The sequence below is a fragment of the Daphnia pulicaria genome, chromosome 1 (assembly GCF_021234035.1).
Source record: "Daphnia pulicaria isolate SC F1-1A chromosome 1, SC_F0-13Bv2, whole genome shotgun sequence".
NCBI classification, from domain to species: Eukaryota; Metazoa; Arthropoda; class Branchiopoda; order Diplostraca; family Daphniidae; genus Daphnia; species Daphnia pulicaria.
In genome coordinates this window covers 4,817,656-4,886,501 of record NC_060913.1, presented here as the reverse complement: position 1 = coordinate 4,886,501, position 68,846 = coordinate 4,817,656, and the positions used below count along the sequence as shown (strand labels likewise).

General features: G+C 41.2%; 8 protein-coding genes and 2 long non-coding RNA genes across 16 annotated transcripts; 2 read left to right on the top strand and 8 right to left on the bottom strand.

The window, feature by feature from the left end:
- Positions 1-10,386: 10,386 nt before the first annotated feature.
- Positions 10,387-14,867, bottom strand: LOC124342887 (protein shuttle craft-like). The gene is made up of 8 exons (XM_046796096.1): positions 14,690-14,867; positions 14,009-14,533; positions 13,236-13,933; positions 13,069-13,147; positions 12,109-12,994; positions 11,459-12,038; positions 10,924-11,384; positions 10,387-10,855 (listed from the first exon to the last, which is right to left on the bottom strand). The coding sequence occupies exons 2-8, from the start codon at positions 14,496-14,498 to the stop codon at positions 10,480-10,482; spliced, it is 3,570 nt and encodes a 1,189-aa protein (XP_046652052.1). The 5' UTR covers positions 14,499-14,533; positions 14,690-14,867; the 3' UTR covers positions 10,387-10,479.
- Positions 14,868-15,211: 344 nt separating this feature from the next.
- LOC124327005 (ataxin-3-like protein) lies at positions 15,212-15,841 on the bottom strand. The gene has a single exon (XM_046785829.1). The coding sequence runs from the start codon at positions 15,839-15,841 to the stop codon at positions 15,212-15,214; it is 630 nt and encodes a 209-aa protein (XP_046641785.1).
- Positions 15,842-17,063: 1,222 nt separating this feature from the next.
- Positions 17,064-18,105, bottom strand: LOC124343577. The gene is made up of 2 exons (XM_046796950.1): positions 17,991-18,105; positions 17,064-17,930 (listed from the first exon to the last, which is right to left on the bottom strand). Exon 2 carries the CDS (start codon positions 17,928-17,930, stop codon positions 17,142-17,144), a length of 789 nt encoding a protein of 262 aa, XP_046652906.1. The 5' UTR covers positions 17,991-18,105; the 3' UTR covers positions 17,064-17,141.
- Positions 18,106-19,436: 1,331 nt separating this feature from the next.
- Positions 19,437-21,071, bottom strand: LOC124343533 (alpha- and gamma-adaptin-binding protein p34-like). Its single transcript, XM_046796877.1, has 5 exons — positions 20,853-21,071; positions 20,547-20,731; positions 20,255-20,381; positions 20,027-20,179; positions 19,437-19,961 (listed from the first exon to the last, which is right to left on the bottom strand). Exons 1-5 carry the CDS (start codon positions 20,917-20,919, stop codon positions 19,651-19,653), a joined length of 843 nt encoding a protein of 280 aa, XP_046652833.1. The 5' UTR covers positions 20,920-21,071; the 3' UTR covers positions 19,437-19,650.
- Positions 21,072-21,148: 77 nt separating this feature from the next.
- Positions 21,149-22,325, top strand: LOC124343744 (UPF0687 protein C20orf27 homolog). The gene is made up of 4 exons (XM_046797211.1): positions 21,149-21,344; positions 21,425-21,621; positions 21,783-21,960; positions 22,109-22,325. Exons 1-4 carry the CDS (start codon positions 21,329-21,331, stop codon positions 22,207-22,209), a joined length of 492 nt encoding a protein of 163 aa, XP_046653167.1. The 5' UTR covers positions 21,149-21,328; the 3' UTR covers positions 22,210-22,325.
- Positions 22,245-32,170, bottom strand: LOC124342878 (mucin-5AC-like). Its single transcript, XM_046796085.1, has 17 exons — positions 32,057-32,170; positions 29,680-29,774; positions 29,521-29,597; positions 29,265-29,429; positions 28,911-29,026; positions 28,800-28,843; positions 28,550-28,732; positions 28,308-28,477; positions 28,020-28,238; positions 27,849-27,947; positions 27,610-27,769; positions 27,405-27,545; positions 27,162-27,334; positions 26,890-27,091; positions 26,637-26,826; positions 26,389-26,542; positions 22,245-25,291 (listed from the first exon to the last, which is right to left on the bottom strand). Exons 1-17 carry the CDS (start codon positions 32,142-32,144, stop codon positions 22,549-22,551), a joined length of 5,019 nt encoding a protein of 1,672 aa, XP_046652041.1. The 5' UTR covers positions 32,145-32,170; the 3' UTR covers positions 22,245-22,548.
- An 838-nt stretch (positions 32,171-33,008) lies between these two features.
- On the bottom strand, positions 33,009-35,253 carry LOC124343517 (retinol-binding protein pinta-like). 3 transcript variants are annotated; one of them, XM_046796849.1, is made up of 8 exons: positions 34,979-35,253; positions 34,378-34,554; positions 34,140-34,299; positions 33,977-34,082; positions 33,748-33,900; positions 33,568-33,678; positions 33,400-33,508; positions 33,009-33,338 (listed from the first exon to the last, which is right to left on the bottom strand). In XM_046796849.1, the coding sequence occupies exons 2-8, from the start codon at positions 34,541-34,543 to the stop codon at positions 33,259-33,261; spliced, it is 885 nt and encodes a 294-aa protein (XP_046652805.1). In that variant the 5' UTR covers positions 34,544-34,554; positions 34,979-35,253; the 3' UTR covers positions 33,009-33,258. The 3 variants fall into 3 exon arrangements, with proteins under 3 accessions (XP_046652805.1, XP_046652823.1, XP_046652813.1); XM_046796867.1 differs by lacking the exon at positions 34,979-35,253 and adding an exon at positions 34,644-34,780; XM_046796857.1 differs by lacking the exon at positions 34,979-35,253 and adding an exon at positions 34,648-34,780.
- Positions 35,254-37,189: 1,936 nt separating this feature from the next.
- On the top strand, positions 37,190-49,712 carry LOC124342894 (ras-associated and pleckstrin homology domains-containing protein 1-like). Of its 4 annotated transcripts, none has more exons than XM_046796120.1 (10): positions 37,190-37,466; positions 43,773-43,936; positions 43,998-44,113; positions 44,200-45,578; positions 45,658-46,022; positions 46,513-46,620; positions 46,917-46,982; positions 47,054-47,188; positions 47,411-48,379; positions 49,059-49,712. In XM_046796120.1, exons 2-9 carry the CDS (start codon positions 43,915-43,917, stop codon positions 48,244-48,246), a joined length of 3,027 nt encoding a protein of 1,008 aa, XP_046652076.1. In that variant the 5' UTR covers positions 37,190-37,466; positions 43,773-43,914; the 3' UTR covers positions 48,247-48,379; positions 49,059-49,712. The 4 variants fall into 4 exon arrangements, with proteins under 4 accessions (XP_046652076.1, XP_046652064.1, XP_046652073.1 ...); XM_046796108.1 differs by lacking the exon at positions 37,190-37,466 and adding an exon at positions 39,815-41,173; XM_046796117.1 differs by lacking the exons at positions 37,190-37,466; positions 46,513-46,620 and adding an exon at positions 39,815-41,173.
- LOC124344077 lies at positions 37,385-39,199 on the bottom strand. Its single transcript, XR_006919536.1, has 2 exons — positions 38,056-39,199; positions 37,385-37,982 (listed from the first exon to the last, which is right to left on the bottom strand). It is a non-coding gene; the product is annotated as an uncharacterized LOC124344077 (long non-coding RNA).
- LOC124344080 lies at positions 39,611-40,157 on the bottom strand. 2 transcript variants are annotated; one of them, XR_006919537.1, is made up of 3 exons: positions 40,041-40,157; positions 39,905-39,982; positions 39,611-39,821 (listed from the first exon to the last, which is right to left on the bottom strand). It is a non-coding gene; the product is annotated as an uncharacterized LOC124344080 (long non-coding RNA). The 2 variants fall into 2 exon arrangements; XR_006919539.1 differs by having other exon boundaries at positions 39,611-39,790.
- Positions 49,713-68,846: the final 19,134 nt, after the last annotated feature.

Sequence of the window (68,846 nt, the reverse complement as noted above, 5' to 3'; positions counted from 1 at the left end):
TCGGGTAAGCTGAAAAACTAAAAGGACTGAAGATATTGAAGAAGCAAGATAGGAAGCACATAACCTGTTTAAATTTTGCTTGAAAAACTGAAGAAATAAAAAATCATGCCAAAGAAAAATGTTTTTTTGACTTGGGAATCTTGGATTTAGAATTTGTCCAGAAGAAGGTTAAAAAAAAGCTGTCAAGTTCATGATCATTCACCCAACTGGAACGGCGGACACTTTGTTACAAAGCTTTCTGATAGACAAAGGAATTTCTTTGAGGTTAGCAATCGAAAAATTCAACTTTCTTGAATGGGGAAAAGGGAGGTTTCTATATCTCAAAAGCGGTAAGTTAAGTCTTTCAATAGTTTTCAATTGATCGATAATAAACTAAAAACTTATTCAATTATTTTCTTTCGAAACTGATAATATGTTAGTTGTGGAGAGTGGCATAGCCGGATTATACACGATCTCGCGATCAGACAAAGGATTGCGATACAATCAGAAGTCATTGGCCGATATTGTAAGGTGTTTAAAATGAAAAGTGTCGAAGAAGCAAAACCACTTTGGAAAGATGACTTTGTATCTTTGAAAACAAAGTGTTACCATGCAAATCCCCAAGTATTGTGGAGGAGTGCTGATCGATCCAGATTGGGTTATCCCAAAGAAATACGTTCCGAAGTGGGCAAATGAGAATATAACGACGAAAAATCAAGTTTTCAAAAAGCTTCGCCCAATATTTTAGTATTAACATAATATTTTAGAATTAAATTACCCAACTGTTTATCCCCCAAATGTTCCAATTTGTCGTTGCTCTTATCCAAAGTACTCACAGATGAGGGATGTTTTACCACTTGAAGCAGAACAAGCTTGTTTTTGAATTTGTATTTGAGGATGTTTTCCAATTTATCAAGTTCTGTGTAAAAATTCAAAGCTGGTGAAATAACTGGGGTAGCCGGCAGTGGAATTGGAAGACAGTGCAATATAGCTGTTGTCACTGCTGGGTTAGCCCGTTGTTGAAGAGGAGGCCAGTGCAATGTAGCTGTTGTCACTGCTGGGTTAGCCCGTTGTGGAATAGGGGGCCAATGCATTGTCACAGCTGGGTAAGCCCGTTGTGGAAGAGGAGGCCAGTACAATGATGTTGTCAGAGCTGGGTTAGCCCGTTGTGGGATAGGGGCCATGATGCTGGGTTAGCCACTTGTGGAATGGGAGGCAAATGTAAACTATCTGACACAACTGGGTCAGCCCGTGAAAGGGTAGGAGGCCAAAGAAATGTAGCTCTTGATATCACTGTGTCAGCCGTAGTGGGATGGAAGAATGCCAATTAAAACTTGCTGGTCTCAGAATTGAGTTCCCCTGATGTGGTATGGGAGGGCTAACATTTATGCTGGACATTTATATTACCCAACTGTTTATCCCCCAAGAATTCGAACTTGTCATTGCTTTCATCCAAAGCACTCACAGCTGACGGATGTCTTAGCGCTTGAAGAAGAAAAAGCTTGTTAGTGAATTTGTACTTGAGGATGGTTTCCAATTTCTCAAGCTCTGCGTAAACATTCAAAGCTTGTGAAACAGCTGGATTTGCCGTCAGTTGAATTGGAGCATAGTGCAATGTAGATGTTGGCACTGCTGGGGTAGCCCGTTGTTTAAGAGGAGGCCAGTGTAATGTAGATGTTGGCACTGCTGGGGTAGCCCGTTGTTGAAGAGGCCAGTGTAATGTGTCAAATTGTGTCAAATTGTGTAAAATTTAAACGTGCTGGTCTCAAAATTGATTCCCCCTTAGGTTTTATGGTATGATCATCTTCAGCAGAGGTTCCTTTTGTTATTTTCGCCGGTGGCGGTGTGAAATCGTCACATACACTGTCAGACTTTCTTTTCAATCCGCTCTCTGCCATCTCGGAAATAATTCTTCACTAAAACTCGTTTTAATTTTCTTTTAACTTGAGGGCAAATACTTCTTCACTAAAATTTGTTTTCTTCTTTACTCAAACTCGGGAAATGCACTCGTCAATTGTCGTCTGCTATGTTGTTTTTTTTTTGTCCAAGTCTTGAAACTTGGACTGTCTTCGTCTTATTCTAAGCTGCTTGGTGTTGTGTCTTCACATCTCTTTAAACATCCAAAAAATGTCACCCCTGGTATGATGACGGAGATAATTTCAAAATCCCTCTGAAACGAGACTCTTGGCACCTTGACCATCAAATATGGATTTCAAGGTGTTGTGATTTCCTTCCAACTCAAGCGCACCCAAGTGGTGTTGCTTAACCTTAGTGTTGCTTAACCCCATTCCCGTTAGATGTCTCATGGAAGATATAGTTGACGTCTGCTATCTGTCCATGTGACAGTCCCTTCACTCTCTTAAGAACCGGTCATAGGGTAAGACTTATCTAAATCATATTCTGTGTCATCCATGGTATCTGTAATACAATATCTTGTCAAATCACGCTCGTTGTCTAATGTTCAGTCACAAAACTCAACAGGTTATGGGCCCAGAGTTACGTTGCTGAACACTGACTGACAATGGCCGAGAACGAGATCCAAGATAACCAACCTTTAAGGGCAATTGCCCACCTGCCAAAATTCGATGGCACCAACCACCGAGAATGGAATTTTGAAATTGATTTAGTCTTCCAACACCATGACTTGAAAGACGTAGTGTTGGGTAATGAAGTACTCCCAGAAGAGGTAACAATCTCACTCATTCTATTCCTTTTGTAAATACTTCAGCTGTATCGTTCTATCAGCACATGTCTTATTAAATGTTCAATGCAGTTTGAGGAGTCTGATTGTCGTATGGACAATCCACTTAATCAGAACAAACAGCACTTTGCATTCAGCCTTAACGCTGCCTTTTTAAATATTTCTCACTTGAAAAAACTGATATTAGTCAGCCTCCATGCTGCTCATTTTTCCAATACTGCACTGCAGTCACTGAGAAGACAAGACAGTCAGCCTTAACGCTGTTTATTTTTACTGCTCTTTGCAAACTTAAATCAGTCAGCCTTCATGCTGCTCACTGCTCAGCCTGCTCGATTGCTCTGTAATCATTCAGAGACTTTGTCAATCAGCCCTAACGCTGCTTACTCTATTGTTCAATGTGTAGTCACATCAACAAGCTTGCATGGTATCCATTCCATTGCCTTTTTTTTTACACAAAACAATCTAATCAGCCTTAACGCTGCAGTTGATCTCTACACATATATGTATAATTGCATTCAATATGTATACTTTGTTAATACTCTTATGTTCATCATATTAACCTCATATTTCCTCTATTGTAGGATCGAAATGAAGCTGGTGAATTGCTGAATGATGCAGCCATAAGGCTATGGACGAGGAAAAACATCACCGCTATTAACTTCATATTTGCCTCAATTACAAAAAAAATGAAAGAAAACTTATACACTCCTGGCCTCAATGCGGCACAAATATGGGCGAAGTTAAATCTACAATATCAGCTCCAAACCGAAGAACAGCTGCATCTTCTATGGCAACAATACTACGACTTCAAACATACAGCTGGTACCTTTTCTTATATCATTCATTTTTTCCCCCCTACTGATCAAGTTTCTCTCCTTAACAGGAGACGATATGAGAACCATGATTCAGAAACTCTCAAACATAGCTGACCAGCTAAGAGAAAGAGAACAGATCTTGCCTGAAGTCCAACTTGTCTCCAAGGCCCTTGCAACACTTCCGGAAAACTTCCGAATCGTCAGGACTGTTTGGACCAGTCTTCCAGCGAATGACCGGACACTTGATCATCTACTGCAGCGACTCATAACTGAAGAAAGCGTTCTGAAGTCTTACCAAACAAAAACGGAACACAACAATGAAGCTGCATTCACCAGCCGCCAAAGATTTAACTCTGGTCGCGGAGGATCTGGAAGAGAACGTCATGGGGTGCAAGGTGGCTTTGTGGACAAACGGCCACGTTGTGGCCACTGCAACAGCCCAACCCATGAAGAAAAGGTCTGTTTCCAAAAACACGGCTACCCCCCAAACTGGAACACCACGAAAAGAGGACGAGGTAGAGGCAGAGGTGGGGGCAACCCATCCAATTCATCCAACGCCCTATTGTCTTTATCAAATCTGGATCCGAGAAGTATACTGACATTCCTCGTGGACTCAGGTGCTTCCAAACACATGAGTGACCAAAGAAGCTTTTTCACAACCTTCAAACCAATCAAAGCCGGCACTTGGTCTGTTAAAGGTAAATAATCAAGTTTTTTTTGGCCAAAAGGAACGAGCTTCTCATCTCAAACCTTTTCTCTCTCATCCCAGGCATCGGAGACTCTGAACTAGACGCTCTAGGCGTCGGCAACATTGACGTTATTGTAGAAGTTGATCAGACAACAACATCCAAGACATTAACAGAAGTTCTATATGTCCCTGGACTTGGCTCAAACCTCTTCTCCGTGAGTGCAGCAACTGCCAATGGTCTAATAGTCACATTTGACGATAACAAGGTATCATATTATCCTCAGAACCAGTTACAAAACAAACCATTCACATTTTTTTTTATCTTTCCCCAGGTTCTCTTTAAGAGAAACGGCGAAACAGTCCTCACCGGGGAGAAACAAAACGAGACTTTATTCCAACTCCACATGAAACCTGACATTCATTCGACCCAGAGTGACAACATCCAACCTCTCACTCTCGTCGCGCTTGGAGCAGATCTTCGAGCATCAATCATCACGTGGCATCGCCGCTTAGGTCACTTAGGCTACCACACACTCCTGAAGATGGTAAAAGAAGATCTGACCATTGGATTAAACATCAATGGAGACCGTGACATCCCAGCGACACTCTGTTCCAACTGCGAGCTTGGCAAATTTTCCAGAATACCTCTGAAAACGGGAAGGAACAGAGCAACAAGGATCGGTGAACTGACCCACTCAGACGTATGGGGTCCCATTGCCACCACAAGCATCGGAGGAGCCCGTTATTTTGTCACATTCAAGGACGACTATAGCGGATACACGACAGTCTACTTCATGAAAAGGAAGAATGAAGTTCCGGCCTTGATTCGACTTTACCACGCTCTTCTCTTAAACGAAACCGGCTTCTACATGCTCACACTTCGTTCGGACAATGGCAAAGGAGAATATGTCAACAAAGAAAACGCCGAGTGGCTCGCCCAACATGGGATTCGTCATGAAACCAGCGCTCCTCACACACCAGAACAAAACGGCTCAGCAGAACGTCTCAACCGGACCCTCTTAGAACCAGTCCGATGTATGATAATTGAAAGTGGCCTACCCGCCTGCTTGTGGGCAGAAGCCATCTCATACACCACCTACATAAAGAATCGGGTCCTATCAAGAACTGCCCAACTCACCCCCTACGAGTACTGGAATGAAAAGAAACCCGACATGACTCACATCAGGATATTTGGATCAAAAGCTTTTGTCAGAAACCCAACCGTCTCATCAAAACTAGAACCTCGTAGTCAAGAAGGTTTCTTTGTCGGTCGCTGCTCAACTCAAAACGCATCTAGAATCTACATTCCTACAACTGGAAAAATTGTCGTAAGCAAAGACGTCAAAATCGATGAAACCATTCTTTACCGTGACCATATTGCAAAGGATCTACTACCATCAAAGGTTCGTTCACATACATATTTCCTCTTATATTTCCATATATACATATATATTCTATGTATATTCATATGTACTGCTATATATATTTCTATACATGTTTCCATGTTTTGTACATATAGTACATATATATACATATATATATATATATATATATATATATGAATATATGAATATATCTTTATTTCTACTTATATACATACTCCTTATTATTCATGTAAAATAATTTTTTTTTTCTCTTTCTTCCCTTCAAAGGAGCAATTACAGCTCGCTGAAAGCAACGAAGAAGCATCAATGGACACAAGAGAAACTGACGTCCCAATCACCGTAGAAACTCCCAACGAAGAAGAAGCTTGCCCAGTATCTGCAATCGAAGACGAAATTCCCCTCATCACAGACGAAACACTTCGCGAAGGGTCAAACCTTCCAACTGATCCCCTGATTCACAACGAAGTCACTCAGGAACCTGGAATGATCGTAGATCAAGATGCTCACGATGCCACTCCAATTGCAGCAGAAGTTCCACAAGCCAACAGCGTCGATCAACCACGCCGGTCAACGCGCATTAGAGAAAGACAGATCCAGTCAGTCGCCAAAGAAGCCGTTCTTTCTAATGACGCAGCCAACCAAAATCCAACGGAGCCTGAAACCTATCGTGAGGGAATTAACTGTCCGGAGGCTGAACTATGGATTGAGGCGATGAATGAAGAATACAACTCTCTAATCAAAAACAACACCTGGACACTATGCCGACTGCCACCCGACCGAAAGGCAATCGAAAGCAAATGGGTCTGCAAGTACAAGCCCGGTTTCAAAACGACTTCCCCACGATACAAGGCAAGGTTCGTAATCAAAGGATTTTCTCAAATTCACGGCATCGACTACACCGAGACTTATGCCCCAGTTGCCAAGACCTTCTCCTTCCGAATGATCATGGCCATTGCAGCAGAAAAAGATCTTGAAATGATCCAACTCGATGTAAAAACCGCATTTCTCTATGGAACACTGGAAGAAGAAATCTACATGAAACAACCCGAAGGTTTCATCATCCCTGGAAAAGAAGAGGAGGTGTGTCGTCTCGTCAAAAGCCTCTATGGCTTAAAGCAGGCCTCCCGCGTTTGGAACGTAAAATTCAATGAATTCATTGTAGCCTTTGGTCTTGAAAGATCTAAATGTGATCCCTGCATTTACTACCGCCACCTCCGTCCGGGGGAGCCAGATGAGGAAATAACATTCTTCATCCTGTACGTAGATGACGGCCTGATCCTGAGCAACCAAAATGCAGTTCTGCTGAAAATGATTGAATTCCTTGGCAAAGAATTCGAAATACGCTCTCTTCCAGCAGACCGATTCATTGGTGTCAACATCGAACGCGACCGCACTCATCGGACTATTCACCTCTCTCAACCAGACTACGTGAAAACCATTCTAGCAAGATTCGGCATGACAAACTGCAGCTCCATCACCGTTCCAGCTGACCCTTGCGTTAAACTGTCGCCATCCATGTGCCCTCGCACTGAAGAAGAAAAAGCCCCAATGATCAATGTTCCTTATTTGGAGGGGGTCGGCTCCCTAATGCATCTTGCTAATCTGACACGACCAGACATCTCATTTGCCGTTGGACAGGTTTCACGTTTTTCCCAAAACCCTGGCATGGAGCACTGGAAGGGACTGAAAAGAATCCTGGCCTACCTGCGCAAAACCGTCAACCATGGACTTTTATTTGGTGGTGGCAGCAACGAACTCTGTGGTTACGTCGACGCGGATTATGCCGGAGATCTGGAGAATAGGCGGTCAACATCTGGAGCAGTATTTATCCTCAATAATGGTCCCATCTCCTGGCACAGCCGTCGCCAAACCTGTGTTGCTCTGTCCACCACAGAATCAGAATTCATCGCAGCCTCTGATGGAACAAAGGAGGCAATATGGCTAAGACGTCTGTACGCTGAACTAGGTGGTGCCGATCTAACCGTTCCTTTACGTTGCGACAATCAAGGCGCCATTGCTCTAATTCTCAACCCAATATTCCACCAACGCACAAAACATATGGACGTACGCTTCTTCTTTGTACGCGATGCTCAACAGGAGGGCAAAATTGATGTCACTTACATCGAGACAGAACTCCAGTTAGCCGACATCTTTACAAAGGCCCTGCCGACTCCGAGATTCGAGATGCTGCGCCACAACTTGGGTGTTCAAGAGCTTAATATTCAGAATGCCTAAATTAAGGGACGATCAAGTTTCCTCATTTGTCATGAAGTTTCACATTATTCAAATGCCTTTGAACTGCATCCTTATTTACAAACCCATTGAGGGACGTTTCTTCTTCCTTGCCTTTGAATTCCAATATTCTTGTTTGGGGTGCGCTTAACTTGAGGGACGTGTTGTGATTTCCTTCCAACTCAAGCGCACCCAAGTGGTGTTGCTTAACCTTAGTGTTGCTTAGTTATTCCCGTTAGATGTCTCATGGAAGATATAGTTGACGTCTGCTACCTGTCCATGTGACAGTCCCTTCACTCTCTTAAGAACCGGTCATAGGGTAAGACTTATCTAAATCATATTCTGTGTCATCCATGGTATCTGTAATACAATATCTTGTCAAATCACGCTCGTTGTCTAATGTTCAGTCACAAAACTCAACACAAGGATTTCTAAAGAGCAATTTCTCACAGAAAAAATCAGATGACATCATGGATTTTGTTGCTAATCAACACGGATGCGGACATCTGTTACTGGAAAACATGAGTATTACCCTTATACTACATTTTTACCCATTGACTGCCCAACTTTTACTGGTTAATTCTACCTAGCAATGTCTAAAAACTGAGCCAACTAATCAGAACGGAAAATTGGCCGTGTGGCCTGTTGTGCCAAAAGAGTTAGGAGATTTGTTTGAGTCCCTGGCCGGGGCTGTGTTTATCGATTCAGGCGAATCTAATGCTGTCTTATGGAAAGTTTTCTACCCTTTCCTGAAAGACGTCCTAGGTAAAATTATTTTCTCCTTAAAAAGTTCTTAGCTAACCTTCCTTACTTTCAGATAAAGTCTGTTTGGACCCAAGAACGATAACTCAAAAACTGAACTGCAAATTCCCCGGTTCCCATTTCAAGCAAGTTTAGGCTACTAAAGTATACTTAACATTAGATAAAAATCAAAATTTTTTAAATAGTTATCTAGGAAAAACGAGCTGCGGGTACCAGGTGGAGTTAAGCGTCATGAATAATTCGTTTTGGGGAGTAGACGCAGATTACGCTGCGGCCAAGAGAGCAGCTGCCAGTAGCGCTTTTCAATTTTTTAATGCAAGTATTCGAGAATTAATTATATTTACCAAAATTTTAATTTAATTTGTACTTGTATCAATCAGAACAAGAAACATACTCAGCCAGTACCAGGAAATGTATCGTAATCAACTCCCAACAGCAGTAGCAAGTCCCTCTACTTTACTCTTTAATTCCTCGACTTACTACCCTATACTTGCTTTTTCTACGAACAAAATCAAAACTTCTCAGTTTAGCACCAAAAGCTGAAAGAACCTGGTTCTTTAAAAAAAAATTACTTGTCGAGAGGCTATTGTCATCAATAAAATTGTTAAAACTCATTCCCAAAACCCTATGTTTCAATCAAGCGAAGGTATTAATAGAATGGGCGATCACGCGTGCACGCAATGGCGAATGAACGAGGCAGTCTGTCTGAGCCGAGATGACGCCCTGGTCATAGTGGTGGCGCTGTGTTTACGGAAACATACAACTAGCGCTAATGGTGGGTTGAAAGGGCTCCACTCTTTGTGCTGCCCTCCATCACTTTGTCCTGCCATTTAAAGCAAACTGCTTCTAAAGTTTCGAATTACGAATGCTATTATGGGATAATGCAACTCCAGTATACTATAAACTTCCGGTCTACGACCATTTTAAGACTTCGTAATGTACGCCATTTTTTTAACAGTAAGCAGGATGTACAACTGACGATGCATGCTTCAATAAGGGAAGAGTAAAATAAACACTAGTTAGGCCTACTTGTTTGAATTATCACTAAATCCTACTTCATGAGTCATTATTTATTTTTTTTAATGCCCAGGGTTGTGCGAATCCTAGTATCTAAGAAAATATTAAAATTAAATAAATCGTTAATCAATTGACAGATGTAGGGTTATTAGGTAATACAGCGTCTATATGAACAAATAGGAATGCCAAATGCGAATTCAATCGATTATTTGTAACACAGATAAAAACACAATGGTTTTACTTTATCAGTGCTTTATATTTCTTCGAATTCGTATTTTATTGGGAAAAAAATCAGGAAAAATGTTCTTTTAGGCGGTTAAGTTGCATAATTTGGCAACATTTTGAAATTCTACCTTTTATCTGTCAGCATTCACAAGCAGCAAAAAAAAAAAAAAAAAGAGTAGTGCAGAGTTACGAAGGGCTTTAGGGACGAAAATAATACTAGAGAATCGAAACCAAAATAATTGCTCTTTCTCCTAATCGAAATGTTTAACTAGGTAATTCATCAATTGTTTATCAACTGAAACTTAGTTGCGAAAGAAATATTTTTTTTTTGTACATTTCTAATCGAAATAGTCTCCCACGTCCTATTGTCTTCGTTCCACTCAGCCATTGGACCACGTTCAACAAATATTTCAGCTACAGCAGTAGGTTCTTTTTCCTTTGTAACTCAGCCGCCGATAGACTGCGAAATTTCCCATCAATTCTTCTCCTGGGCTGGAACGTGTTTCCGTAACTACTTCTCTTTTAATCAAACAGACATCTTGCGTTTGGTTTTTTTCGACGAATTTTTTCTTAACTAACACATCTCCAAGGAGCATTTTATTAGAATAATCTCAGAGAAAATTTACCAAACACCTGTGAATTTAGGGAACTCAAAATATAAAAAATGTAAGTTCCTTATGAAGTGAAATCAAAGTAATCAACCATCGGTGGCTTAGGATCTTGAGACTTGACCGGAGCAGGTGATTCGGGTGGATTCTTGAGTGTTGGAGTGCTTTTAACGACGTCAGACAGAGTTCTAAAGGGTGCAGCAGATCCAACACTTCCCCATGCATTCGGTGGTTGTTGCGACTGTTGAGGCACTGGTTGCTGCTGCTGCTGCTGTTGCGGACCTGAAGTCAGAACAACTAGCCCTGTCCCCCTTGGTGGTGCAGGCATCTTCCGCTGTCCCAACTCACGACGAGTAACATCCAAGATGCTGACAGCAGGCAAAAAAGACAATTCTCCAAAAGCTGTAGCAACGACGTTACGCTTGGGCTCATCATCGTAAGACCTATTAGAAAGAAAATGAATGTGATTAATTCAATTCTACAAGTGCAACATTTTGAAAAAAAATCTCACATCGATTCGCATCCAAAGAAAACGCAGTACTCGTGAATGAATTGGCGTTTGTCTCGATTCATTGAGTCAAATGAATGGCTACGGCTTTTCATTTTACCAATTGATTGCTTTGCCAATTGAACAAGCTCGGTCAATTTATCATGTACCATTTGGACAAAGCGCGGGTCTTTCTTGGCCCATTCTTTAAGCAAATCAGGATAAGGAGGAGCCCCCGGCTTCGGATTAGGATTCTTGATTTGCAATGCAAGGGCCAGACGTCGATTTCTATCCACAAGGGCACATTCTTCGTTGCATTCGAGACTCTTGGTCTTATTAGCCGCACTTTTGCCCAATAAATCTTTAAGATCCACACACTCGCCGGATTGCAACTGTGCCATTTTAGAGGCCAACAGTCCGGTTGCCATTTTCCTGTAAGAAAGCTCGTTTTCTTCACAAGAAACAGTAGCAGTACGTTGGCCACACTGTATACATAAATTTTGTTAAAATAAGTAGGAAATTATAAATAATAATAAAATAAAAAGGATTTTGAGTATACCTGACACTGAACCTTGACTTTCTCTCGACAAGATGTTCCTGGGCAAATTCCTTCGTGACATGGTAAACCACAAGAATGATCACAGTCGGTTCTCTGAACTGGACAAGGTTGCGTGCAAGTAGAAGGACATGGACCAGGGTGGCAAGTGACTGGACAGGTGTGTTTGCCGCACTTCATAGGACGCCCACAAGCTTTTCCACAACTTACTTCGGTCAAATGGCACGGGATATTTTTCCTTTTCTCGTGTTTCCCATAACAAAATTTTTCGCATAATGTAGTACACGGCGGACACCCATTAGCGTCTGGATGGCAATTATGTGATGGAGGATGGCCACATGCACGTACTCTTGTACATGTTTTATTGCAATCGGGTGGGCGTGTTCCGCAAGGCACAGGTGGATACATCACCTGGGTTCCACAGTGGCACCTAAGTTCGTCGAAAGAAACTCGGTAGCAACGATTGCAGTTACCGGCATGACATAAAGCTTCGCATCGATCGAGACCACAGCTGAGGGTACGGCCACAAACCAGGGGGCAAATGTGCTCCTTATCAATGCAGCACACTTGAGTGCACTTATGCCTAAAAGAAATAATGTGAATATATTAATAACATTGATGCAGCGAAAAAATTGAAGGAAAAACATCATTACCGTCCACATTGACGCTTTTTGTTGCAGCGTCGTTCACACAATACTTCTCCTATTTCGCTTAATTTCTTGCAAGGAAATTTTTTCTCGTTTCGTCCACATCGGCAGCGTAAATCTGTTGACAGTGTACAAGGCGGACAAGGACCTCCATGACAAGGGACTGCGCAAGTATGCGGGTTCTCAGAAGGGCCACAAAACATGACCTTGCCACACACTTTTCCACAAACGGGAATGGGATCTGTACAAATCTTGCGTTCGGCAACTCCCTTGGTCTTGTAAATTTGTTTCAACTGAACTTTGCCGCATGGACAAGTAGTGATTGTAGATACTTCAAGCTGGCAAGCTCCACAGTCGCCGGAATGACACGTTTGTTGGCATTCGTGTCTTCCGCAGCTCAGCTTTTTCTTGCAAACTAGTTCGCAGGAGAACTTCTCTTCTTCCGGGTGATCGATTGAGCACGGCAATTCCCTGGTGCTCTGACCGCAAAAGCAAACTTGTTGAACAGTAAGCTGACATGGATCGCAAGGGCCAATATGACATGCTTCTTGACAGGTATGTAGCTTACAGGAAAGCTGCTTGGCACATGGCTCCCCACATAGCAATGCATCTGCTGAGCCACATTTAACCAACTGCGAGGATTTACCACACGGACATTTACGTTGAGTCTGCGCCGTACAAACAGGACAAGGCCCAGGATGGCATAAAAGAGTGCAAGAATGAGTGCAGCTAACACCATCTCCCAGCGCTTTGCCACAGACTTCGCCACACGAATGAGGAGTTTCACGTCTGTTCCATTCAGGATCTTTTCTCTTTGAACAGTAACACAAGTATGAACTTGGAAGAGATGTACTGACTGATTGGCATCCTGGGCAACGCCAATGTCCACTCTCTATACAATACGAAAAAAATAATAATCAAAACATAGAAATATAATTTAGAAAAAAAAAAAAAAAAAACTCGTACCGTCTTGAGATGTACGAGACCAACGTCGCACACATCCGAGATGAAAAGCATGGAAACACTGGCTGCAATTCCAGATTGGCTGGATAAAAGATAATTGTGAAACAAAAAAAACAACATTATAATGAAATTCATGCTATAAAACAATTACTCATAAAGGCTTTGAATACCTGGACCGGTTTGACTGACTCACAGCAAACCATGCATTCATAAGTGCCACTAGTCAGCTGTGTGGTCAAACGTTCACGTTGAGTGGCTGTGTCAGCCATGACCTCGCTGGCTTTCTGTTTCTGAACAGAAAGCCCTTTTTTAAAGCCTTCAGATCGCCAATTGTGAGAATCATAAGTTCGAGTTGGTTTACTGAAAACGACTTGATCTCTGTTGCTTGAAGTAGAAGCCCTAGCTGGCTCATCTGACTTGAACCGATCTCGTGAAGCATAACTTCCACTGCTTTCATCTCTATAAAATTTTTCTTGAGATCCGTAAGCTCCACTTCTTTCATCCCGTCGATATCTGTCTTGGGAATTTCTGTTTCCATTACTGCCTTCATATTGCCCTTCAAAGGTTGGACGGCCTTTGTATCTAGTGTACTCTTTTCGAATATTTTCATATGGTTGATGCTCCAGATTAGAAGTAGCAGTAGAAACGGATGGTGACTCAAACGACGAAGTGGCATAAGAATCGGCCACTGTTTCAGAATTTTCACTTTGCTCAGAATGGTTTTTGTACTGAGGATTTCTGAATGGTTGCTTCTTGGGTGCTCTGTTTTGTTTTGGTCTGGTTGATATTCCTCTTTCTGAATAGGTGTTTTGCTGTTGATTAAATTCTCTAACATTGTCTGTACTTCTGTTGTACACTTGTGACAAATCTGTAGAAAAATTTGAGAAAATTACTAACTGACCGCACAAACTTACAATATTCATTTCAGAATCCCTTAACTTACCAATTCTCAATAAATCTTGAGAAGTTCCAGACTGAATCTCACTCAGATTTGCAACTTGTGTCTGTTGTAATCGATCATTTTGAGAGAACTGATTCCTACTTTGCGTGTTCAAGGGTTGGTTTTGAACATAATTTGAATCATTCCTTAAACTATAGCCTTGTCGCTGATTATCTCCTGAAAACTGATGGTTGCCTTGAGATTGTCCCCTGAAGACATTTCTGGATGGTCCCGAAAAATCTCTTCCTCTTCTAGGCTTTGGTGCACTTGAAGGAACAGAACCATCATGAGCTGATGTAATGGCAACTGCTTCTTGAGAGTGCTGTCCTTCATTGAAAATCTGCCCATTGACTGAAGTAGAGATGTTATCAGGAAATTCAGGCCTTCTGTTGTTTCCTCTTGGATGTGGTCTACTTCTATATCTGCCACTGTAAGCTCCTCTTGAGAAATCACCATTCAAACCACCATTTCCATTAGCATTGTGGGAAGCCATATCAGGCTGGAGAGGAGAATTTTGGCCTGAATAGCCTGCAAACAATTTTGGAAAACTAAAGGTTTACTTAAGTCTCATTTCACATTTAATAATATGTGAAAGTTGCAAGATAAGATAACATACTTTGGCAGAATAGATCTAGTGAATCAAAGACAATAGGTACTTGATAAGAACAAAAAGTGTTGAAATACCTCTGAAATAGTTATATACTCATGGTGCAATACCAGCTTCTACAATTGCATCTATAATGATCCAATAATTCGTAATCTAATCTCTCTGGACACTTTTGTTTCCCGAACCAAACTTACTCACTTGAGTCGACGACGGAACCCAGCTGTTAGAGGTACGTCTGCTAACCAACACTTCCGTATAGTCGGTATAGAACAGTGGCGGATGCTGAGTTGCACGATTTCACAATTTTGTCTAGATCATCTTTGATAAATTGTACCAGATCATGACCAGATTGTACCAGACTACCAGGTACCAGCAGAGCCTATAGAATACTATTAGTCTATTACGTATTACGCATTACTACGTATTCTATAACCCTGATCTTGAGTAAAAAAAAAACTTATTAAGTAAAAAGGAATGACTAGATATTTCATTTAAAGTTTATTTAATTTCTCTTCACACAAAGACTTATCAATTAATGATGCAAGAGCAAGACATCTCTCTTCCGTTAACGTCGCTGTCGGCTGTCCTTCATCGCTTTGCTAATTTAGTAGATTGTGTATATAAGAAAGAAGTTGACTCAATTTACTTTCCGATTCTTCCGTTGTCTTATTGCGATCATTATCGTCTTCGTCTCCATAACCTTCCTCGCTGGAATACTGTGGAATTCGGTTCATTACCATGCGTTCTAGATTTCCATTCACTATGAAAATCCCTGTGAAATCCTCAATCGATTCTTTTGTAGCGAAAAGAGAAAGTTGAATCCCGTCGTGATGGACTTCTTCAGGACCCGGGTAGAGAGAGTTCAGATTGAACCATCTCGTCCCAAACTTGCGTAGCGTGAACCAGTGGTTATTTTTGTGACACAGAAAAGCTTGTTCATTACAAGTGCACTGGCGTGATGAGATGGCTCTAGGATTGGAACTATTTAGCGGTATCAATTCCAGCTGGAAGTAAGATAGGGCGACTGTGATGACCTGGATTGAATAGTTGCCAGTTGGATCGAAATTGCTCCAAGAATTATAATCATCAGCAATACCGTGGCCTTCAGTTGACGGAGATTCGATAAGTGCCATCTCCTGACTGTCCAATTCATATCCAATATTGGCCAAAACAGTAGCTGTGAAGTAAGCCCCTTGCAAAAGGCTGTTGATGGCGTGAAGGGCGCACATATTCCCACCCATTTGCCTTTCGTGATAAATAACGGGGCGTGTTGAGATTCTCCTATTCATGACAAATTTCGTAAGGTCTCTTCCTACGTTCATTCTCAGTCTGGACAAGTCGATCAAAGAAGTTATCAAAATTCGTGATTTGGTTTAGCTACTGGAATGTTCCTTATATGCCTTAGACGCATGTTGCATGGATGAGCAAATCCATTTTCCCATGGTAAATGTCTAAAAGCTTAAAAAGCTAAATATTTTAAAATTACATTATGATGTTTTTCTTAAACTTCAGATTTTTGCATGTCTTGTTCACTCAGTAAAAATGATCCAAACATTACGTAATAGGTGTTACGTACCTTTCGCATTCGTCCTCCATTGCACGCAAGCATGTTCGCTAGTGCATAGTCAAGTCAGGGGCATGGAGAGAATGGCTCCTCTCCATACCCCTTCTTTTTCATGGAGGCATAGGGAGGTCTCTCCGACGGTGGCGCCATCTAGGCTCTCGCGGCATATGGACATACCAAGAAACCTTTTAGTAAAAAAAGCGGACAACCCCTTATGGGAAATTTAACATGGAGACTGGAAACCATCTCTTCATGCCCCTGTCTGTGTGCTGTGCCCATGTCCCCATGATTCGAGCAGATCCGAGTTAAAAATTAAAAACATCATTTAATATGAGTCTAAATAATAATAATTTTAATAGTATAATAGTTAGTAGGTTCATGTCTGTTTAGATCATTAGTAATCCCTTGCCAAGGATTACTGGTGCACTTTGAATGTTGCGTTTATCTTGATGAAGAGGATTCCAGTTTTGGAATGTTGATAAGATTTTAGGTGAAGTTTTAGAAATGCATTTTCTTGTCAAGATTCGGTTGTCAGTTGTCACCCACCCAGTCCTACGAACGTAAGGATTTGCAACATTTTGATTTGGTAATTTTATTGTACATTTTGATTTGGTAATTTTTGTTTACAATATTACTCGCAACTCGCTTTCATCGCCATATCAAATTCTGCATCGTCAGCTGCAACTGCTGATTGCTGGTCAATAATTGGCAAACATTTTAATGTTTTACAATGATCGCTAATCGATTTCAAGATCTTAACAGATGAAGAGTTAGCCAGTTAGGGCTTAGGAATGAATAGGATTCACTAGATAGATGGCGCAATTATTGCAAAAAGCGGACTACGAAAATATTTGCTATAAGTAAATAAAAGAAGACAAAAGACATGCAAATAAACAACTTTTATTATTTGGGTTTTTAGTTTACATTATATGCACAATTGGTAAATATTGGGAACGAGAAAAATTTCATTTCTTGACTTTAAGTGATCCGCAAACATACTGCTCGCAATTTTCCGCCTTTGCAAACACGTCGTAGGACGCCTTGATCGATTCCGGAACGAAAGACTCGACAGCCACAGCCACCGAATGGGCAGTATCTGAGAAAGATTTAGACATGGAACCGACTTCACACAGAAGACGCTGGATGCATTCTTGAGAGCGCATAGCGGCAAAAACAACTTTCGTTAGTCGCTCAACTTGGGCCAGGCTCATCGACGGAAGCCCGGAAGAAGAAGCATCTGCTTCACGACGTTTACGTTGGCTCCAATTTTGATCATTTTGTGGAATTTGCGGTCCACCACCGTATCCTCCAGATCCAGGACCAGCGTAAAAGCCTTGTGGTCCATTGTACGGCGGGACGGTCGTCGTCGGCATGCCAGTCGTGAAGAATGGCGTCGTTTGCTGCAAGATTGGCGCCTCCGTCGCGGCACCGAAAAATGGGATGTTCCCGGCGTAAGCTCCACCACTGATCAGATACTTGATGACGAAGATCAGAGGAATCGCTATCGGTAGAACTATCGCCAACGGAAGAGCAATCATCGCCTTCTTCAGCAACTTCGTCAGGCCAGACTCGCCGATATTCTCTTCCACCAGCAGACTATCGGGCATCACCATCATCGGCGTCAACCGGACGGATTCAGGAGCTGAAGCATAAACAGGTCCAGCAGGAGCAGCATAAGGGGCTTGTGTGACACCGTAGACGACGGGAGGAGCGATAGAGCTGGTATAAACCATCGGGGCGATAGTGGTAGCCATCTGTAAACAGGAATTAACAAATAGAAATAAAAATAAATTTTGATAAAACATTTGAATTACCTTTGGACGACTGACGTTCTTAGACGACTTTGCAAGAAGAGACGAGCCGAAGATCTGAGCCAAAAATTGGATATTTCACACCTAGTTATATAGGGGTTGCCACTTGAAAATGAAACGCTTTAGGGTGAAATAGTGCGACAGATTGCGTCACTCAAGGACGCCCTTGAAACAATTGCCGCCATTATCTCTTAATATCAACCCTTACTCCATCTCCACTAATACTAAAATTTTGATAAAGGAATTTCGCGCTCGGAAACTCACTCGGGAAACTCGATGGTCGCCATTTTGTCGTCTGCAACCGTCGTTGTCGTGGGTTTGACATTTGACAGCCATTCTTGCGTAATTGACAGTATTCCCGGACTAAACGGAACAGCGACCGTCCCATGGTTAAGGAATTAAGCGTGCAATCGATGAGACTTTTGATGCAGAGGAATTATATACCGCGAGCTTTACTAGATTATGAGAACCGCTTCGAGAAGTAAAACCGTTTCTACATTAATTAAGTTTGCGACTAAGCTCATCCAGAGCTGAAACTCCGGATTTCAGGGTTGATAAATCTAGTAAGAAATATGTTAGTTGTTAGTACAATAAAATAGCTCTAGTTTTTTGTAACACAAAATCTCATTTTCTAAGTTTTCACTCGAAGAGAAGCTACACTTCTCATCATAGACTTCCTATAGAGTGCTGATCTGATCTCTTAAGTATTGTGACTTCGGGAGTGTCATTTCATGAGAGGGATTCATTTTGTCTTAACAACGATCATGTCTGGACCACGCAAATCTTGTGCGTAAACCGTAGACCAGTCTAACGTGGAAAGCTTAACTCCATTACTAAAAAGGGGAGCCAACTCGTGGGAATAGTCTCAGGCATGGTTTTTCGTGAAAAGTAATATCGTGGAATTGTCTCATCTCCCCCCCCCCCCCCTCCAGAGAGTTGAGAGATTTGAGAGATCACCACAGCAGAATTAGATGAGAAAACATTTCTTTATTTCATTGTGATTCAGACGGCGATACAGACGAATAGTGTCGAATTACAACTACAAAAAAATTCTTTGAGCCATTTTAATGTCCCCATTTTAATAACCCGAAATGAATGTTTTCATGTATACATCTGTCAATAGGATATTTTGGTAGTAAGTCCTACTTACATTACAGCACCTGATGGATCTGGATGGATCTTACCGGGGTCTCCCAAGTCACGATTAAAAAAAAAAAAAAGCTCGACAATAAGTATCGTAAATAAAATATTTCTCAATCAATTTGCTTGATATTTAATGCAATGACCATTCACGAGGCACGAGTAGATACATGTAAAACGTTAGGACAAATCTATTTATTTAAGTGTATGAAAACAGAAACAGCTACGTAGAAAGCTGAAATTTCTATTTCGCCATATATTTATGAACAAATTTTGTCGCTTCCGCAAATTAAAATGAAACGTAAAAGATTTAACAATAATCACCCATGTCTATTCTTCGTTCGTGAGGAATATAAAACCAAACTGTAAACACAGACAGATCAAAGCAGCTTTTTCGTATTGGATTCAGCTAGTTTTACTTTGGGATTTCATAAACGGGGTAGGACTAGGAAAAATTAAATAATACATAACAAAATCCTTTCCCAACTCTTTCCCAAAGAAAAAAAAAGTGTTGGATTAGTTTTTAACCTTCATCTTCAGACGAATCAAGCCCTTCAATTTCCTCTGGGCTTCCTTCTATAGCTTGCCAAAATGCCATGGTCATTTTTTCAGCATAAGCCTTCCGATCGGCCCCTTGAAGAGTGCTGGCTTGACTTTTCATCAGCGACATGGCTTGGAAAAGTTCCTCAAAAGAATCGATCCCTTCGCTAATTTGACGGTCAACTATCAGGTTCGTTCCTGATTTCTCTTCGAATGACGAATGGTCCAATTTTTGTTCAGGGTCTTCTCCTGACAACAAACGACTCAAATGATCCATTCGACTCTTTTCACCACCTGCTCAAATAAAATTGTTGAATAATCAAATTTATCGTCTTGAATTAAATAAAAATTTAATTTACTTTTTAATTCTAAGTTTGGCCATGAGTGAGCATGAAGAGCTTGAATGATCCTGTCAGTTCCCAAAGTTTCTGGAAAATCGTCATCTGGATCTGGTTTTTCAAGAGGATCAAGCTCAACTAATTCAAATCCATGGCGAATACACCATTGCTGTGCTGGAAAAAAAAATTAATCACGCAAATTTTTATATTATATGCGAAATTTATATTAATGTGTGATTTTCATTATACCGCTAATTTTGGAGGTGTGTTTAGAATTTTCATCGGTCGAGCACTGATCACAGACAAGTATTTTAACTCCTAAATCAAATTCATTTAGGAATGGAATCCATTCTTCTGCTTTTTTCAAGCCATTTTCCTTATTAAAATAAGCATAAACTAAAAATTCATGGTAGCAAGTTGTTACAATGTACAAGTTAAATGAGAAATCATGCATTCATGATCACTACATGACTACAAGCAAGTGCTGTGAGTTCATTATTTTGTAAATATTTGTTATATTGTTCATAGATGTTTTCCTTACCTCTAGACTGTTGAAAAAGATTATGGAAGCATTTACATTTTCAGAGAAGTCTTCATCAACAACCATTTTTGTAGTCATTTGGCAAAAATGAATTGATGCATCATAATATTTGTTACTGATATCCCACTGATAGAAGGAAAACCCTTTTTCGTCCTCCTTAACTGATGGTAGATGACCCATTATTCCTATTAAAGTAAAAAACCACATGTACTCTTATGAGTCTTTTGGCAATGCGTATTAGCTAGAAAAAATTACTAACATAAGGACGTAAAACGATACAAACTAGCGCTAAACCACCATATGTACCTTTAATAACATCTTCTGGATTTTTGCTATCCACTCCAATCACGAGACAGATCGGTAGATTGTTCATATCAAAATAGCTGTACGTTTAAAAAGAAGTGCGTTAACTAGAACAATAATTGTTATTTGTTTTTGTTAATAGCTATAAAATATTCGACAGTAGCGAGCAGCCTACGATTGGTGATACTGAATACAACATTTATGACAGATAGAGACAATCGCTCCTAGCAGACGAATTTTTAGCTAGTAAATTGTCTTCGCCATCTATAGGAAGGAAAGAAAAGCTTTCATGACAACAACAATAATGCATGTAACAAAATAATAAAAAAACAAGGGGTAACTGCTAACTGGATTGAGTGGACGGGGATTATTCTTGGTTCATTTTCATTTCATCAACATCAAATTGAGAAGTATGCCGTTTGGTTTTGAAATTGGAAAAGTGTTGTAGCCAGGACATCTAATAAACATTTAAACCAAAAATGGCAGAAGCGGGAGGTACCGACTCTGCGATTCTGAAAGGACAATAAACCCTTAATAACTAATGTTTTTCATTCATGTCAATTGTTTTCATTCAGAACATCATGTGAAATTTAATGAAGAACATGACAACTATAACAAACAAAACTCTATTAATATCCAGAAAATATCACAGTGGAAATTTCAAGTTCATCTTGGATTTTTGAAATTAAATAACACATATGAAATCGTCATTGATGTAGGCCCAATACTTGAAAGTCCTCAGTCACCAGACAACACAGCATGGATCTCAAATGTAACTATTAATCCTGTTTTATTTCTTAGTATTTGCTTTTCAATTTTTCCCCCACCTTAAACAAATCTATTTTTTTAAGAAAATCACATTGAAGCATGTATAACCATATTTTCCTATCTGTTTCAGAATTTGATATCATTTATCTTTTTAAAATTTGTCAGGATTGCTCTGCAGGTGCCTACACCAGCATCAAATCCTGTGAAAATTCAAACAACAAAGTTAATTTACACTTAATATTGAAAGCAGCGAAACCCAAGTTAATGAATGAGGCAATCAAATTGTACAGTTCTGCTGATCCTACTGTTCATATTGAAATTGTTCTCCTGGCCAGAGTTTTAGGTAAGCATATTCAAACAGTTATTTATAGCACTTAACTAAACATACTTTCTAGTATGTGCAATTCTATTGCATGATGCATTAAGAAGTTCTAGAAAAAATTTTATTCAATCCATTCCATTGTCACTTGGTTTAATTTACTCAAATCTAGGTAAGGGCCAAGGAACGCCGATGCTTAAAGACGGAATCCACTTGGTCGGAGTAGAGCTTGATGAAGAATCGGAAGCCTCCGATTGGCAAGGATTTGATTGAGTTGGGATCAAGGAATTAGTGTTGAAAAGAACCAAAAGATGTAACCGAAATGTATTTCATTCTGCGTAATGTGAACATAATGGATAATGGATGAAAAACAAAAAGAATTCAATTTACATTTATGTACAATATTCTTTCTTTAAAATACTGATCAGATTCAACATCATTGCCTTTTTTTGAATTCTTTATCTTTTTTCACTTTCAAAAGGAACAAACCTTAAAAGAGAATTTTGGTGGAATAAAAGGTGTGGCATGGCTGTCAAAATGGGTACAAATGCGAAAAAGATTAAGAATTGATTTTGTAAACGAATTATAACATACATCGTTGGACCTATTTGTTCATCGTTTAGGATTGGATTTGCTTTTTGCCGAAATTGCAGATGCGCTTTTATTACTACTAGCGCTGACGATAGGCCCTTTCAAAGCGTTGGATGTATCGAATTTTTGCTGCATGGACAGGACATGCGACGATGAGTTATTTTTTCCACAGGAAGCTGTGGTTGTGCCGCCAGGACTAGAAGTGCTGTTACTGGAACCAATTGACGTCGTTGGTTTACTCGAGCTCACGGTGGTCGTGACATTAGAGTTTGCGGCTGAACGCAAAGTCGATCCAGTAGTAGTAGTAGAAGGTTTCGCTATCTTAGGGACACCGGCACCACTTTTGACAGGTGCCCCAGGGGTCTTGATGGCTAGAGGCGATGCAGTAGTTATCTTCGAATTGGGTGATTTTGACTTTGCCGCAGCTGTGACAGGTTGGTGAGCACCAGGTTTGGCGGAAATGGTTTCCTTATCTGACGACATAAGTCGTTTGCTGCCATTCACAACAGAAGGTTTCCCAGTCGCCGTGCTTCCAGTAGTCGAAGGCTCCGTGACATTATTGGCAAGTTTCGAAGTCAATGGTAATTTACCGATTGGTGGCTGCAGTGGAAGGGGCGCAGGGGTACTACCAACACGACCAACTGGTTCAGCAAGCGTCGTTGAGGGAGCTATTGGTTTGGTTACGGAAATCAGATTGTCTTTTGGTTGGGTTGCACCACTGGTCGTAACCGGAACGGATGGTGTGGAACTCAATGGTTTAGTAGTCGAAACACCGGTACTGGGCAAAGAGGCACTAGTGACAGGATTGTTCGATTCAGTAGTGTTGGTAGTCGCAGCAGTAGAAGCGCCAGTGCCAAGGTAGCGACCACGCGAAGGCATTGATGACGAGTATGGTTTATAACCTTGGGTTGAAGTCGTTGGCGCAGAGCTGACCGTGGTGGTAGACGGTGTCGACTTGACTGGTACAGTTGGGCTGTTATTAGACGTGATGGATTTTAAAAGTCCACTTTTAACTGGCGCAACTGCCGTCGTTTTGACTGCGGTAGGGGCAGCAATCGGCTTCGGCGGCTCAGGGAGTGTCGATGCTTTATTTTTCATGGTGACTGAGTATACATCGGTATTTTTCTTTTTTAGCTCGCAAACAATTTCCGACAGCAAGCCATCAGAATTACTGGTCGTTGTGCTACCTGCTTCGTCTCGATCCGTCGATACTTTGTCTCTGGGTAAATCTTCGATACTGGCATAAATGGCGTCTTCTTCCGACTGGTTGACCCTAGAGCAGTCGTCATAGGGATAGTCGTTCTCGATAATCGGACTGGGAACTAATGTTAGACTGGGCGGATTCGGTGGAGGAGAAGTTGGCCTAGTGAAAGGCATACTAAGAGGTCTCTTGGCTCTCATTGAACCGAACTGCGGTATGTTGGGGCGGCTGGTAACGCCTCGAAGGCGCATACTTTCCGACCGTTCGACGATGGGAGCCAATTTAACGCCATCCACTTTGTCTCCCTTTTCATCATCTTCGGCAAAGTGGACTTTGTTGGCCTTTGGCAATCTTGGCAGAGTGCTGCTGGTTCCTAGTTTAGATGTCGGCGATGTTGGCGATGTCACGGTAGGAATGGGTAACGGGAGTGACGGAACTGAAGAGCCCGGCGGCGCAGGAGCTGGTCTGACGGGAACAACTTTCGATGGCAGTTCAATGGTGTTCTGCAAAATCGGGTTGGAGATCTCCAAACCACGTAAACTTTCACGATTTATCTTGGTAGCCTTGATGCTTTGATTACGTGGCAAAGTGCTACTGCTAGTCTCACTTTCAGAGATGCTGATGGTATCTGGAACGGTTCCTGCATCCGGGGTGCTGGCCGCTGTTTGAGTGGGATTTGCTTTGAACAGAGACGCCACCTTTTGTTGCAACGTCGATGTGCTATTCGGCTGGGTAGGTGCAGAGGGTGGAATCGGCTGAGGTGGGGTAGGTTCCGCCCGATTGAAAATCGCTTTGACATTGTAAGTGTTTGGAGTTGACAGGGGGCGGCCTTTAGGCGGTAGTTCTGGTTTCCCAGTGGCTTTGGTTATAGATTCACTCGACGAGACTGGAACGATCGTTTTAGCGATTATGATTTCCGTGTGACCCAAAGTAGGAACGGTGGATGCTGGCTTTTGAGTTGGAGGACTTGTGGGTGCCTTGTGAAGTGGCGTTGACGAAACGGGAGCCGCCGGGGCCGGTCGAACAGGAAGCGTAGCAGCGGCAGTGGTGATTTTATTGCTAATGGCCGCTCCGTTGGAAAAGAAGTTGGCACGAGCAGCAACGACACCAGCAGTTTTGTTCGTTTCTTCCTTGGAAACTATCGGCGCTGGATGGACATGGGTGTCGGCTGAATCCGCGCTGTCAAAACTATCGAAACTCGAATCCACGTTCTCAGTAAGTGGAGAAAGGGTCACTCCATGGTATTGGCCGACGAGATTGTGGGCTAAAGAGGTGGACGGCGGCCGAGAAGCTGAGACAGTAACGGCTGGGGGATTTGAACCGTTGCCAATGCCTCCCAGTTTGTTTGGGCGGATTGGCATTGGCCGAGAAATTTCAACTTTGACACCGTTACTCCGAGCTGCTGGCTCATCCGAAGGTACTCGACTGCTCGAGTTCTTGTTATTCCACCAACTAATGGGACAAAATAACCGTCCACGGAATGGAATCCGCCGCGATGGTGAAGAAGTCGTTGAGCTGTTGGAGCTACTTGGCGGCTGGGTGAAATCTGGACTGCAGCGTGTTCTGTAAGGCGGAAAAGGCAAGAAAAAGACAAAAAGCGTAAGCACGTCACGAAAGCAATTTACAAAGCTCTACAACACTTACATCGCTGACGGATATAAAAGCGTATAAAATGAATCTATTTTAAAGCAGTTCTTAATTCAAAACTTATCAGTTATCAAAGATAATTTAATAATTAAACCCTCGTAAATTACCAAGGAAAAATGAATCAAATGAAGCTTGGATTTGCAACGATTATAATAATAATAGAATAAGATTGTAAGGCGCTTAGATATACTAAAAATGGCTAAATTGGTCGATTCGCAAGTAACTTGGCAAATAGCTTCGAGAAATCAATTCTTGATCGATTTCTATAAAGACAGCGGCAGCTTTGCTAGCGGCTTTTGCTTCAGTTCAAGAGAATCTGGAAATGGTATCTGAGCAACGACAGACGGAGGGGGGATGGGGAATGAGATTCTCTCTGGGTAGGAAAAAAAAGGATCTTGTGATTTTATTCTTGGGGTAGAGACAAACTCATTTCGGACGAAGCTGTGGCAACTGTTGGTTCAACTGCCGGAGAACTAACGCTAGCTCCTGAATGGGATCCTCCTTCACTAGCACTGCGCTTGAATGAAGGGATTTTTAAATGGACTTGATCTTTAACCCAATTACGAAAGTCTCTTTTCGGCTTTGGGGAGCCGGGGTCGTTTACTCGGCGAGGGAATTTCGGAGAAGCCGACGCACTTCGCACTTCCGGCGTACTAACCGGTGAAATGTCAATGTGCTCAGTGATGAGTCGCTCGGAAGCCACGCCAAACGATTTCACTTTCACTTTGGGAGTCGATTGGACTGTAATCACTTCGACACGAACGTCTCGACTTTTTTCTTTCTTAACTTTCTTTTCTTTGGCGCCTTGTGATGGATCATCAGCATTTTGTAATCGCTCCTCAGCTCGCCTGGGGTAGTGAATATGTGGCCTTTGCTTTTCTATCGAAACACTATCTATCGATTCGCAGCCGGCTGCAGGTGGTGGACAGTAGGGCGACGGTTGCGCGGCTGTCTTTAGCCAACGATGAACGAGTTTTCGGATTTTTCCCATGACGGAAGAAATGAATACGTACGGCAATGACAATTTGGGTCCGCCCATGATTTTGGCCCACAACTGCATTCTCTGGTGACGATCACGACAGCAATACCAGCAGCAGAATGCCAATGCCAAAAAGGGAAATATTCCAAGGAAGATGATGAACATGGCCACCACAAAACCATTTCGAACTGCAGATTTAAAAAAACGAAAAAAACAAACAAACAATTCATCATTGTAAAATACGTCAAGACTTTTGATTAAGACAGATTAAAATTCTCTTACCGTTGGGATCAGAAGCAGGTCCACCATCTTCGCTGCCACCGACACCGAAATGTTGGCAAAAGGGTGGATCAAAACCGGCTTTGCAGTGGCATTTGCCCAGGTTGTTGCACTCGCCATTCATACCGCATTTGTGTGGACAGCCGGCTTTTATAACTGATGACACAGCAACACAGCGCTGGTCAACACACATCTGCCGGAGAGGGATAACGTTGAATTTCAAACGTCCTTCAAACACCCACACCAGATAACGTACCTTATTGTGGCCACACCTGGCGCCGTTGGGAACCAAACCGGGATCAACATCTTGCAGACCCAGATCAACATTGGCCGTACGACATGGAATAATTTTTCCATCGACGTTGAAAAACGAATGAGATAAAACAGCAACCGATTCCATTCCAAATTCCAGCCTCTCGTTCAAGTGCGAGCAGTGCAATAATCCACAATGAGTATTCCTTGAAAAGATCAATCAAAAAGTGTAAATAAAATTTAAAGAATTGGATCATTGAAAGAAAGGAAACGTACTCGTCGAGGCATTTGGTGAAGGTGTCGTTAACCTTGAGGTACCCACAGTTTCCCGTTTTGTTGCCATGTGTGTTTTGATCGTAACATTTTGCGTCGGATCCCTTGCCGGAAGGTCCCCACAGCAGTCGACATTGATCGGAATGAGTACGGCAAGATCCCTCGTAACAGTAGGCCTTAGGATTATCAAAACAAATTCAAATCATTAACAAAATGGGGAAAAAAGCTGATTTTAAAAAGGCATACTTTTTCTTGGCCACATAAAGTGCCGTCCAACTTGTGGAGATCGGCTGGGCAATATTCACTTTTACCAGTACAGTATTCTGGGAGGTCACATTCCTGGAGAGATGAACGACACGCAGTGCCTGCATTTTTCACGCGACAAGTCTAAATAAACAAACAAACTTTTAATATTTATCGCCAAACAGATTCAGATGCAAAAACGAACTACCGCAGTATCGCAACAGTCACCAGTTGCGCAAGTGGCGTTGACGTGCAATTTGCATGTCAGTGGATTGCAGCAAGGGTTGTCGCAACGTCCGGGTAACCCACAATCGCACTCTTCACCCTCTTCAACAAACATATTGCCACATTCTGGACTTTTGAACAAACTATAAAAAAAATTACAAATTTTAATATTTTTCCGGTTTTTTTTTTCGCTTTCTTTTTTTTGAATATTTCATCACAGACCTCGCTGGCTTGTTGCGCAAGCAGTAATCCATCCCGTGCTCAAACGCCAATGCCAAATTTTCTAAACTGCACGAACTCCAGTGGGTGGGACTTATTGCACTGAATTAGGTTGAAATACATTTTCAGTTATATTTTAAATCATTGAAAATAAAAAGGATTAATATGACTAACCTAGAAGACGCAGCCATGATGCATTTGTCATCTGGGCAATGACAGAGGGAGTCATTATCGTGCTCCATACCAAAGTTATGACCCATCTCGTGAGCCACTGTTGTGGCAACCAAACCGACCGTCGGGCTGTGATCCATCGCCACTCCACCGGAAAATTCGTAAGTGCACATGGGACCCTTCAAGGCCTTACCCACCACTCCTCCTTGAAACTGAATGCCACTGCAACAAAAAAACAAATTGGCAATGATTAAATTTGAATCAGCAAATTTTTTAAAAATTATAAATTACGTCAGTAGCTGGGCGTTATCGTTGGGATGCTCCTTGGACAACCGGACGCGTCGGTAATGGAGAAAATTTGTCAGCGTTTCATCACCCTTAACGGAAATTTGAATTTCGTCTTTTTCTGACCAGACGACGATGCCGACCAAGGCCACAAAGATGTTGAGAGGCGCGTACAGCTGCAAATGACAGTCAAACACGTTAAAAGCAATTCCAACTGATTGAGCTGACGAATAAAAAGTTGTTTTTACCGCGTTGACGATGTTGGCAATATCTTTGCATCGCCTGAAGACTCGATTGAGGTCCTTGTCCTGACTTTCGTAACTTTTATTATCGACAACCAGCACTAGCTCGACGTAACGAGATCGGCTATTTGCTTTGAACGGACCACTGACTGCTGGGGTGTCGGACGGCAAATTCGTTTGGCGCCTAACCTGCAAATGTCAACACATTACGTTAATTGACGTCCCAGCGACTTGTCTTTGAGAATGACATTCTTACCCTCGAATGGCTGTGACTAGAATGGGGCAAAGCGGAATGTGTTCCTACAACCAAATAACAAAATCAATGAATATTGAGCTGCAAATAATTTAATAAAATTCGAAAACTTACCGCAAGAGAAGTTGGCGGTCAAATCAGAATGCTTCATTAAAATATGTTCATCGTCCAGCGACGAACCACTCTGTGGTTCTACATAATTGAGTTCTTTGCCATCAAATATCACACCTCTGTTTGAATAGTGAAAAAGCAACAATTAGTTTGGAATCAATCACGATTTTAAGTCCAACAAAGTTATCGTCTAACACGATTTCCGGCTCAGTAAACTCAAAAGCTTAAATCACTCAATCGTGTAGAGAGTTGAAAAGGAACTGTAAATAAATAGGGGCTGTTTGTGTTGAAGCTTGCGCCAACAGACGAGAGAGAGGGGAGCATAAAAGTGGGTCTCTTTCTAGTTTGGATATTTACCTTAATCCAGCACATGTCGACAGAGCTACCCACGACTGAGGAACGTGTCGAATTCGCCCTTGGTACTGGCACAGCTGGGCTTCCTTAGCCGTGCCATTGGATGCCTTAGTAACTTGCTCACCATTCTCGTGGTACTTTTCAAAGTAACCATCGGGGAGCAAATCTCTGGAGACGATGAAAGACACACGAGCAAATAAACAAAATTGCATTTCAAACGAGTTTCAAATGTAGGGTGGTCTGTTCCGAGTCAACTGACCTATTTAATCGAAGGTCCAGAATATACGAGTCATTATCTAGAGAATAGGTGATTGATAAATCATTTACGTGGCCGTCCTGTGGGAGGAGAAAATTCAACAATTTTAAAATTGAGAAAAAAAAAGAATTGGGCGGAAATTAAAATAGAAGGGGCGTTTACCTGACGGTGGGTGTTTTGAAGTTGTCGCTTTTCCCGGACATGATAGACAAACGGCCTGAATGTGTACTGGCGTGCAAACTGGGACTCGGTCCGCCCTGTTGAAATCCCCAAAAGAGTAATTAGTTTATAACACCTCATAGGCACCAATAGGGGAGAGAGGACGTCTCCAAATAGGACCGATTGGGAATTTGAAAAACGAGAGCCTAAGTGGGGCACTACATTAAACGACACACACACACACACACACAGCCATGCGCACATACACACACGTCTGTTAAACGAGCGACAAGTCCACCGGAAACCACAATAGATGGTGGCTTACTGCTCCGCCTTTATTTTAAAGGCAAAACCTCCAGCTGTTGGTTTTCTTTCGATGGGAAACAAAAAGAGAAAGAGAATTCCGACCCGCCACCAGCATAATTTATTTAACGGAAACAATCCGCTTCTCCCTCGCCACTCGTCTTGTATTACGCAAACAAAAAAAGTCTCGTGATTTATCCCTTAAGCGCTACTCTGGAACAAAACAAAAAAATAGGGCCTTTCTCAACCATGTCCATTACGCCTGATCTATAATGGATTTTAAGTTACTCCGCCGGATCAGCCAGCGTGTCTCTGCTGGTGAAGGTTGTCCACCACCACCAACGTCCTTCTTTTCCGCTTTAACGTTCCAACGCTTGCGGACATGATTCGTATCGCCTCCAGGACGGAAATAGAAGACAATGTCTACAATTGCTCGGCAGTAGGGAAACAAAAATGAAAGCCTTTGAAAATTCTTCAATGTTTTCGTTACTGAGCGACTAGCTAAAAGCTAAAATGAGAAACAAAAGAAACCTTGTATTTACGTAACCACCCTCTCTCTCTCTCCGATAACCATGTAGGTGTATACTATGAGCATCTGTTCCGAAAGACGGATGAGAATGCGAGGGTAGGGGGTTCGCTAAAATAAACTTGTGTTCTGGCATAACGATTTTCAACCCTTGACGGGCGCACGCAACGAGTTTAAAAAACCATAAAACCCCCCTCTACACACACACACACACGCGCGCGCGTTCTCCGCACCTTTTCGTTCATCTCCCCCCGTTAAGTTTCATAATGCGGAAGAGTGTGTGTGCCTGTCAGTTGTGACCAAAAAGAGATGAGATAACATCGTTCCCGGAGGCAGCTGACGGGATAAATAAATACGGAGTAACCCAAAAAAGGCAAGATAAAACGAGCTGAATGATTTGGAGCATTCGAAACGGTCGGAAAGGAACGAAACAACAAAACAAAACGTGTTTTGGGGACGTTTCATTAAAAAGTGGAATCTGTTCCAATTCCTATGCGCACTGTATCAATGTCCACTTTGTTCCAATGAGGGCAAAGAACTGGAAGTTGGCGTCGAGCCCAAAATCGGCCTAAAAACTTCCGTCACGGACCCACTCCGCCTTTATCCTCCCAAAGTCATTTGGGCTTTCCGTGTCGTTGCTTCTCTAATATCTTTTGTGACGACTCCCACGCAGAAACTCATCGCACCCCACTCGCAAGAGATCCCAGGGTATATACTATACGTATACTTGCCTTTTCTCAGAGTATCAAGGCATATTTTAACCGGGATGAATATGACTAACAAAAGCTGACGTTGCATCTACCAGTGAACAGGGCCTGAAACATAAGACGCATACAGTCGGCAGCGGGAGGTCGTAAGTCCCAAAGCAATTGCCTCGAAGCGAGAGAGGCTCTTCCAGTCCGTAGGAGGATAACATAACGATTCTTGATTCATTCCTGGAAGTTACCGCGATCTTTACTCCCGAGTGGAACTGCACACAATTACAGTTACTGATGCGACTCGTACCGTCGATTTTCATGCAAACAAGTCTGGGCCTTCGGAAATCAATAGCTCAAAGTCTCGTAGAGCGTCGGCGGCTGGACGAGAATGGCAAGGCCAGCGTCGTGCGTCCTGAAATTCAATAACAAAGCCGTTGCGTCCTCCGGCTAACGTTCGTGTCTGAATGACCGGCAATTGCAAAACCCCCTCAAGGTGTGTATGTGTATGTTTATGACTCACACTCGTGACTACTGAGGGACGTACGAGAGCATTAACGAATGCGACCAACCGTTATCTGACGCTCGAAATGCAAGGGAAACACACTCTTTTTTTCTTTCTTTTTCAATGCAAAACAAAAAGCTGTGCAGAGGACGACGAAGCTGAAGAACAGCATTTCCTGAATTGGAAAAATCCCCAATAAGAAAAACACTACGAAGGCCATCGCCCTCTAGTTCACGGTTCACTCAAACGTCAGACGACTCGCGAATCAATTTGGTTTCGTCGCAGACAAAGTGACAAGGGTGTCAAGTGTGGGGTCGAAATTCGCGAAATGATTAGAGAAAATTCACTCACCTGAATTTGGAGAAAACTGAGATGAACTAATGCACAATTGACAAGTTGCAAGACAGAGGAGATATACACACACCCATCGTATCGCCATATTTACTTCACTACTAAAGTTGTCTGCTACGTTGCCTACTCGTAAAAATATTCCTGTCGGCGAACTGCCGAACTCGCGCCGGCCCCTCGTCCATTCCATCCCACCTCCTTTGTTGAAAGTGGGCGGTTCTTGTCGGAATTCTTTACCTGAAAACTCTTGTTCTCAAATTCCTTGACCGAGGAAAAGAATAAAGGCATTGAAGGGGGAAAAGGTACAAACCAGAACCATGCCAAAACGATGACGAGACGAACGCTCATCACATGTAATTTCATTTCGCCATCGTATAATTAGAAGGTATAACTCATTAAAAAAAAACAGCAACTTTTTGGTAAATATACTTACCCTTCTGATTAAAATTGGTAGGCTACACTTGTTTACAGTCCTAGTCGTCATCCGGATCCTGCCTCTTAAATTAACAAAAAAAAAATAATAATAAAAAGAAAAAACGCGTTGGCTTGTTAGTATAAACGCGTTGGCTTGTTGCGGGGCAAAGAATTCTTTGGTCACTCAAAGTCCGTTGTTTTATTATTCTGATTCACCAGGAAGTCTTGTGTTGAATTCCCGGATAACGATTACCAGTTTGTGTTGATGACACTGTAAAAAAAAAAAAAAGGAATATCTGGTTCGGGCGTTGACTTAAGAACATTAAGAGGAATTTTTTGAAGGGCAATCTAGTGTCGTGGCGCAACCATCATTTTGGTTTAGAGCGACGATACGAGTTGTCTTCTTTTCGTGAAAGAGACCTCAATCTCATCTCTTTTGACCTCGTCTACATTTTTTACATGGGCATGTTGGTGGATTTCGATCAATTTGGGGAATGAGAGCCTCCCCCTAAGAAAAAACATTATGAAAAAAATATATATATAATGTTTTTAAATCGTGTAGTCGTATTACGAACGAAAGCCATGACAAAACGCAATAAAGAAACATCGGGTATTTTTCAAGCAATTTCAAAGACACACAGAATCATACTAAAAAAAAAAACCCTGATTTCTCCCCCGCATGATATCTTATACCAAATGCACAATATATATTTGGAACACTGGTAGCAGTAAGAGTAATGTAGATAATAAATTGTCTTAATGGAATCGAATCAAAACATACGGTCAAACATTCAGAATGGAGAAAAAGGTCCGTGCTTTTCTGGGTTCATGAACCAGTCTCTGTTCGATATGACACGTTCTTTCCACTCATCTAAATAATTCAAATAAAATTCATTCGAATTCTCAATACACCATACGAAAGGGAAACCTACTTGATATAGATTCAACTGAGAGTCCGCGACCGCCGTATTCTGGTGGCAAAATATCACAAGGAATGAGGGAAACGAGAACTTTTTTGACATCACCTCGATGTAAATGCAACTTTGAAAAGAAAAATCAAATTAATCAATATACTAATCACAATTAGCAGTTTTTCTTACTCGACGGCGCAACTTTTCTTTCATGAATGTTTTGAAAATGTTCATTATAACATGAACGTTCAAGGGAGTATTAATGTAATGCATTGCTTTGGTGCGAATTGGATTCACATCCTGAATATTTGAAAATTTATAAATGTAATTTCACCACGAAAAGACGATTATGAATAATTAATTAAATACCTGCCATGAATTCACTGCTTTACGAATCATCGAAGGTGTCATTTGCATCGCATGACCCATTCCAACCCCTTTCAAATCCACAATACAAACCACACCCGTGACAGATATGGCTTCGTCATCACGGCACAAAAGTTCTACAACCATGTTCATTATCTAAAATTATTTAAAGAGAAACTTGTAGCTATTAGTTACAATTTATAAATTGTCTTAGTTAAATTTAAACCCATACTTTGAGTACATCATCTTGCTTGTGTTTATAAGGATCATGGATACTTGCTCGAATCACAATAACCTTCCTTCCTTCATCATCACGTCCTGGTAAAGGCAGGATTGTTCTAAAGATATACAATGAAATATGATTGATAGAGTGCAACAATTCACTAGCCTTTTACCCAAGATTCAGAAGCTCCATGAGTTCTGGGAGTAAAGGGTCCCTGTTTGAGTACCATTCAGTTACTTTAGAACGGAAACTGTAAAAGGTTTCAATTCGAACCTTTGTTTTGTTTGAATCAAATTTGCAGCCACGGAGAAACCAACGTATTGATAAATCATCTAAATTGAAAATTTACAAAGTACAGGTAATAAAAAATTGAGAACTAAACAAAAAAATTCACAGATGAAAACATTTACCTAAATTGGAGTAATCATTGATTTGAGTTGGAATCCACTCTTTTATAAGAATCAAACTCTCTTCTCTAATGTTATCAGTTTCACCAAGCTCTTCTTTCGCTTTGATCAATAACTCTTCACTTAGTTCTGAAGTTCTCCTCATTTCTGTGATTAATTCCTTCTCCATTTTCAACAAACCTTCTCACCAAACAGAAGAAATCAAATTAAGTGAAACTGATCGAAATGACTGAATTTATACACAAATTTACAAAAAAGGGATTGACAACCTACATATCTGTAGCCTACATGACAGCCACAAGCTCAGCTTGATAAAACAAATCAAAGGTCAATAATCAAAAATAAAAATAGAAAATAGGGATAACACAAACTCTTGTCTGGCAATCAAAAATCCAGCTGGCAACTGCTGTGAAATAAATTCTTTAATAAAATAATGATCATAAACAAGTGTAAAATAAAAAATTTCAAGCAGATTTGCTGAGACAATCCGAGTAAAAATTCATTCAATTTCTAATATGGATCTTACTAGAGTTAACTGACTTATTACAAATCAAATTTAGGCTATTAAACGGAATTATTTTAATTATTACAAAGTAATGCTCACTTTATGAAGTCACCACCGTGACCATTTGTAACAAGATATGTTTACGTGGTGAAACATGGGAATGGAAAAATCGGGCAGGAAATTGGTGCCGAACGACAACGTAATATCTCGTAGTAATATTGCGGCTGCAGTTGTCTATACGGCTGAATTATATTATGACGCACTCAAGGTTAGTGGGAAAGGAAAAGGAGAACTGATTGTGATTGAAGCATAGTAACTGTGATTTTTTTAAAGGAAGAAATAAAAATTTCCATACTGGAGTTGTAAACAAATCATACAGCGTTGCCCTTTGAATATTTAACGAAAAATAACGCCACTTTTCCGACTTCATTTCAATCAATTATAATTTTTAAAAAGGTTTTCCTGTAATCTAATATGTCATATGACAAACGGAGCGCATCAATTACACGCATCAAGTACTTTACTATCTTTAGTACAGCATAATATCATTATGCAATATTTATTGTTAGCTCAGGTTAGTTACAGCATGGGCATGGAGAGACCTCTCCATACCTCCCTGGTTACAGTGTTTCACCGATTGTCTTATCAAATCGTTGCACAATATTGCATTACAAAATTCTTGGGACAGAAAGTATTAACGGTATTTAAAAGAGGTTACCAACTATTTTGGATTTCTCAAGAGGGTCTCATCACAATGAAGAACACATAATTATCAAGGAAAGGCCGTCCTTACTAAATAAAGACAATCATTTTCGTGTGAAATGGAGCTGACTGCATAAAAGCAATAGCTGCTGAACTAAAAATATAAAAAAATAAAACGTATTAATCAGTTTTTGCGCTATTATCAAGATCAGAAAATTGCAGATACCGGTGAATTTCTGGCGGAATTCATATGGTGCTGACTAAACTAATTTTTAACAACGACTCCCTAATCACAACGAATTGCCTCTTTGGAGTGCTTGAGATTGTGTGGAGCTTGTGTTAGTACGTATCCGACCTCGATTCGTCAAACTATACGCGAGCGAGCATAAATTCAGACTCTGTGTCTCGAGCAGTAAACAGTTCTCTATTAGTCCCGATTCTGCGGTACTGCTGGCGTGTCACGGGAACATTGCGGTTCTCCCAACATCTCGGCCAGGTATTAGTCTGTTGCTACAGCATTCAAGCTTTTGCTGTACGTCACGAATGTAACATAAGAGTTGAACAAACCTCGTCGAACGTGGCCCAGCGAAAACTCGTAACGTTTATTCCTTTTCAGAAAAGCGCAAAAGTCATAAATCGCGGGGCCTTAGATGTCAACTCGGTTTGCTGCGATGCTGCTGGTGCAGCATGTGTCCCCATTCGGGGCCATCTGAGCACTAAGTTTCGAAACATCAGCGGCAACGGATCGCGGAATAAAACGCTTTAGTATATACATACATCGCCAGAGTCTCGCCAGCACCGCCATTCCCATTTCTGAAAGACGCGGAAGACCCGAGATAAACAACACACAAGAAAAACGGCAAAACGAAACTCTGCTGTTTGCATTCTTGGTTTTCCCCCATTTTCTATTTGGTTTTATCGCTGTTAAAGTTCTTGACAAAAAGATTCGTAGTACGTATATAATACATTCGGTGGCACGATTGCCAACATATATGACACCGAAAGAATGTGATGGAAAACCAGGTTAAGTATGCGCATGTATGCAATTCCGGCATCACTATGTTGGAAGAAAGAAATGAATTTCTGTCCGTCTGGCTTCATCGAATTTGACTAATTTGGATAAACTATACGCAGCACGTCTGTCAGCTGGGTCTTTTACTCTTTGATCGTTAGATGGCAATGCCCATTCAAAACCTGATCCCGTGCTAATGAATTATCACGCTACTCTTTTAAAAGAATAATACGACTAGAAAGGCGCAATATCGGTCTAACGCCCAAAATGAAGCCCGTGACTAATCCCTGCAGATCGTGAGTCACCCAGCCGTCGATCTCGTCAAACTGGAACTTTCATCTGCGAGCTGCTGGACTCGCTATAGTTGCTGCTGGGCGAAATGGTGCTGGTCAAAGACGTCGGATGATATCTAAATAGGTTACAGTTTAGCCTTCCGCGCCACACGGGAGTGCAGACGACGGGAGGAGAAAAGCCTGCGAGCTGATTTTTAGTCCCGCGGCGTCTAGTAAGACACCACCCTCTCCGACTCTCTCCCTCCTTTCTGCCCCCTTACAATATTCTGCTATTCTCTAAATATAGAACCTTTTTCTCCATAGGTGTTCGCCGTATCGAGAGAATGAGCAGGAGGAGCTGCGGCGCTGCTATAACAGCTTGCCAGCAGCAGCCAGAAAAGCCTTCGCTAACAGTTGCAGTCCCGTCGAGGAAGAACGGCGGTCGCTCAGTCACGTTCTGATCCAGTTGAGGTCTAGCTGTGCGCTTCATTTCATCTTTTTTTTTTCTTTCCTTTTCGCCCGTTTCCCGCTGGTGTCATCGATCAGTGAATCCCGCTTTCAATTGGACTTGATCACGCCAGCCAAAGTCTTCATCACGACGGTAAGCCTAAAGGTTAAAAATAGACGATTTCGATACCCCACCAACAAAACAAACAATGCTAAGCGGACTTGCACATATTATTTATTGTTTATCTCAAATCATCGCCTTGCGGCCCACAATGTACTAACACAGCCCAGGGTCAAATGACCTATTTCCTATGTACGCTCATATAATCCGCTGTCCCGTCACGTTATCACGTAGTCCGAAATTTTGATTATTTTAATGAACGATGATTTTCGATCGACGTTTGTCGAGGCCTGTTTTGATCGGTTCTCCTTCAGGGCTGCTCATTTGAGTTGTCCAGGAAGCTGTTGAAAGTGTTGGACATCACCTTAATTGGTTGTTGTCTAAGCACAAAAAAGGAGAGATGAAAAGAGAAAAAACAAACACGAAGGGGGACACAGAAAGTCGAATGCAAATGGAAAACAAGACATCATGCCATCTCGTCTCGGGGTGTGGCGTCACAGCTGCCTCTTAAGCCAAGATTTTTTCCGGTTTTTTTCTTTTGGGTTCCACCTATAAAAGAAATAATAATTTTTTTGTTTTTTTAATTTTGTTTTTCTCTCACATTGAACTCCATCTATGTTACCACGCTGGAATCTTAAGTGTTTTTCTTGCGTGTGTGTTTCATAAGCTCTGCTGTGCGCTCACGTCTGGTTCTTCTCCCTTTTGGTACTTTTTACTTCTTCTTGATTTCTTCTTTTATCCCCTTCTTGTCTTTTGCCTCTCTTTTTCTTCTTTCTCCGCTGCTGTTTTAATAATAGAAATGACTATGTTGGCGCCAGCTCCAGCTCCATCCTGTCGACTGAACGGGCCTGGTGTCGACCTTTTTTCATAGTCCCCATGTCCCAGAGAGAGAGAGACGAAGCTCCTTTTCGTTCAGAAAAACTTTGGAAGCGGCCGCATTATAAATAGCCGCCACCGCTGTGTAGGACAGTCGGCTGTATACACGGCAATCGCTCTGGTATATGACCACTCCGTGTGTCTATACCATTCAGCATTCCATATTTTGATGTGTAGTAGTAGCCGATCATTTTTTTATTTGCTTGGTTGGAAACTGCGCGACTAATTCTGTAATATCCGGCCGGAAATTCCTGGACGTTGTCAGACGTAATTTCATTCAAATATTGGCGTCGACTCTGTTGAGTTGGGGTGAGCCCCGTCACGTTGTTACATTTCCAGCTTCTTCGTTCGTATATTGAGGTCACGGTCGTCATCTGGGCCGAGAATTGTTGGACGATCGGCCCAACCAAGGTCACACGACAACAAAATCTCGGCCTATATCGCGGCAGAGTCTAGCAATACACATTCCATTAGCGTGAAACAAATACAAAGCTGATGCACGTCGTTTGGATCCGTCGACTGTCCTTGGGAATGCTGGCTCTGTGTTTGTATAGAGAGTCAGCTTAAATGTCATTCCGGCCCGGATCAACGACTTTCTGGAAGACTAGTTCATCCAAACACATCAATGTGTACGTGATTTTCTCATTGGCTTCAACAGTTCACGTTAATAAGATTTTTAAAAATTATGAAGAGCAGTTGTTGTTATATCGGATGAAGTATGTGTACCTGTAATGGGCCTACTTGACAAAAAAGTTGACTGTGTTTCTTAGAGGATCGATGCATGAAATGAGGACACTCCGGGATAAGAGATTTTTTTCACGAGCCAGCAGTTCACCGTCCCTCGTTTGCTGACTCATTGCGACAACAGATGGGAGGAGGTCATTGGTCGCGTTCGTTTGTGAAGATGAATCATCTCGTTCCATTACCAGCCACAGAAAAAGGAGGATAGTAAAAAAATAAGAAGAGAAGATATCACGAGTAACAGCAGAGAGAGCGAGCGTGATGCATCGCGCCGAGCGACGCGCGCTATCACTTGATTTGGATATACACACACAGCAAACCACTGTGTGTCGTCCTTTATTCTTTGTGTGTGTGTGTGTGTGTGTTTCTTTATTTTTTTTCTCTCAAGCCTTCCGCATTGTTCAACTGAAGCATCGAGAGAATCGTTTTCTCTATTGTGTGTATTTATTCAGTAGCCCACACGGTAACACGCGCTGCTGGTAGTAGTAGTAGATAGACTTTTTTTTATTTCCAAAAAAAGAGAAAGGATGAAAGAATGATTTCAAATCGAAGAAAAACCCCAACGAAATAACAAAAAAGCGAGGTCGGTTTGATGATGGATGGCTAACCGCCATCAATTCATCATTCCCCATCCCTCGGATGATGTTTGGTGGCGAGCGGAAATGCTGCAATCCTATTTGGTTCCGCCTGTTAGCGATTTTCCATATATACTCTCCGGCATTTTCTATCATCATGTGTCACTATTGCATAGCGTCAAGACAACGGAATTAACTCAAAATAAAAAAAGCAAAGAAATACAAAAAGCTTTAATGTTTTACAATAATTGAATAATAATAAAACGCGGGGACATATACTCGTATAACCACACGACGCCTCCGATCGCCAACATGTATACAAGAATCCTGTTTTTCCACACACACACACTCCAGCACCTGGCGCGAAGAAGAAATTAGAAAAGAAGAGAAAGATATGACTCGAATGATTTATCACCGCTGCGTCTACGTCACAAGCGCTGCAGCCGATTCGGGATGGGCGCTGCTGCAAAAGTGGTATGTTACAACAGCAGGGCAGCAGCACACACCCATAATAACCCTCGATCGTTTCCCCCGATACCCTGCGTGACCATCTTCACCAAGGATTGGCACCACAGGATTGGTCTCCGAGACATTAAAAAAAGAAGCCCATTTCGTTACATTTGGAAATTGAGGTCGTCGTCGGTCGACAGCCAGCCAGAGAAGAGAACACACACAATAGAGAAAGAGAGATTTTTACGTTCATGATCTTCTCTGTGTGTGTTGGTCCTCTTCTTTATCCCTCTCGTTCATTCCTCCTTTCTCTTTTTCTTCTTCACGGCAAAAAGAGAAGAGAGAAAAAAGGAAAGAAAATGAAGAGAATATCAGAGACTTCCTTATGCGGAAGGGAATTGAAATCTGAATGCTCGGCGCCTGAAGCGCTCAACCCTGACGTCATCTCTCCAAGTCACGTGATAGCGGTCGAATAGACACAAGGGTGCACACATATACCGAGAAAGAAAGAAGAAGAAAATACAAAAAAAATAAAAAAATAACCCACCCACTAAGCGCGAGAAACACACGGAGAGAGAGAAAAGAGACGGGAGAGTCGAGCTTGTTCATTGCTCCAGCCGAAGCTGGACGGAACACTCCGGTCCGAGAGTCTCGTTTCCAGTAGTAGTGAAAAGTTAGTCGATGAGAGTCAAACTGCTGCGGCCTGCTGCTATCCAATAATAACGAAGAAATCCAAACAAGTTGATTATTATTATTTGAAATAACAATCGCCATGTCGTACGTCAGCGGCGAACCACGTCATCCTCCCGTAGTCTCCAGCGTGTGCACGGATCACGGCATCTACTCCGGCACGCTGGTGGATCCCATCTCGGCCAACAACATGGAGCACCAGGGAAGTCAGCATCGACGCAACAGCGCTTCCTCTTCGTCGTCGTCTGTGACGGATACGAGCGATCCGGCGGTCCGTCGCGTCGTCTACAATTTGTACCGCGGCCTGCTGGGCACCTACAACGATAAAGCCAACGACATCATCAGCACCATGCCGCCAGAGATGGTCCGCGAAGATCAAGGCATTGAGAAACAGATCGAGAGCATGATGTAAGTACATATTTTTTGAATAAAATGATCACTCCACTTATTTTTAAAGAAAAATTCAGCTCATCCGCCGATGAGGTTGGAACTATTCGTGCGTCATCGTTCGTGAATGCACAGACAGACAGACTCTTTCTCTCTCTCTACTGGCGCGGTTCATTCTCTCATTTTGCGGTGTCTGTTTGCGGCTTAGATTGCCACACTTGTAATCCGTCATCGGTGTGTTTGCGCATTAAATATTGCATCAAAATGGTTGCGCACTCCATGTGTGATGGAAGGCGATGAAGGTGTGATACGAAAATGTTACTGGAACGGACATTTTGATGTGACGTCGGTGTCTCTTTTCCGTCTGTCTCCCGCAAGTCCGTCCAACGTTATCTGTTATAGCTGCATCTAATCTTGCGTTCAACGCGTTCCTTATAACGTTAGACGTGCAGAGTGACAATGGAATGACAAGATGGAAAAAGGCTCCTATAGAAGCTCATCGTTTGTCACAAGCGCGAGCGGTTAATCGTTTTATTTTTTGTTTAACTGACAGATTTCCATGCAACTGACTGACTCTTTGCACCGAGTCTGAAACTCAACGCACTCCTATTTTGTATATACTCAAGGCAATGATGTCATTCCCGTCTTTTGTGACTCTATTATTCTTGTCGAACACATTTCTTTTTTTGCTGAGCAATTCTTGAAATTTCACTCTCCGAATTCTAGCCGTGTCCAACCAGAATTATGTGTTGCTTGTTCTCACTTTGGGTGACACGGAGTTTTCTCAATTCGGTTTACACAGTCAAGGCAAATTTATTTGTAAGGTTATATAGCTAGCCTTTTTTTTTATTTATTTGGGGTTGGTCTGTTCTAGTTTATTGATGACGTACGTAACCGACAGTAGGGGGTCCGCCCCAACTGGGTTCGTGTTTCAATCTAAAAGATTTTGACATGTCAGGGCGACGAACGTCATCACGGTTCCGTGTCTGTCTCTTTTACTCAACTAGACCAACTCGTCGGTTGGAAGTTGTGGGTTGATCTAATGTTTCTTGAAACACATGTGTGTTTGATTTATAGAAAGGAAGATCGAAAGATCGTGTGAAAATAATGGCCCAGAGAAAGGAGGATAGAAAAAACATGTCAGAAAATTTGATTGGGAACTGGGATTCTGTTTTCGTGGCCTGCCATATTCGTGGTCGCGGGAGGTTCGACGATTGAACAATAATCTCGTTTGCATTTATTGGGCTGGTTGAATCCGAAAAAACCCAACGGAAAAAACCCCAATGTGGATATTGTATCGAATTGATAAGAATCATTCGACTTTCTTCTTTTTTCTGGCTTATATTCCTCCCACACGAGCGTTCATAGTGTAGCAACTCCAGCGCACTGCTGGCGCCGAATGACACATTACTCACCATCATTTTACCGTCTACTCGTTGTGTGTTTCCTTTACCTTGGACTCACCTTATTTGGCTTTCTTCTTCAAGGCTGTCCTTTCTTTCTTTCTCTCCATCTTCCTTCTTCTTGTTCAGCCGAGATTTTTTTTCTCCCCCCAATCCTGCTGCCTTATTCCGTCCAGACTGTGGGCTTTCTTGTCTTCCTGTACACTGGGGCCCATCTGCATACTTGATTACTCCATGGTGTCTTAAAATATACTCCGCTTTGGAGAAGAGCGGGCATGGACTGGACGGGGCATTGGAGTCCAAATATTCCAAGTCGAGCCAACTTCAAGAGTCAAGGTCGAAGAAGAAATGAATACCAGGGAAACGACGTGACGGCGGTTACATTTAAAAATTGCTCCCGCCGACTGACCATCGATTTTTACCCGGTGTTTATAACATTCTATTCTCGTTTTGAAAACCAGATTTAGCCGCCAAATTAACCGTATAGTGAGAACTTTGTTTTAGTGAAATCAAATTGAATTGTCCTGACGATTGCCTAATGGAATCAAGCCCATACCACCCGCACCCAATTCCATGTCGTTCACGCAATCACGAACGAGAAACGGAAACCGCGCTCGATTTTTGGTTTTTATTTCCTTTTTATTTATGACGAAATAAATAAGAATCGAAACTGGACGAAACCAGGGCAACTAATAAAGTCCCAATGAATGTTGGTGAGTTGACGCTATACCTACATTATACACATGGCCATGCATAATGCAGAGTTGGAAATCAACGAATTGCCGAGCTAGGAAACAAATAACCCCAAGTAAAAAAAAACTCGGAGCGAGTGATCAAAGAATAACAAACATACCACATGCGATTGGTGCTGGCTTTTGACTTTTTGAATTGTTCGATTGGGAAGGCAAGTCACGATCCAGGCATTACCCTTGACGTTGTATACCACTATCCATCTTCTGGCTGACTTCGGCTTGGGCCTTCACAGCAACAATGGACCCCCCTCACTTATACCATTTTTGGTTGTGGATCTATTCCGCAAAAAGAACAAGAAAGAAAAACGCCTCACGACTCTCAATCTGTTTAATTCTTGTCCCCCTTCTATTTTGATATGCAATCATTAAGTTCCTTCTTTGTAATTATTTCGTTAATGCTGCACGCTGTTGTTCCCTTTAGATTTAGTTTTTCATTGATTACATTTTTCATATTCCACATTTCAGAAGACAATCGGAAGAAATCAAGAGCGGCGTTGGCCGCAAAAGTAGCAGTGGAAACATCGCCCCGTTTCAAGGCGGAGAGAAAAGCGGTGTCCGTTCGTCTCCAGCACCAACTAAAATCAATCAGCCTTTAGAAATAAGTAACATGGACGCACCTGCCTTCCAGGGTAATTTATTTCAATATCATATTACATAATACACTAAGACAATTCCGGCGTTTACTTTTAGATGGCGGAGCTTCAGTTCAAATGGCGGCAGGCCTACCACCTCCACCACCGCCACCTCCTCCTCCTCCGCCGCCTATGCCCAGTCACGTAATGCCAGCCATTAAAATCAATTCAGAGGTATTTTAAAAAATGTGAATTTTCTATGGGAATGCCAAAAAAAGATATAAAAGAAATGTTTGAATTTTGATGTCATCGAATAACAGGTGGGAGGTGGCTCGAATTCGTTGGGGAAAGCAGGTGGAGGAGGCAAGCACTTGCCAGGCGGGGGAGCGCCATTCAGTTACATCCCGCCGTCCGCCATTCAAAACGCCATGATGACCAAAGACAAGAAGCCGTTCACTTACACTCCAGGCGGCATTGACTTTTTGGCCGAAATCCGCTCGCCGCGCATGCAGCGTCGCATATCCAAGAACGCGGCCGACGAAGGGGTCGCCAGCCATCCCCAGCATCATCCGACCAACAATCCCGCAGGATCGTCGCCTAAGCCCAACCAATTGAGTCCTCAAGCTCTGATGGCGATGCAGCCCCAAATGGCGGTGCCCGTTTTCCCGCCGACCCCGCAGCAAATGCCCGTCCTTCACCCACCCGTCGTCCATCATTCGCCAGTGACTTCGCCGACGCCGGCGGCCAACGTCGCCGCATCTCCTTTGCCTCCACCACCGCCGCCGATGCAACACAACTCGTACCAGCAGCAGCCGAGCGTCGAGCCTCAGCCGATGCGAATCAATTTGAAGCCGGCCGTGCCACAGTTTCTGCAGTCGCAACCGCCAAGCCAGCAGTCGCCCGAGCAGATGTTTGAGGAGATAATGAACTCGTTGACGGCCAGAAACGCTAATAGCAGCCAGCCAAGCCAGGTTCACAATCCGTCTACTCCGGCACAACCGTCGGCGGCGGCTTCTGTTCCAGCGGCAGTGCCGTTCGTCGAGCGCCGTAACGCCCAGGTCGGATCACTTTACATCCCGCCGGTCAATAATAATAATAATAGCAGCGCTGGGGGATCGAATACCAGCAGCAACAACAACGGACATTACAATCCCAGCAGCGGACCGATATCTCCGCTGGCCACGGCTCAATTGGCCAAGGCGCCAATGCCGTGGATGAATTCACAGAACCGAACTTCCAATTCTCCGACTCCACCATTCGTTCACCAACAACAGGAGCGAGTCATCCCCGTCGAGAGAGAAGAGGAAATCAAATCGGCGGCGGTGCCAGTCAATGTGCTGGGTTCGACTTCCGGCAATAATAACGCCCGTTTGGTTCCTATCATGGTGGAAGGAGGTCGCACGGGAGCCGCTACGGCGGTGGCTCCTCCAACTCCGCAAAGAAGCTCGTCCGTTAGAGACGAAACCGTCCATCCGCCTTGGCATAATGCTCCGGAAAAAGTTATTCCTATTTACATGATGGAGATGGTCGGTCCCGGAGTTTGTGTTACTCCATCCTCGTCCGTTCAGAGGCAGCAGCAACCAGACTACCAGCAACTACCACAGCAACAGCAACAGCAACAACAACAACAACAACAGCAAGCCCCCTGGCGAACGCAAGCAGCCGCCAACGCCAACCAAATCGCTTCCATGATGGAAGAGTAAGGCTCTTTTTTATTATTTTATTATTTTAGAATTAGACCCACTTGTACAATTATTGAAATTTCGATTGTTTAACAGATTGATGATGTCACCAACCAGTAACCAACAGCAGGATCAATATCGTGATTCGTCGTCGACTCCGATGATGGTCGGAACGCACATGCGACCAATGAGCGTTGAGCCGTCGCGAGGCCAGCCGACTCAGTCGCGTTCTTTCAGGATCTTGCAAATGATCCACGACCCGGCCGACGATTCGGTGGAGGCTGAAGCGGAACCAACCGAGAGCTCCGGGCGCTTGTCGCGATCTTCGGTCGGCAGCAACAACAGTGGCGGCCCTAGCGGCGGACGCGTCTCGCAGCAATCGGGACCACCGCCGCCGGGTGAACGTCGCTTGAATTTGACTCAGGATGATCGTGAACTCATGGACATGTTCCGATCGCAAGGTAATTTTATCCAATCTTCAACAAATCACCCTTTATCCCGAAAAGAAAATCAAAATAAATAGTTATTAGAATTATTTTTTAAATGATAAATACTGTACATTAAAAAAAAAAATGACCTGCGTATCCTCTAAAGGCTTATGCCTATGCTGAATTGCATTATTGTAACTCGACCGCAATTTAATTTATGTCTAATAATAATCTAATAATCTATTAAAATCCGTAATTTGAAACTCTCTGTTATGTAGTAGAATTATAAATATGTCATAAAACAAACGAGCAAAGGTCACATAACGTCAACGAAACCAAATCAAAATGACATACTAAAATCAACACGCAGTAGAATGTCAGATCAATGTTAAACGTGGAATGTGGTCTTTCTCTCTCTCTCTTTCTCCTCTTGCGCGCTATCTGCCAACCAAACGACACAACGCCCGTTCCCGCACGCCTACACACGTATCATACATACACACACATAAACACGAACGATCAGTGAACGAAGAGCAATCACTGCACCAGGAAGTCGATCCCCGCTACCGCGGCTCGCACATTCCATCGCGAGCCTTCCGCATTTTGCAGAATTTCACCGCCGACGCCGATGGTAAACCTTATACGTTACTAACGACCAAACAAGCAACTTCATTTGAAACACTAATTGAGCATTCGTGAATATGGACATGCCGGTCGTCCATATTCAAAATTATACTGATATTATCAAATTAACACTGAAAAATGCCAACATTAATTTTGCTCGTTGTAATTTTGACATAATTCGAGTCATATTTGATCATCCTTTAATCAGGAAGTAACCTTTTTGACATTCATTTACATACACAAATCTCTGTTGTTGGTAAAGATGAGGCTAATAATTAACGACGATTTGTTGCCCAATTGTAGCAAATCAACAGCAACAGCAGATGAAACCCCCTCAAATGAACAATCCAGCACCGTCCAGCTCGCAAGGTAGTATTGCCCGTTTCAAAAATGGTTTATATGCAATATGATAAAATTGAAAGAAATAAATCATCATTCAGGTGCAGGAATAAGCGACAGACAGCGGGGACCACCCAGCAGCCAGAGCGAACCCGAACCTAAGAAATACATGGGTGGAAATATCCCGTCCAGATCCTTTCGAATGCTGCAAGCCATGACAGCTCTAGATCCAAATGGTGAGACAAACATGTATTCTGCTCAATAGTAACAATTTCAGCCACTTGTAAAATTTAGATCTGAGTGGTCTAAAACTTTCGACAAGGTGATGATGATCTTACGAATTATTTCGGCAAATGCCCCCGATCCAATGCGATGTAACCCATCTGAATGATATTCTGAACCTTTCTGTGTCTTTTGAATGGGTTTGGGGATTTTATCGTGAAATTTATCCCTACCAGCTGACATGGAAAGTGTCTTCATGACCTCAAACAATCCAGAATTGGTCGCAAGGAGTGATTCAAATAGCTTCGTAGAAAATACTGTGACCTCCCTCGCCAGCGAGGCGAGACTCGAGCCGCCGAAAATGATGAACGGATTTGTAGAAGAGAAGAGCGACGACGAAGGACGGACAGCTGTCAGCTCGAGCTCAAACCCGGCAGCAGCTCCGTCCATCCTGATCGATAAATACGAAGAGGAAGAATCGAACCCCAATCCAGCACTGGCAGAAACCGATTACCAGTCGGACGTCAACAGCAGCAGCGGTCAATTTGCTTTGACAAATAATAACAGCGGCGCTGCCGAAATCAAACGCAACAGCGATCAAGACGTTGACACGGAATCGTCGGAAGTGACCCACCATCACAGCCGACTCCTGCGTCTCTTAAGCGGCGACCTAGGAGGTGTCGAAAGTGTCGGTGGTGGCGACGCCTTGTCGGCTCCCACTTCGACGCCGTCAGCCTCTGAGACGGAGGCCAACGTTTTGCCCCCAAATCTGCCGGGCGTGCGGTTGCGCATCCGCTCGCTGCGTGCAAAAGACCGCATCCCCTCACGCGTCTTCCGCTCGCTGCAGCACGAGTTCGATTCCAGCACCGAGGACATCGCCCAGGCCGTCGTCTCGTCACCTCCGCCGCTGTCGCCCAATCAAAACGGCCCATTGACAAATTCGGGATTCATCGGCTACTCGGGTTTCTTCCGTTATTCGCGCCTCTACGCCTCCGTCACGCCCGAAACTCCCTCGTCGGCCACCTCCGAATTGGAGGGCTTCTTCTCACATCATCAAAATCTTCTTCATTGAGTATTAGAGAGAGACAGAGAGAGATGCGCTATAAATCATAATGTGGAATCATCAGGACAGTGCTGCTGGCGGCCAGCCAGAATTTGGTTCAAAATAAGGAAACGGATATGGTCGGCCAAGTGTCCAGCAAAAGGTACGGGGTCGCTATACTCGTGCAGTGGAAGACGAAACGAATGAATTTGATTGCTTCGTGAAATGTGAATTCGATTTAGTTGTGATTTGAAAACAAAAATCCTGTCGCTCTAAACTTTGCGGGAAATGGTAGATGTGTTTTTCTTGAACGTTTGGACTCGGTTTGTATGGGTCATGATGATGCCGGCCTGTTTAATTTTGGACTTGATTGAAAACGGATTGCTGGAACCATTTTTCGTTATTACGCAGAGCATGCCTTCGTCCGTTTCACACTGTGTATACTCTGCGACAGCAATAACGGCGTGCCGGATGAGCATCACTATTTTCTTTTTAGCAGCACGCGACGTTCGTGTCCTCTTTATATTACATCTGTAATTATGTAGATGTGGGTCTACTAATTGTTCCCCAGTTATTCAAAGTTGTTCGCCTATCCTCATTCATAGAAGCTATATATACCGTACACCATCATCTATATCTATACATTGATTTATTCGTTGTTCAGTGCGGTGACGATTATGAATTCGATGGCTTTTCATGTGCCACTGTGCGTAAATTATGTACTGCCGCCATGACAATTCTATATTCCTTAGTTCTATATCCTTATAGCATATCAGATTACTATAATTGGATGACCCACTTTCACTACTTCATACGTGTTATTTTTTGTTTTTCCTTTTCAGACGGTAAATCAGACCTCTGAAAAAAATCGTCGAAGAATTGTCGTTTAGACCACACAAATTCGCCACAGTATCGACCCGACGGCGTGACTGGACATGGATACATCATTTCTTTCCTTTCGACTATTTCGCGTGCCTTCATTATTACTGAACTAATCAACTTTGAATGTTCCTGTCATCAGCCCGAGACTCTATATTATCTTTAATAAAGATATATAAAGATTCTTTATATATCGCGTCTTTTCACTCGGAAGCATTTTCACATCGGATCGGGTTTTTCAGTCGATTGTCTTTTTATAATTTTTTTTGACACATCAACACACTCTTCACTTATAATTTGTAATATGAAATCGTTACATGAAATCTAGATATCATCTTTTTTTTGGGGTGTGAATTATCAGTTACCATTTTCCCATTTTCTAGAAAAAAAAATTAACTTTATACTTTTCGTTAAAACGTGATTTACTTATAAGCAAAAAAGCAACAACATAAATTTGGTTGACGCAATCTCTTTATTGGTATGTAGTTTGAATCACTCTTTTTACAGCGCACGTATATATGGAGTGGTGACGATCAACGAATTCTTTGCATATAAAATATTGCTTTTCTTTGTAATGAATCACAGGCTTGTACAATAAAATCATCGTTTGGGTTGCATTTTTTCCATAATTCATGTTTGAGAAAGATTTCAAACGCAAACGTGACGTATACTTCCAAGCGTACATTGATTTCATTTTTAAGAAGTGGTCTGTATAAAATCTAAAACATATTAAAAAGTTGGAGCGTTGCAGCATCAAGAAGCGTTCCTATTCTTCATTTGATATGTACACATTTTATTGCCTGTCGAAATCTGATATTCCATTTGTGTTACCTGGCTGAGGAAAACGGAATTTTTTTCGTATTCTCGAGTCACCGTTACCACCGGGAAACCTGCAACAAGACCATTTAAACAACAAGATTATTAGATTGAGGCACATTCGAGAGCTTCAATCCAAATTACCCATCTTCAAAGTCCAGGTGTCCATGATTTGTTTCACGTCGGTGGGCAGTGGGACCTTGTCTACTTTCGCTTGTTTAGTTCGAGGTTTAGTTAGCGCGTCCCAGAGTTCATCTTGAACGGCGTTACCGTATTGGCTGTTGGCGACAAACAGAATCAGCTCAACAAGATATTGCGAGCAGAGTATTATTACGCTATTAGGCCGCTAACCGTGATTTTAAATAATTTGTAAGTCCCTGCCTGAAGGTTTTTTCTCCTAGGAAAGCGGCCAACATCTGGATGATGGTGGCACCTTTTCCATAAGAAATGCGGTCGAAAATTTCGTGGATTTCCGATTTGAACGAGGCCGAAATGAGCTGTGTTATGTAACACGTTACCCGACAAAACACAAGATCCGACTTTAATAATTCAGCGTGTGAACTGAGGGGGAAATCAAGCGGACGTACACAATATCACGGTCACTTGAATTTGTTGTTGATATTTTACTACAACTGCATCTGAATTTGAAAGAAGTTCTCCACGCGGACTTCTAACTTCTACTACTTGTGGCATTATGATGATTACTCAAAAATTCACCAATTAAAAATCTATCTGCTTTTAATAGGCCATGGTTTTCAACAATTCAAATTTACAACGTGTTTCTAGCATAATCTTATACCCTAAACCCCATAAACCAATGTTAAACCAATACTGTAATATCTTTAATAAATAAAAATAAATAAATATTATTTGTACCAATTTTTATTTTCTTTTAGAAATATTAAAATTTTTATCAATTAACAGAGCGTTCGGTTCAAGCCGGTTTTTCTTCTGTACGAGTTAAAACGCAACCCGCCACCACCGCTGCTGGCGCTGCGGCAAAGCGATGGTTTAGTTTTTACGAAATCTGCGTCAGTCTTTGTAACTTGACTGACGGAGATTTCCACAAAAAATTAACCATTGGCTTTTTCGTTCATTTGGTAGTAGTTTGCTTTGTTTAACTCGCACATGCAGTTTGGTCTACGGCCCCCAGAGATAGTATCTGGACCGAGAAGAAGAGAGAAGTACGAGGCAAGTTTTTCCGGGGAGATGTAGTCATACTAGGCTTCCGGGTTAGACTCATGGCCCTCCAAAAGATTTCATCGGATCATGCGCCTTCCAAGTCCCCGTTCGACCAGACCTCCTCCTGGTTATCACAGCGGGTGAGTGACCACCGGCGGGCGTTGGTTAGTGGTTAGTTAGGGAAACGGGGCCACAGAAAAGAAAGGAGCCCAGATACAGTGGGTACCGAAAGTATCCGTACGGCTGAGAGGATCAGTAGGGAAAACGCGTTTTTCAAAACGCTCCCAAAAATAGAATTCTCGGTGGAATTCAATAAAATTTTTTTCAAAGGTTAACATTTAGGCGGGGTATCATGTGATTTTTTTTGGGAATTTTTCAACAACGCGATAGGTGGTTTTTATCGCGTTGCGTAAGTATCCGTACGGCCGAGAGGCCCGGTAGGGAATGGGCTTACTTTGGAGGCCTGTTATTCAGTAACTACGTAATATTATAGGGTGGGAAATTTCTTAAAAAAAAGAGCTGCATTAGCTCTATCTGTGGTCATAAGATCACATTTTTTAAGTTTCATTTATAGTAATGAAATCAAAAATGAAAACACGAATTATAAGTTTTCCGTTTTCTTCCCCTCGATTCCCCATCACCAGTGTTGCCATATCCCAAAATCTCTTTCTTCCCTTGGACGGAAGAGGGAGAAAGAGAAAGGGTAAATATTTTTTTATATGGCGACACTGGTGATGGGGAATCGAGGGGAAGAACACGGAAAACTTATAATTCGTGTTTTCATTTTTGATTTCATTACTATAAATGAAACTTAAAAAATGTGATCTTATGACCACAGATAGAGCAAATGCAGCTCTTTTTTTTTAAGAAATTTCCCACCCTATAATATTACGTAGTTACTGAATAACAGGCCTCCAAAGTAAGCCCATTCCCTACTGGGCCTCTCGGCCGTACGGATACTTACGCAACGCGATAAAAACCACCTATCGCGTTGTTGAAAAATTCCCAAAAAAAATCACATGATACCCCGCCTAAATGTTAACCTTTGAAAAAAATTTTATTGAATTCCACCGAGAATTCTATTTTTGGGAGCGTTTTGAAAAACGCGTTTTCCCTACTGATCCTCTCAGCCGTACGGATACTTTCGGTACCCACTGTATGCAGTTTTCATTTATCTAATAACTACACAATGTATCAGTCTAAATCTAGAATTCAGCATTCTCTCGTCCGTTTTCACCAATGGATGAAGTCCATGATCAGTAGCGATTAATTACCCTGTAAGCAGAATGAACATTTGTTTGGATGCCAATAATATTCAAGCAAGATTGTAGCGACAGAAAGTAATACCTCAAATCGGAGGGCCTGTGTAAAGAAGTCAATAAGGAGGATTCAAGGGCTGCAGCCGACAGGTCAGCAAACAACGGACCTTGTTGACTTTCTTGAAATGACAGGACTTTTCATAAAGTCTGCCATGCAAATTTAGAAACCAGCACGAATGGGAGGGAGGAGGGCGTACGAAAAAAAGGGGACCCACGTTTCCTCCTCTCTCCCATTCGTCCCATTCTCCCTCTTCTCCCCGTTCTCGTGCTAAAAAAGTCTAGAGCCATGCTGCGTTGCCAGATAAAACGGCTAAAGAAAACAGATCCGAATGAGCCCTATAGATCATGGATATACTCACAAAACTTGAAAAGTGAAAGCATTAATCAAAAGTAAAAAAAAATCACAAAAACAAACATTCCCACAAAAGTTTGTCGTTGCGGCATTTGTTTTTCTGAAACTTTTTTGTTGTTTCTATTCCCCCTTTCACATCGACTATATAGATGTTATACCAATGAAAAAGTAGTAGACATGCCAAAAAGTCGTGCGCAGTTTACGCCGATGCGCACCACAGCGGTCGATAGCAGAACTAAGATTGTTATTACGCTTGACCACCTATGTATCACATGAAACGAGACGAGGACCGACTGCTTGTCGAACAAAGGATCTTGTGGTTGGTCTCGTTGATGGAGCAACATCCAACCCAAGTGGTCTTGGATTTACTGTTATCTTTAAATGACTGATCTTGGTTTTCGTTTTCTGCGCCGCTCGAATCTTCTATTATTTGAGAATTTCAATTTAATGATTAAGACATTATAAATTTATAATGCAAAAACAAGAAAAAAAGTTTACCTGCATCATCCAGAAATTGGTTTGGGTCGCATGGTTTCCTTTCAGACAACATTTTGTCTACAAATTTCGGTCTCAGCTTCTCTTCTTTTTTGAACTTATTCTTAATGTCATTGCGGCTACGGCCGGGAAAATGTTGCTCCATCAACGACAAATCAGTCTCGTGTCTTATTTTTTCCACAATTACCATTGCTTATTTTGTTACTGCACTAAAATTTTGTTTAAAACACTCAATTGGCTGGGCGGTTTCGACCGCTGCAAAGGAGACGGTCGCTGTTTTCTTCGTCTCCTCTTCCTCGATTTTCTCTTGAGTTTCGGTGGAGTGGTTTTGTGGAGAGTTCGGCCATTCGCTTTCTTCTTCTGTCGGCCAGGCTGGTCCGTGCCACCAAAGTTTCGATTCCACCAGCGCATGCGCTGGCGCTCCCCGCGAAGCGAGATCGTCTGGATTCTCCAATCCGGGGCAATGTCTCCACCACTCCGCGTTGGAAAATTTCAAGATTGCATTTTTTGTACTTTGGGCATGTAGTACAGCTTGGCTCTTCTTAGAAAGTTCTGCGACCTCAAAAGGTCTTTTCCTCATATGCAGTTTCTCTAAAGCATTTTGACTGGCAACGAAACAAAAATTATTTTAAAATGGTGGCAATCATGTTATATTATTATCTCTTTTTTACTTACAGTTTCTTTCCATCAGCTGGATTGTTCTTAATAAAATACCCCATGGTCAACATGGACCGATCCACTTCAACACTGCCACCTGCAAGCTTTCTTTTTGTGACAGCCTTTCTGATCTCAATTGGCTTTTCTACACATTTATTTTTATCGCTTTTAATGTTCTCTGTAGATGAGCTGGTTGGCAATTGATATTGATTGTCAACATTATCTTTGGCAGGGGATTTTTTTTGCTGGGGTAAGTGGTGGCCTTGGTTTGCCTAAGGCTGCATCAGATTCGCCTACGACGTCTTTGTTAGTTATCAACATTGTTACAACAGGATGGTTTGCTGGGAGAAGGATCGGTGGTTGAATGTCTCGATCCCTGAGGGCGAGCGCCACTCTTCCAGTGACTCGGATGAGTCGATCTCGATTGTCCCAGACTGGTCGGAGCGATGCGATTTTCTCCTTTGGGTGAATCTGCAGTTGGAGCTGGAGTGTCCAAAAAGCTTTGGGATAGCGTTCTACAGGACCGACTGCTTGTCGAACAAAGGATCTTGTGGTTGGTCTCGTTGATGGAGCAACATCCAACCCAAGTGGTCTTGGATTTACTGTTATCTTTAAATGACTGATCTTGGTTTTCGTTTTCTGCGCCGCTCGAATCTTCTATTATTTGAGAATTTCAATTTAATGATTAAGACATTATAAATTTATAATGCAAAAACAAGAAAAAAAGTTTACCTGCATCATCCAGAAATTGGTTTGGGTCGCATGGTTTCCTTTCAGACAACATTTTGTCTATAAATTTCGGTCTCAGCTTCTCTTCTTTTTTGAACTTATTCTTAATGTCATTGCGGCTACGGCCGGGAAAATGTTGCTCCATCAACGACAAATCAGTCTCGTGTCTTATTTTTTCCACAATTACCATTGCTTATTTTGTTACTGCACTAAAATTTCTCTCCTGTTTTAAAAGAAGATCAGTTTGAGTAACGAACTAAACTCAATCATAGTTTCGATGTGCAACAGAAAATGACAAGTGGAAATATACTCATACACGAGGTATAACAGTAAACGGATGGTATTTTTTTTCCCTTTTTATTTTCTCCACCCGAACACAAAATTGCGTCAATCCATCATTCTCTTATATATTTTGTGTTTTTCAAAAGGTGTTCACTGCCGCGGTGGCCAGACGTACCAAGTTTGCGCCAACAGCTGCGCCCGGACCTCATTCTGCGCCAAGCCTCATTTCTTCCTTTTGTTGGCCAAATTCTTCTCTTCTTTTTTCTTCTTCTTCTTCTCGTAGGCCGCGACAGCATCAGGAGCAGTTGGAATAACTTGTTCCTTGGGGAGTACGGAATCCTGCCAGCGGACGGTGACATGTTCAACACCGTCAACGACTGATTCCCCAACAATTAACTTGACATCCCTCTGCTCGTCTTCAGCGCGTGCACGAAATCTAATTTAAAACTTTTTTATTAAACATTCAATTTCTTAAATAAAATACAAATTATATCGCTGTATTGTTTCATCTAGTTCCTTTTTTTTCTTCTAGCTCTTCTTTATCCTGTAGCATTTCTTTCTCCTTTTTGCGATAGTAAGCAGTTAGTTGGGTACTTGCCTCAAACTGCGCTTCCTTTATTTTCTCCTAAAATTGTTAATTTGTAAATTAGGTGAGTATTATTGTTTAATTTAGTTCAACCTCGTGATTTTAAATTGTTGAGCCAACCGAATGCTCATTAAAACCCGAGAAGACCTGAGAGTATCCAAACAAATACGAATAGAGCTGGAACGGAAAATCCGGCTGAAAGAATACCCGATTGACGGAACGTCCATCTTGCAAAGGAAATTAGAACAATCAGCAATTCTGTCGATCGAAACTTTGCCGAACATCGAAGATGGCGGATTAGTACGAGGCCAGAGAGCTGCACTTGAAACCCGAAACATACAATTAGACAAAGCGCAAAAGGACGGACCTGCTATTAAATCTCCCAGCGAAAAAACTGAGAATAAAGTAGAATGACCGTCGATAGCCTAGTCTGATACCGAAGAAGACGAACCGGAATCAGATGATGTCGTTCCGGAATTGAAAAACTGACGACTAAAGTTAACGAAGGAAGAGCTCGATAACATTTTACTCAACTTGGGCGATCTGTTGGCCGAAGGAGAAAAAACTGTCGATTTTCAAAATGCGCCACTGGACAAGGAGCAGGTCGAGTTGGTGACTGGGGATAAAACGGTCCCGTCCGCAGATAAACCCGTAGGATCAGTGGCCACCGAGTCAAATAAACAGTTTGAGGGTGTATATACACACACACACACACACAAACTTAGACAAAAAGACTTTTTTACATACCACATTTGCTAACTTTTGCTGGATGTATAAGGATTCCTCGATTTCCGCCTCTTCCACTTCCTCGGCAATCGGTGACATAGCTGCCCCCATCACCAGATTCTGCCGGTAAGCTATCTTGAGGCAGAAAATTGTCGATCGAAGGTTGTGGTGGATCTGGTTTAGGTTGATGAACAGTATCACCTACACCATACCGCACAACAGTTGGATATGTTGGATCCTAATGACAATGAAAGTACACTGAAAATTTCCAGATTCTATTTTCTTTTAAACTGCAGAAAATATGATGGTAGACTTTTTGCATATATTTCCAGGGTCATCATTCAGAAATTGGTTTGGGTCGTATGGTTTCCTTTCAGACAACATTTTGTCTACAAATTTCGGTCTCAGCTTCTCTTCTTTTTTGAACTTATTCTTAATGTCATTGCGGCTACGGCCGGGAAAATGTTGCTCCATCAACGACAAATCAGTCTCGTGTCTTATTTTTTCCACAATTACCATTGCTTATTTTGTTACTGCACTAAAATTTCTCTCCCGTTTTAAAAGAAGATCAGTTTGAGTAACGAACTAAACTCAATCATAGTTTCGATGTGCAACAGCAAATGACAAGTGGAAATATACTCATACACGAGGTATAAAAAATGAAAGTACACAGAAAATTTCCACATTCTATTTTTTTTAAACTGCAGAAAATATGATGGTAGACTTTTTGCATATATTTCCAGAAGGGATTATTCCATATGTGTTGGGAGCGGTGTTCACGTTTGTACCAACATTCACAAGTTGTTTACGATGGAAATTTTTGGTGCAGCGATTGCGTGCTGGATTTCTTTGCTGAGGTTTACGAAGAGCATTTATTGTTGTTCCAGCAACTGTTTCCTACTTTGCCAATCAAGGCTAAACAACATTATTAGTACATTTCAAAAGTATGGTGTTGATGAATGGACCCCTTACTTACAGCTTTTGTTTCAAATATGAGCTGCGTAACACCTATTTCAAAAGACTGGCCCATATAATATGCAATTTTAAAAACATACCCAAAACCTTGACTTTCCGTAAACAGTTGACTTACTTTTCGCACACGATACAACGGTGTAGAATACAAAACGTTTGCGTAGCTACTGTAGCGAGGCGGGAGCCCTCAGCCTTTTATAACAAGACGGGTATTTTCAGCCTCGACGCTAAGATTGCTTTGGAAGGTGCAATGCCAATTGTGGCATCCAACTAAATCTTTCTCTTCTTGAACTTCACATCCTGGTGATGGTGCATTTGTGTCTGTGTTTGCGTCTCACTTCTACCGTGATGGCGCAATCCTACTATAGCGTAAAAGAAGCCCAGGCTCTATCTCTTCATGGCAGAGTCGCACCGGCAGTGTATCCCCGTGCATATCTCCAATACAAGTAACTATTACATCATATGTTTGTGTCGGTGTCTCTCTAAAGTTAGGTTTAGTGCCTCATCTTTGTGATAACGCAAATCATCACACTACCCACAAACTCTGTTTTACTACAATTTGTTCCCTCCCGGGTGCAGCCTCAATATCCTCACGGTTTTCATTAGCCATAAAGAGTGTTGCGTACACGAGGACAAAATTTGTAGTTTGGGGAAGACGATATTCGGTTGGTAATGTGTTATTATTGGGGAAATGCCAAGTGCAACATGAACTTAAATTTGGACTAATTCATAAAATTATTTGTTTTCAAGAACATCTGTATGTGTATTTTCTTGTTAAAAAGTTCAATACCTTGGGATATCGTTCAAGCGTAAATGCTTATTTAGTTATAGAAAGGGATGGCTCAGATCCAGAGGATTTTTCTTGTGTAACGGTAAAAAGCGATCTGTTGAACTATCACCCATTGGATTTATACATACAAATAGCAGATGGATCTGTTCCTCTCGTTAGATTGCGATATTTCGTAATGAAAATTCAAACGATTGTATTTACGCCAGTTCCCAGAAGATTTATCCAATGTTCTTTTAGTTTTAATCTGTCCATTTGTTTTTTACATTTGTTACCCAATCCCTAGATTTCCTTTTCAGTTTTCAATCTCTTTTCCCGCCCTTTGTGCTGTAAATTTCACAAAGCGCAAGAACAATGCACTTGAAAAAAATTGGAAGTAGCAAGTCACGTTCAGTTGGTCTCCAAACGTTTGTATTCTGTGTTGCCAAAAAATTTTTTTAAAAATCTTTCGTGTTTCGTTTGAAGAAATTGGGGAAAAAATGCTGTCCATCGAAGGAAACCTGTTTGATTATTTACTTCAACTCGGTAATTTGTTTTTCTCTACGTATTTACCAGTTACTCCAACCGTATGTTTACATTTGTGCATATTTATAGTCGGGTCAGAATCAAAACGTAAGAAAATTGAAGTTCAACGCTGTGACGGCTATGAAATTTCGTCGAACAAGGAGTTTCAACCTTATATCTTAAAAATAGATCAGCCAGAGCTTATCATTTGGACTTACTTACTTAGATTGCAAAATAAAAAAAACGTCAGTCCAACGTCAGCATGATAAACAATATCTTTTATATGACCTTGAAATGAACTGAATTATAAACTATTGAATAGATTAGTATTATCGTGTAAGATAAGTAATATATATCATTATCGAAATATATTTCTGCAGCAAGGTCATGATGTAGCGAACACCTCAAAAAAGATATTCCACGTTACCCTGATTTTTGTGTTGATCTTTAAAAAAAAGGTTGTTTGAAAAGAGAAAAAATATTGGTGTGAAGGTTAGGTGAAGGTGTAGCAAAATCGATAGTACTTATTGTTTTTTTTTATAGTAGAGACCGGACCCACTTGGGACACTAGGCTATGTTGGACAGTGAAATAATAAATAGTATAAATCACTGTAATGTGTTGAATTTATTATATGTTATCCTAATATGTATTATCTTGATGGAAAGTTAGTTTTATAAAAGTCCGCGTATTTATTTTGGAGTTATTCACGAAATAGAAAAACACGGAAAAAAGTTGGAATTTTTTTTACCGCTTCATTTCTCACTGTGTCGTAATTAGATAAGATATCATTATTTTGTTTACACAATGTTGTATCAGCATCATTCTCATAAAATAAGTAGTAAAAAAAATTGCGTTTCATAGTTTATCCGCAATTGATTTTATTGTGGAGGTTAGAGGTCTGAGGACACTCTGGACAATGTTCGTGAGACTGGACAAGAAAGGGGAGGAACTTGAGCTGAACTTGGGCGAAGCCAAATAAAAACGCCAATTTTTACACGTAAACGACAGATCCTGAACAAATAATGATTAAAACTTATTTATACTATGTATGATTATACCTTTTTCCCCATAAAACTAGTAAAGCAAAAGAAATAAAACAAAGAGGTAATTTTCGAGAAACACATTGTTTATTTGACTTCTGGAATAAATACGATACATAAATAACAATAAACAGAAACGAACTGACAATTTCTTTGTAAGAAATTTAGGTAGCAAACCACACGCGTGGTGTAATGAGTAAGATCCTATTGTTGACTTTGCCAAAGCCATATCTTTCAGCTGCTTTTCTTATTGAGGATCTTCCTGACATCACTTCACAGATTGCAATTTTTAGTTTCTCCTCGTGATTTTAACGGCATTTGCAAAATATATTATTGAACATTAATCTACTATTTGTAAATGTATAAATAAGCTATCATTACTGTATCGTTGAATGACTAAACAATTTATGCATCTATCACTAGACTCAGCTTGCAGTGGGTATCTCAATCTGACAGAGAAAATCTTGTTCTGCGATGAACATTAAACATGATGGAACTTTAGTCTTTACTAATTGTAAATGTATTAATGATCTTTCATTACTGTATCGTTGAATGACTTTACAATTTATGAATTAAACCAGACTTGAATCATAATATTGTGGGTATATATATCTGCCAGGACCAATATTTTGTTGTTGAACCTAACACACCAAAAAGAAAATGATAACTGCTGCTAAATAAGGAATTTTAATATCACTTGCCTTCTTATTGGGTTAATGACGAACACAATCGCTACCAACAGGCACAAGTCATGTATCAAAAGTAGGTAGCACTTAGCAAAAAAAAATTCCGCTGTTTTACCGTTAAAAAATCTGCTGGTGTACGTGCCAAATAACCAGAAAATACAATTACCGGTATTTTCGTCAAAACTAATAAAGAAATCTTAACAAACACTCTTTTTCTTTTCATCATCACTCTTTCATTTCTTCACCGGTTTAAGACCACGTCCAAAGAGGTATAGAATTGTGTCCAATTTTACCCACACTCAGTGAAACCCCCCCCCCCTAAATTGCAAACCTTAAAAATATCACCAACTGTCACTTTAAAATAATGAAAAAGGATAAGCTTTTGTTTCAAATTTAAAAAAATCATTTTGGGGTACAATTAAGGAGATATTAAACGTGAAACACAACTGCCCCAAGTGGGTCCGGTCCGGTCTAGCTAACAATCAAATCCGGTCTATGCAACCTGAGGTAACACATCATTTATCTCTTTATTTGCACACACTAATGTATATGTTACATTTTTAGGCTACAAAACACTGCATTTCAGCCTGCTATTCTGCCATTTTATGGAAACTTCTAAAGCTGAAAAAAGGAATGATAACCAATGGAATGACTACCAGACAACAACAACAGCAACTGAAAATACATTTGAATGACTATATGTTGTTACTGAATGAGCCCATAATCTCTTCAAATGTTATTCTGGTTAGAGATCAGGTTCGTATTGCATCTATATAAGTTTGTTAAACTCCCTTAAAAAATGTTAATTTTTTGTAGGCCTACCTGTCTGTGTGCGATTTGCTAATCGCTTTTTCAAAAAAACTAGAGGACAATCCTCTATTGAAACCGGTTGTGTATGTTCCTGATCCTGTAGTTCAGCAAACTCTAACTAATTTCATTCAGAAATACGTATTTTTTGAAGAGAAGGATAAAAGTGAAATATCCGAAGAGAAGAGTGAGACAAAAATGGTAGAGGAGGACAAACAACATCTCGAACATACAAAAATGGATGATGAGGACAAAGAACACGGAAATTGTGTAGAACTGCACAAACACCGCAATTACCTGGCTGGGTTCTGCAAATTGGTTGTTTACAACGTGCTGCCCATCCAATCTGCGGCCGATGTTTTCCGACACTACGTCAAGTATTACAATGATTACGGTGACATAATTAAGATCGCGATCGCGAAGCTATCACCTACTTCCATAGAGATGCCATTCTTTTTGCAACCAACTCTAACCTGAATCCAAACGATCGAACTCGCCCTCCACCCAATTTAGCGTTTCTGGAAATTGCAGACTAATTTACATTTCTCATGCTAAAAGAAGAAAAAATCTCGGTTCTAACGTTTTTCCAAGCATCTTATTTGGATTCCGTGAAAAAGAATTCAATTAGCAGCACAGAATAGTAACCTCTTTTACATTATTTAAATTCTTTGAAAAATTTCTGAATTTGAATTCCTGAAAATAAAAGATTGAACCTGAAAAGTTTTAAATTGACAAATTTAAAACTTTCATAACCGTCTTTTATTTTTTTTTTAATATAACTTTAAAACTGGTGATTACGTTCAACAAATTTCATTAATTTATTTGCTTGTAAATTTTACGAAAATCAGTAGTTGAACTTGGAAGACTATATGTTACGGATCGAAACGGGTAGGAGAAAATTTTCGGAAGGAATGAGCCTGTATTCAAGTAATTGTGTTCGCTTCGTCAAAAAATTGTACATGTATCTTTCCACCTTCTTTTTCAATTTTCCTTACAGGATGGAGTCATTCAAGGCTGGGCCACCATGCAAAACTGTAAAGTTTTACCCAAACAAGACTGCCAAGCTCATAACCTTCTTTTTTTGTTTAGAAGTTTGGGACAACCCTCGTTTCATCTTCAGCTTAGGTGTATCCTTATTGAAAGGAGTCTAGGCTGCACAACCAGGTGTCGTTTAAGTTGAAGGGCCTGTAAATGTTGGAGAAGAAGCTGATGCAGCATTACTGTTTCGTGAAAGAGTAGTGCCCCCAGCAGCAGTAGGAGATTTCACGAAGTAATTGAATATAGTATTTTTCTGGGATGACTTCAGACATTCTAAGGCGTCCTTAATTGTGTCTTTCGTTCGAAATCACTTCATTGTAAAATTGTTTTTTAGTTTCAAGAACATAAATCCATTAATTTAATACGAAGAAGAACTTACCTTCTTTGATACAATTAAACTTGAAAAATAAAATTTTTGTTTTCTTTCCAAAAAATCTGTAATAATAACTACCTTGCACTGCCTAATTTACATTTTTGTGTATTTTTCGCATGAAAATTGCAATCAAGTTACGATCGTTCGTGCGAAGACAACGATCACCGTCTGAGTCAAACGATCGATGTGTCAGCTGTGCTAATGTGCGGTGGCGCTAGTTGTGTTTTCAAAAGTTCAGCTTTCAAAACATTTGACTTTGTGTTCAGTAATTATTCTCCATTTTTAGTGTCAAGTGAAGATTGGTTGTTTTGTGATTAAAATGGCATCCGATCGTTCAAAAGACTTTTCTCGTTGGATGACCCAATATTTTGAATCAGTTGTTGCTCCTGAAATTGTGTTGAAGGGAAAGGAATCTAAGAAGTGGCTCGATGACTACTTTTCAAAACCGGAAACCAAAAACTAAAACAATTAAGTTAACATGTTCAACATCATTCAAAGGATGTAGTGTTACAAAAAGTACTGTATCCCGATTCAGTAATGGAGTGTGCAAAATGCCATGCTATTGCAAAGAACTTGATCTTTAGAAATATTGGAAAAGTTTGTAATATGTGTAGTGGCGTCAAGATTAGGCGATTTCTTCCAGTGCAAAAATGGATATCAACTTTCACAATCAAAACTTCAAGACGGACCCAATTATCGAACTTCCATACAAATTTATATTCGTTGTTGGAAGACACAATAATGGAAAAACTATGGACACAGCACACCGTTTCCGAGCTGAAGTCATGTATTACAGATTGTAAGTTTCCCCCTTTATTTGTTAGAATATATAAGCGACAAATCAATTCAATAATTTCCATATGAAGCATTTTGAGGGTAGAATAATTGCTGCTTAATTTCATAATTTCAATATTACGCAACTATAGGGTATAGTATCCTCTGAAACCCTTAACTTCTGCAAGATGGCTTTTATAGTATGCTTTTATAGTATTAGCTTTTATAGTACTTATAGTATGTCTTATGCATAAGTATTAAGTACATTTGTTCCCCCCCCCCCAATGGGATTATCTTATATTTTTCTTTCGGCTCCCCAACCATTTCCCGCGGCTCATTTTCGGCGGAATTTCAATTGCACGAATTTACACAAACTGGAAAGTATAATTCGGTTGTTTGGCGGGTAGACTAACGGCCCATATTATATTACTGCAGGCGTGGTACACTGAATTCGTCGACGTTTTCATCAACGAGGTCGTTCTTAACCCGATTTATGGCTGCCATGCTGTCATTTTCCCTTATTGCCATTATAAAGGGACTCACGATATATTCATTGAAAATTTCAACTTCTTGCATCTTGCTCGGCGTCGCAAAGATGTTCATTCATCTGAGCATCCGCCACATGTCCCCAAAAGCGGAATGAGAAAAACCACGAACGAAATCTCAACCGACCAAAAAAAAAGAACTGCATAGTCTGAGTGAGATAAATGCCAGCCCTATTCCACTTTTCGTCATCATGCACGATCCGCAGGGAAAAAAAGAAAATGGGGGCGTCAATCGCACATCCTTTTGAAATACAGATCAAAGATTTTTGATGGGATCGGTGGAATCAAATGAATTTTCATTCGGAGCACTTATTGTCGAAATTTGATTGCGAATAAAGACAGTAACGCAGATACATTTTTTTGGTTAGTCGTAGTCGCAGGGTTCAATAAGAGTCCACATGTTAGTAAAAAATCATTTTTGAGTGTCGATTATTTCTGATAATTAAATTTTAACGATTCTTATTACGACTTCGGCTTATGAAATCCTCTCGTTAGGGGTGTCCTTTAACATGTCCATGATGATAGCCCACATGGAATGTTGCTGCTTTTCTATGGCTGCAATGATATGCTTTCGGGACGTGTGACTAATGGCACAATTGTTTGTATAGTTTGGAGGAAAAGGGAGAAATAAACACAAATTTCAGACAGAAATACGTTGCACAATTTGACGCCCATGCCGACGCAAGATGCTCCGTTTTTGGAATGATCAGCTGCTGTTGCAATTCCCCAAATTTCCCAATGTGTTATCTGCTGGATTGCATTCTGGCAAAATATCACCCTGGTTCAAGAATTAAAATTCTTCTGATCCATCCGGCTAACTTTACTGTCAGCTTGTTTCAATTCGTAAGTTATAATTCCTTAAAAAAAACAACTACTTAAGTTAAAACAAAAGTTTCAGGCAGAGTTTATTCTTCTTGCCGAAAAATTTGGGATTCCTTCGAGTTCCCTTTTCTTTTTCTGCTACGGTTTTAGAGTACAAAAGACAGCTGTAGGATTTGCAACTGCACCCTGTAAGACTTTTTTTTTCTGGAGGAGAATTTCTGCATGCCATTGATGGGTTCCGTGTTTATCCCTTTATGCCACAATGTACCCCGACAGTGGAAGGATTCATTACTGCGATGTATAACGGTAATTTTTTTTTGCATTCTAAATATAAGTTTGATTGTTTGGAGGTTATCCAAGTGATGCTTTTGAAACGCAAATATTATATCTTTTTTTAGAGTCAAATTCTCGTACTTATCGGGGAAATTACAGTGCTCCCAAAGGAGGAAGATCGCTTTGTCTGGAATCAATCTCCATCACTGATCATTTATTTGATTCATAACAACTTACTTGTTCACTTTTGCACAACAATGTTTTCGTGTGAACTAATTTTCATTCTTTCTTTTAATTGATTGGCATGCTTGTCATGTTGTTCATTACTTTTTTGATAGTTAAATTTTGGTCTAATGTTGAAAACATTTTCAAATATTTTTTAAGTTCAATATATATAACCAGGCTTAATTTGTATCTTATTTGTATGTTTTATTTAATTACAGCTATCGACTTGACTTGTTGAATTTTACAAATGGGAGGGAGAGGGAGAATAGTTAAAATGTATGAGAAATGATTTGGGATACTGCGCCGCATCTTCTTTGTGGTATGTTTGAGTTTGCGGTTTACAAAATATAAAAATTTCGAATTTGAGTTTCACTAAAAAACCTGTCTTGTTCCCATTTGCAAGACTAGATTTCATTATTGAGTTTGTCCAAGTTGGAATTGGTAAAATCATGGTCCTAAAAAAATGACTGGAAGACATGCCGCAAAGAAGTAGTGTGACACTCTTAATGATGGAATTCAACAGAAATCAATGTTGGAATTTGAAGCTTCTTGTGAAATGGTTTACTTGTCGCAAAAAAAATATAAGTACACTCACTTCCAAAAATAACTGGGCCAGGCAAAGCGCAAAACAACGCACCTAAGTTGGTCATTGTAGTATACCGCGGTTTTTTTCCTAACAAGAGGGATATATTATAATAAGAGGGATATTATACGATTTTTAGCCTCTTTAATGGTGATGCCTTTGATTATCACTAGTTTAGGGATACCTTTGGCCTCCACATACGTGGACAAGATATTGAATCGGCTGCGTGATCTTTCTGTCCACTATTGACAAAACGTGTCTAGGACGCCACTAATTCTTCATGGGGGAGGCCGCAATTCTTACAACTTTGCGTCTTAATCTGACAGAGCTTTTGAGTTTGGCCTAGTCTCCAGCACTTACGACAACGATGTGGATTTGGGTAGAACTGGTAGACTTCATAGCACATAAGGTCTCTGGTCACTTCGTCCTAAAAAAACTGAAAACGACCAACGAACTGACCAAATTAGGCCAAAGTGGCCTCCTCTTTTCGTCCAAATTTAACCATTTCGCCCCAACTTTTCGACCATTTTGGCCGATAGCAAAAAAAAATTAGATTTGATGGAAATACAAATATATTTTCTCTACACTTTACAATTTGATGAAAATACTTTAAAATTGGTACAAGAATACCCAAGCCCATCACCTAACAAGGGTTTACCCCTAAAAGAAGAACGATTAAAAATTTTTATTAAGTCACTTGAAAAGTTGCTTATCGAAATTACTTTGTTGATCTTTTTGGAATTATGTTCCAGGCGGGATAAGTTTTTGGCGTTTTTCATTCATTTGCTAAACGGGTGTTACACTTTCAGTGACATCGGCTTCGACCGGAGTAATCACAATGTTGATAACAGTTGGGTCATCAATGACAGAAACAGGCGAAATTGTTTTATACGCAACAGGGAACGTACTCGAGCTGTTCCCAGATCAACAAAGAACCTAAAATACAGATATCTGACCATTATTTGAGTTAATTTTACACATGTTTAAAGAAAGATTACCGAAGGAAGTTCCAAGACCAATCGTATTCGCTTAGTTATCTTATTCAACTGATCCAGCGACTCATGCGTCTCTCCTCTTAGGCGAGTTTGGACAGATCCAGAAGGAAGAGGAACGATTCGTTCGGATGAGACACGTCCAAAGCTGGGCCCAGCTGGTGGAGTCTCCCAGATTACATTAATTTCCTTTGAAAGGAAAACAAAATTGTATGTTCATGTTTTTAAAATTGATTTCAAATGCAAACGGTTTGAGAGAATTAATTGATATGACTTTTTGGCGCCATTATCGTTGCTTTTGGCAACAGGCATACAATAAAGCAGACGAATTCATACAACAACGGCTAGATTGTTATTAGGACTTTAGGATTGGCGGATTGCCTACCAAAAAATTAAGAGTAACGTATACGATGGATACATATTGCATTTATTTATTATTTCAACGTAATAACATAACTAGTCATTTTTTCCGTTAATCTAACCTAACGCTAAATTTGGCGTTAGGTTACGTCTCACGTGCTCTGCGGTCACTGCCTTTCACAAAATTTAATCAATATTCAAGAATAATTAAGTAAAAAGAGTAGCAAGAAGCAACAAATTGGTCTAAATGTGGATCATTTTTAGCACAGATTGTTTCTCGTTGACATTTCATGAAATTTGAAGTTAACTGTCTGATTGGGACTTTAGGGGACATCAGTGCAAGACTGCCGCGCTGCCACCCACTTTTTATAGCGTCTTCCTGGTAAAGACAAGTGCACGGCCACTACCTTTTAATGATGAAAATTTTAAACTATTCTTTTATCTGACGCTTAGTTAATGAAAGAGGGTTATTTTTTCTTTTTACCAGATTCGACAACGTCCAGGTCCGGGAAAAGGGGTGCACTCTGCAATTCGGGTGGACTGGTCGCCAAAACTTAACCGCTGCGGACTGAACACGCCCTGGCATCGATCGTAGTCGAAGGATATGATGCAGATGGGCAGCAAGACTCGGCGGGGAATGAACAGAGGCTGGTACACGTCCATCTCTCTCGACTCATGAAAAACGTCAAAGTTGAAAATCGGGTACACGTCGTCCAAGAACTCGGAAGAGTTTGCGTATAAAATCGACTCATCCAAGTCGAAGGTTTTTAGCGGAACAGTCGGCGCCGGAGTACTTGGTCCACGGAATGTACCACCGGAGTATCAGAAGCTTTCAACCGAGTGTCAGAGTACTTGTATGCCGGGTGCCATTGCTGGAACATTTCCTTGAGATCCTTCGCTCCTTTGTCGGAAAACCAAATGTCGACGACGGGATCCGCTGGTGGCCAAAACGAGAACCCGCATCGTAAGCTTCTTCGATCATAATCTGGCGCAGCATTTTCAATTCGACATCGGTGGGCTTCGTTTCCGGTCCGGGGTCCCTCGACAGACGGCACCTGCCAGCCTGGATCAGATACTCGTAGCAGAGTAGGGACTTCCTCATGTTTTCCTACGACACCTCCTCAGAGTTGCCGTAATCAACAAACAGAACAAAGGCCGATTTGGCCTCGTCGTCGGCCGTCAAGACGACGGCCCGGTATCATTTTCGATCCGTGTATTTGCCCGTCAAAATTGCGTTAAGATGGCGTTAAGACCGGCCCTGGCTGGGCTTAAGGTTACTAGTTGATTTAATAATACAACTGGTATCCAAAAACGGCCTGAACATTAACATTCACTAAATTAAGAAGATACACCTAAAAGCCCATAAAAACCTATTGGGAAAAAGCCACTGACGGCACAAAATTTAAAGAAAAAAGCTTAAATTAAATCTACTTTAAGCCTTTGATTCCCTTCTCCTTTTGTTAAAAAAAACCAACAGCATTGCTTAGTCAGTGATAAAATAGTCAGTAAATCGCCAATTTTTCACCAATTATTACTAGATTCACAAAGTCAAATTCTCAGAGCACATTTCATGGGTTAAAACCTTTGATTATTGATATTCCTGAATAATAGGGTAAAAGCACGTAAAATGAAATATTTTCGAGCATGTTAAATAATATCGCTTCTGGTCTAACGCGTAATGTAAAGTATAAAATTAAAACGAATTGCTAAAGTAAAAAACACTGCCTGATTGAGAAATTTGATATGGTTTTGGAAGTCTTGCTATAAATCAACATTCATTGGAATGGATAAAGTTGCATATCATGTACTGTAAAATGATTTACAA

Excerpts from the sequence above, each read along its gene's own strand:
- LOC124342887 (XM_046796096.1), bottom strand. The coding sequence starts at position 14,498 with ATGGCTTCCCACAATGCTAATGGAAATGGTGGTTTGAATGGTGATTTC. Across the intron at positions 11,385-11,458 it reads AAGTCAAGGTTCAGTGTCAG|TGTGGCCAACGTACTGCTAC; the intron begins GTATACTCAAAA and ends TTATGTATACAG. Across the intron at positions 10,856-10,923 it reads TTCTTTGGATGCGAATCGAT|GTCTTACGATGATGAGCCCA; the intron begins GTGAGATTTTTT and ends TCTTTCTAATAG.
- LOC124327005 (XM_046785829.1), bottom strand. The coding sequence starts at position 15,841 with ATGTGCGCCCTTCACGCCATCAACAGCCTTTTGCAAGGGGCTTACTTC.
- LOC124343577 (XM_046796950.1), bottom strand. The coding sequence starts at position 17,930 with ATGGCTACCACTATCGCCCCGATGGTTTATACCAGCTCTATCGCTCCT.
- LOC124343533 (XM_046796877.1), bottom strand. The coding sequence starts at position 20,919 with ATGAACAATCTACCGATCTGTCTCGTGATTGGAGTGGATAGCAAAAAT. Across the intron at positions 20,732-20,852 it reads TCCAGAAGATGTTATTAAAG|GAATAATGGGTCATCTACCA; the intron begins GTACATATGGTG and ends TTACTTTAATAG. Across the intron at positions 20,180-20,254 it reads ACACACCTCCAAAATTAGCG|CACAGCAATGGTGTATTCGC; the intron begins GTATAATGAAAA and ends TTTTTTTTCCAG.
- LOC124343744 (XM_046797211.1), top strand. Across the intron at positions 21,622-21,782 it reads ACACAGCATGGATCTCAAAT|GATTGCTCTGCAGGTGCCTA; the intron begins GTAACTATTAAT and ends AAAATTTGTCAG. Across the intron at positions 21,961-22,108 it reads TCTCCTGGCCAGAGTTTTAG|GTAAGGGCCAAGGAACGCCG; the intron begins GTAAGCATATTC and ends ACTCAAATCTAG.
- LOC124342878 (XM_046796085.1), bottom strand. The coding sequence starts at position 32,144 with ATGGCGATACGATGGGTGTGTGTATATCTCCTCTGTCTTGCAACTTGT. Across the intron at positions 29,775-32,056 it reads TCAGTTTTCTCCAAATTCAG|GGCGGACCGAGTCCCAGTTT; the intron begins GTGAGTGAATTT and ends GGATTTCAACAG. Across the intron at positions 29,027-29,264 it reads TCGACATGTGCTGGATTAAG|AGGTGTGATATTTGATGGCA; the intron begins GTAAATATCCAA and ends CTATTCAAACAG.
- LOC124343517 (XM_046796849.1), bottom strand. The coding sequence starts at position 34,543 with ATGGAGAAGGAATTAATCACAGAAATGAGGAGAACTTCAGAACTAAGT. Across the intron at positions 34,300-34,377 it reads CAATGATTACTCCAATTTAG|ATGATTTATCAATACGTTGG; the intron begins GTAAATGTTTTC and ends TTTTCAATTTAG. Across the intron at positions 33,509-33,567 it reads AAGAAAAGTTGCGCCGTCGA|TTGCATTTACATCGAGGTGA; the intron begins GTAAGAAAAACT and ends TTCTTTTCAAAG.
- LOC124342894 (XM_046796108.1), top strand. The coding sequence starts at position 40,848 with ATGTCGTACGTCAGCGGCGAACCACGTCATCCTCCCGTAGTCTCCAGC. Across the intron at positions 46,023-46,512 it reads GGACATGTTCCGATCGCAAG|TGAACGAAGAGCAATCACTG; the intron begins GTAATTTTATCC and ends ACGAACGATCAG. Across the intron at positions 47,189-47,410 it reads GACAGCTCTAGATCCAAATG|CTGACATGGAAAGTGTCTTC; the intron begins GTGAGACAAACA and ends TATCCCTACCAG.